At 34.8% G+C, this 72,089-nt stretch overlaps 5 protein-coding genes across 5 annotated transcripts; 2 read left to right on the top strand and 3 right to left on the bottom strand.

Moving 5' to 3' along the window:
* Nucleotides 1-27,471: 27,471 nt before the first annotated feature.
* On the top strand, nucleotides 27,472-28,485 carry LOC119637567. The gene is made up of 2 exons (XM_038033674.1): nucleotides 27,472-28,224; nucleotides 28,298-28,485. The coding sequence occupies exons 1-2, from the start codon at nucleotides 27,901-27,903 to the stop codon at nucleotides 28,352-28,354; spliced, it is 381 nt and encodes a 126-aa protein (XP_037889602.1). The 5' UTR covers nucleotides 27,472-27,900; the 3' UTR covers nucleotides 28,355-28,485.
* Nucleotides 28,486-29,687: 1,202 nt separating this feature from the next.
* Nucleotides 29,688-34,292, top strand: LOC119637566 (probable ATP-dependent RNA helicase kurz). The gene is made up of 5 exons (XM_038033673.1): nucleotides 29,688-29,807; nucleotides 29,883-30,071; nucleotides 30,183-33,190; nucleotides 33,299-33,501; nucleotides 34,062-34,292. The coding sequence occupies exons 1-5, from the start codon at nucleotides 29,733-29,735 to the stop codon at nucleotides 34,136-34,138; spliced, it is 3,552 nt and encodes a 1,183-aa protein (XP_037889601.1). The 5' UTR covers nucleotides 29,688-29,732; the 3' UTR covers nucleotides 34,139-34,292.
* A 7,483-nt stretch (nucleotides 34,293-41,775) lies between these two features.
* On the bottom strand, nucleotides 41,776-54,006 carry LOC119637536 (protein pecanex). Its single transcript, XM_038033603.1, has 10 exons — nucleotides 52,978-54,006; nucleotides 52,754-52,890; nucleotides 51,663-52,694; nucleotides 48,329-51,604; nucleotides 46,551-47,810; nucleotides 46,307-46,467; nucleotides 45,840-46,239; nucleotides 45,433-45,779; nucleotides 43,120-45,372; nucleotides 41,776-43,059 (listed from the first exon to the last, which is right to left on the bottom strand). Exons 1-10 carry the CDS (start codon nucleotides 53,304-53,306, stop codon nucleotides 42,136-42,138), a joined length of 10,119 nt encoding a protein of 3,372 aa, XP_037889531.1. The 5' UTR covers nucleotides 53,307-54,006; the 3' UTR covers nucleotides 41,776-42,135.
* Nucleotides 54,007-55,242: 1,236 nt separating this feature from the next.
* LOC119637661 (leucine-rich repeat extensin-like protein 3) lies at nucleotides 55,243-58,712 on the bottom strand. The gene is made up of 4 exons (XM_038033857.1): nucleotides 58,624-58,712; nucleotides 57,892-58,561; nucleotides 55,771-57,049; nucleotides 55,243-55,709 (listed from the first exon to the last, which is right to left on the bottom strand). Exons 3-4 carry the CDS (start codon nucleotides 56,966-56,968, stop codon nucleotides 55,243-55,245), a joined length of 1,665 nt encoding a protein of 554 aa, XP_037889785.1. The 5' UTR covers nucleotides 56,969-57,049; nucleotides 57,892-58,561; nucleotides 58,624-58,712.
* A 720-nt stretch (nucleotides 58,713-59,432) lies between these two features.
* Nucleotides 59,433-64,688, bottom strand: LOC119637718 (mitochondrial 2-oxodicarboxylate carrier). Its single transcript, XM_038033930.1, has 3 exons — nucleotides 64,461-64,688; nucleotides 60,229-60,411; nucleotides 59,433-60,146 (listed from the first exon to the last, which is right to left on the bottom strand). Exons 1-3 carry the CDS (start codon nucleotides 64,611-64,613, stop codon nucleotides 59,574-59,576), a joined length of 909 nt encoding a protein of 302 aa, XP_037889858.1. The 5' UTR covers nucleotides 64,614-64,688; the 3' UTR covers nucleotides 59,433-59,573.
* Nucleotides 64,689-72,089: the final 7,401 nt, after the last annotated feature.

Here is a 72,089-nt window from a genome sequence, read left to right as displayed (position 1 = left end):
TGGTAAAGAATATAAATTAGGTGAATCCACTATAAGAGCAATACAAAAACGTGCAAGTAGAATAAATGAATCTAAAAATTCTGCAACAAACGAAAGTGGTAAAAGAATATCATATTCTAGAAATATTTTAATAGAGAAAACGGAAAAGGCCCTCATATTTTGGATTAACGACTCAACTCGAAAACGAATCCCCATCGACGGAGATTTAATTAAGGAGAAAGCTAAACAATATTTCAATCATTGCGCTAGCACATCAAATCTGCAGAGAAGGTTTTGACTCTTTCAGCGAAAATGATCTTATTGAAATGATTGAGGACGAAACCGTAAATGATAGTGACATTATCAATAACTTAACAGATCATGAAGACGGACAAGAAGAACCGGAATCTATTACAGCGGATAAAATATATGCAGGGATCCAGCTTTGCAGCAAATTGGAAAAGCATTGTCTTAAAATAGATAACAATTCTCAAAGAAGTTTGAAATTCCAAAAAGAGCTTCGATTGTGTATATCTGGCTATCGCGACGTTTACAAACAGCTGACCAAACGACCGTCGTCGCAAAAACTTATCACCGACTACATGTTAACAAAAAATAAATCAACTAAATCAAATAAATCAAGTGACGAAAGCGATTACGAACCAGTTCATCGCAAAAATATGCGCGTTTTGAACTACGACGAGTAGTACATATTGAATTATATACATTTTGAAAATTTCTCCTTGTTTAAAATTAGAAATTAAAATTTTTTTAAATGTTTCAATGTGTAATTTAATTATTTATTTTGTTTGGAAAGCACTTTCTTGCTATTTCGTAAAGCTTTGACATATTTTCTAAGTGAGACTTTTTTTATGCGGTCCCTCTCTACCGCATAAAAAAAATTTTCTTTAATATGCTGTGAAAAATTATTTCTTATAGCTATTTATGAAGTTTTTTAATATTTTTTTTGTGCGGTTTTTTTTCTGCGGTCCCTATCTACCGCACAAAAACAGGTTTGACTGTATTCGTTATGCTCTCTGCTATGCAATTAACAATTTCGTTGGTAATGGGGAAAAAATATAAATGAGAGCGAAATATACACGCCACTGTGCAATTTAATGGTTTGCAAAAAACTTATAGAACTCATTACATTTCGGTCAAAAAAATAAGTAAAAAAAAAAAAAAAGGAATACTTTCTTACAAAAACGTTCGATGTTAAGTGCATACAGACAAAGATTTTCATGAAATTTCAACTTAAATATTATGAAAGTGCTTTAATATTATAATAATTTTACATTGATTTTACTTTACCTTATGATCCTACTTCATTTTAAACTTTTTTTACTTCATTTTCAAACACAGCGGCATTAATGCCGGTAATTATTTCAGTGATTTTTAATATAACGAAAATGAATTTTTAATTAATTAGTGTTTCATTTATAATCAGAATATATGATGTATATATGCGTGCACATGCATTATTGCGTATGCAGTTTAACCTGAAATTCATACGTATTTACTTAGCGTAAATATGTAGATATTACGTACATATTGAAAAGTTCAACTGTAATGTGATCTGCAGAACCTCAGACGCGAATTAAACATATTTACAGACACGTATATTATATACATCACATTTTAAGTGAGAGTGTCCAACGTTTTAGATTCCCTGGCCCGACCTCCGAAAATATTTTGCTTTACTATCACATATGATTGTTCATAAATGTACATATATTAATTGTTTGTGTATGAAATGGTTCAATGAAAAATTTCATACCGTCTTTCCCAATACATAGGTTGAGAGTCGTTCAGCTCTGACGTGATAAACCCTATAAAGTGATATTCTAACACGTATGTAGCAAAAACTTTAAACATTCATTTAGAACGCGGGCTTGAAACCCGGCTGCTTTTTGCGTTGTTCTTTTACTGAATGAAACGAACGTAGTCTTCTTTTTTGAGATGAGGTGTATGATTTGAGAACGAAATTGATAAAAATTATAGTAACTTTTTTACGTGTCCTTATCTCTATATTGAAAATATCTCTTGCTCTTCTTTGTTCATTCGAAAAACTTTAAGAGATTGCATTCGATTTCAATTGGCTTCCGTGTAGTCTAGCGATTAAAAGAAGATTCGAATGCCTGATACGCTAGAGCCTAAAAATGTTGTTCAGCAAATACATGTGTTGTTGCTCGCAGTGAAAAAGTTACTGTAATTGTATTCCATTTGGAGCACATATACAAAATAATTATTACTATTATTAATTTTTAAAGGGACAAAAGTTTTAAAGCACTAGCATCTAAGACTGTCGACTTTATTGAGATATGAATCCACGAGCAATGAGTTATAAGGTATGTTTTTGTTTTATCTTAATTTCTTTCTCGTCAAATATTTGTTTCGTTAATCAAAATATCCTTATTGAATAACATAATTTTGTAACTTCATATAGAACTAACTGGAAAAATATATTTAGTAAAGTAAAATAATAAATAAAATATATAAAATATCCAAAGCAATAATCGAACCTGTTAAAAAACTCACAACAATTTTTTGTTTACATTCAACGTAACATTACTTAGTTGCACAGCTAAAGTCACATTCTAATTTCATATTTAATGATTATATTTTTTCGTTTTTTTCATCTGCATTGGGTATCCAATTGCGTTTTAAAGCCGTGATTACGTAAAACATCATCTATTATATAATCTATGTATAATATTATAATATATAAAATATAATGGATTTCTTTTTCCCCAAACTAATATAATGTATATTGTGTGCAGAAGAAAATTTGTGTCGTCTTCCATAGCAGATGACTTGTATCCAAAATTTTGAAATGGTGAAGATGCTTTATCAAAATTACTTGATATTGAATACCCGCCGTCGTCTGATTGATAAAGTCGATGAAATTCTGCAAAAACATTAGAAACGACCGGCAGATTTCATCTTATGACGAAGGCGTTGAATATTGATGAAAAATTAGTTTTGAATCATTTGTATAAGGGTGAATATAAAGGCACAGTCAATATTTTAGTACGATATGACATAAAAATCAAATGGTTAGTGGCTCGCATTATCAGCTGCTGAAACGCAACAAATTTAAGCCTTTTTTGAGGAGATTGATAATGGTCGATAAGAGGTGACTAATATCTGACAAAAATGTATGAAACGATAGATAGAATCGGAGAGATAAAGCTACATAAACTGTTACAAAAACCTATTTAACGCCACGCAAAAGTAATTTGTTGTATTTGGTGGAATTGGAAGGGCATCGTGCACCAACGGTTAGTCTAATTTAATCAAACGCAAGAGTTTACTCCTAAAAAAACTCGCTGCCAAAAACTAACTTGATTAAAGCGCACAATAAAGTTAAACGAAGTTTTCTCTTAATGCTTTTCGCTTAATTCTATATAGAAGTTTTATATATATAGTATATACATATATATATATACATATATATATATATATAGAAGTTTTATTTAAAAAAGGCGGCTTTTTAATTTTCTCGAAGTGGGTTTACTTAGTTATCAATATCTATTTTGTGCCCTTCAAAGCAAGCCCCCTTAAGTCTAATACACTTGTACTCGTGGTTTTTTTCAATTTTCGAACTATTTCTGCTGTAAGCTTTTTTGTATGGCCTTAAGCCCTTGTAACGATACGGTCATTATCTTTTTAATTGTAACAAAACTCCCTCTTTTCTTGCATCTTTACAGGCTTAGAAACAACTATATATAATATACACATATATATACATGTTTTTTTTTGCAGATGTTGGGGGTTAGGAAATATATGTCACAAATGATGATGCTAAGCAATGAAAAGAATCGCTATCGGCATTTTTTCGCCGTTATCTTTTCACTTCTACAAATCTGTGCTTTATTGTTAAGAAAAACTTAGGTATATATAGAATGATTTTCACTATAAGTTGGATCGTTTGATAATTGAGATAAGCTGAGCAAATTTCTATAATCCATAAAACGCAGACTTGCAGAGTTTCCACTGTTAAATATTAGATAACAATAAACTTGGAGAAGTTATAAGACGAAAAACAAAAAAAAAAAAAATTAACAAACCTTTTACATAATCTCAAAGAAGGAAAAGGGAAATATTTTACATATAAACATGAAAAATAAGTTTTTGAGAATTTTTATCAAATAATTTTTAATTGAAACATAACTTTTGATCGAATGTATATTTTTAATTTTAGCTTATAAACTTCTAATCATTAAAAAACCGAACAAATCGAAACCAGCTATTAGTAATAAGTATTGTTCACTTGAATTATTTAAAACATACAAAAATCACTGTAATTAGTTCATGCCACAGCAATATTGGTTTCTTTTCTATCCTTGTATTGAGGGCATGATATTTTTCAATGCAAATTACGTTTGAATGTAGCTTATATCGATTCATAGTATTCAGAACATTAACATTCGCGAGAGATAGGACTACAGGGCCAGGAAGTGATGATTCAAACTGAAAACCGCATATGTGCTTTGTAATTAGTAAAGATTTTCTGTTCAATCAGTTTCGATGGAGAGATACATTTGAAGGAAAAACTTCATATTTTAAAAAATAATTTTAAAAGGTGCTCTCTCCACTCTATAGTAAATATCATAAAGTTTGAAAATTTTCTAAAAAAAAGTCTCAGGGAGTTCCTTTCCCTGCCTTTAGGTAATCAAGCCGATTATCTTCGCATTTCAAATCAATATGTATTCCGAATTGACAACTACGAAAGAGGGATTGGCATGAAATATTAAAAGGAAAATATTTTATATACGAATATAGCAACAATACTCCAATCTAGACTACGCACCTACCACCTCTAAGATCATTCACAGAAATATTTGTTGGAAGTTTTTCTTTTGGGAAGCCGGCCTTACAGGCGCTTACAAAGTATAAAGCAATGGAATTTGAAGTATTTGCTATACGAACGAGACACGAAGTTATATACTGGACCACATGGCAGATATTTTAAACGAATTTCAATAATTTCAACCCTCATAGCGGTCTTTACGATAAATCGCGTCCATATTAAACTGTAAAACTAAAAAAAGAGGTTTCATTTTCAAATAGCACTCTTAATCTAGAAAAAAAATCCAGCAAACATACATTTGTGCCGACCAAATTTCTCACACTTTAAACCACAAAAGAATGGAAACTAAGTCACTCGGTGCCCCCAGTGCTATTTTTAAAACTCCCGCTACAAAAACTGAAAACTTTATCGCTGCAAGTAGGTACGAAATGCCAGTAGTTTTATAATAGATTTATGAGTTGCTGGCTGAGAGATAAGAAGCGATTTTGACCGCCTTACCATTGGTTAATATTTCGGTCGAAACTTCTACTATTCTAATATATCTTTAAGTCAAAATCGGTTTGTTAAATTTTTGCAAAAAAAAAACAAGCCAACCACGATTAATATTGAATAAATGTAGTGTTCATTTTCCCTATTAAACTATAAAGCGTTAAAAAATTTTTTTAAGACTATTCTTCAGCCTTCCTTCTTCCTTCCTTTATAATGATACTGAAATAAGTCTTGTTATTTAAAGGCGCATTATTATGAAAGAATTCTTTTCTAATTCATTTGTGCTTTGCAATCAAAAGAAAACTAGGAAATATATAAATAGCGTGTAACACGATAATAATAGTATTATTTCATATATAATTCTCATTTTTGTTTTTTAGTAACAGAATTTATAGAAAATTAAATGAACAAATAAATGCAAATTCAATACCAAACGCAATCCTCGCGGGCCACGGCTTCGACATAAACTTGATAAAAATATATTGAATCCTTATTGATTATAAAGTAATTTCCTGTTCGCGTTAAATATACTCACGTGCACTCAAGCACCGCATTAGCTTAGTTTAAATGTATATAACGTACAGGAGATATGGTGGAAACCTGATATAAGTAATGAAGGGAACAAATTAAATTTTTTTTTTGATTATAGTCTATGTTTTTATATTGTGCATACTAGTAAAAATAGTTAGTATTAGATTATAAAGTAAACATTATACGTTGTTTTCCTATATGTACAGTGAAGTAGCTTTTAAAGCTAAAGACAGAAGTTTCAACGGCGACAAGGGCTAGCAACCTATTGTTGATAAGTTTTGAGCACAATATTGTCAGGTTCGAGAATATTTAAAAGGATATCTTCAATCTATCGTGATCACATTCGCAGATATACGAAAGAAAGTAAATTGTCGATGCAGCCAATAACCATTTTTTATAATAATTGTTTGAATGAAATGCGAGCACACAAACGGAATGAAAATTTCAAGCTACGCAATAGTATATGAAATGTGCTTTCGATTGTTACAAACGAATTTAAACAAATGACTACTGCTTCGTTAATAAGTATGAAAACATAAAGTTTTTAATTACATATTATGTATAGATGGGAACATTTCTTTCTTAATATGCGTAAAAGCGACCGGAATTTATTACATTTAGTGTACACCCCGTATTTACTAAATTTTGGTGGATCTTTTGCATAGAAGACAAATGCGAAATGTATTCGCATTTTCCTTCCAATTCAAGTATTCTATGCATAATATACTGCAACGACAGCAAGTTAATGATTATACCTAGGTTAGATCAAACCTTATGTAGGCGATGCGTTTCTTGTATGTATTATTATAACTAAATCGTAGGACGCTCATATATCAGATTTACTCGCCAGGTACAATAGAAGTGTGATAAAGTTTCTGCTAATTTTTCATTAAAATTCAAGGCTTATTACAAAAAACGGTATGAGATATTGTATTTAAAGTATAGTCTCTCCTTAGCCTCTCCTTCTTTTATCTTTTAAACAGGATACGAGCTCTGTATGAAAAGCACATTCCTTCAATTCATCTTTTAAAGCTATCGATGGGAGGAGAAAGAGGGAGCTCGTGTGGAGCACATAATAAGTTATCAGTAGGAATAATGCGACCACAGCAGACTGGATAGCACGCTTTCTAGGCGAGTTTTGCCGCAGCGAACCAAATACCATCATGGAAAAAATCATATCACGAATTTTGACATATTAAACTCATATTACGCATCAATAGGTTGAGTCGCTACTGATAGTGTTTCATTATATGCAATCGGTTTGATTGAAGCAACTCATAGCCCTCTGTCACTGGTTGCAAACGGCGTTCTTTGGAACTGAGCACGAACGCTCCAGAAAATTATGTTGAGTCGGCATTATTGGCATAAATTAATAATTGTGTGAAGTTTAAAGTTAATACTTTTAAATGGAAAAAACAGAGTTTTATTCGACTTTCCAGAGTACTACTCCAGCTCTTTCTGAGAAAACAACTCGAGTTCATTCGCGACGCAAAAACGTCAAAAAATTACTATCTAAGACCAATTACAGTAAATTTTTTTTATTCTTTGAATGCCTATCTGCCAATTCAAATCAAAATTAGAGTTGTCATACGTTTAATTATGTCACGTATAATCTATGCCCTAGAAGTTTATAGTTCCACGAATATTTCAAACTTGAGGAAATGCATTCGTATAGTTAAATATGTATTCTCGGTGAGGTGGTTTAACCATGTCTTAGGTTATATTCTACCGTTTCCAATATGTTCCTTCATTAATATTATTAAAACTAAACTTCTCCTTAACCTCTACAACATTATCCTACGGCGGGAGACGAAGAGGCTTTTTAATCTCTTTTCTTTTAGTAGGTCAGTTCGCAATAACCTTCTGTTGATTCCTGGACATTTTGTACTATTTTATTATTGCACCTATGGTATTATAATAAGCCTTGATGGCTTCGAGTTTACATAAGCGTCAATGAATAAATATATAAAAATACATTCTCGATCACCCTAACATTCTCAATCAGTCCAACCGCTTGTCAGTCACAACACATTAAAGTCAATACGCATAATTTACCTCATCTGAGATCTATATTTCTATGAACTAGAGAAACATTTGGAAAACTTAAGATATTAATCAAAATGCTAAGCAAGAAAAGTAAAAAAAAAATATTCTTCCACAGGTAAATCTTGAATATGCATTAAATATCTTCTACACAAACTTTTGAAATGCCAAAGATAATTTTAACAGAAAAACTAAACGTAACACATAGGCACACAAAACTGAATCAACTACTCTGTTAATGGTAGTCAAGACTATATATTTGTGAAAACTGCATCACTTACCTCAATGAAAACTGAATGTTGTTTTTTTCCTTTGATGTTAGATATAAAATAGAAAGTTGTCTCGACAAAAGTCGAGAGTCTTAGAGACGATTTGGAAACACCTTCGATAACTGCATTCGCCAAATATATACCTTATGTAAAATCGAATGCATCTTTCTATGTGTTACAACCATTTCGCGAACGTACTATATCTCCTGGATATATTGTTCTTTTGGTGTTAAAATAACGCCTAAAAATTTTGAAAATTAGGAATGCCTTTAAAGAAATCAAAAAAAAAAAAACAATTTAATATTCACTTAGCCAAGGCTAAAGCTTATTAGGTCGCAATGCAGTGCTAAGAAGAATTCTTTATAAACCACTTGTGATACAACGTATATTAAGTTTGTGCGGACGTATGTAACACCCAGAAGGGCTTAAGATCGGCCCACCTTTTATTATGCCCATCGATTCAGAATAATTGTCTAAATAAACATAAGCTTGTCTGTCCGTCTGAATATTATGTGTTCCGTCTTCAAGTCCCAGTTTTTAAATATTTTGATGAAGTTTGGTACGCTAGCTTGCTTTGACCCTGGGACGAGCGCTATTGAAAATAGTTCGGATCAGCCCACTTTATCGGTCCCTCCACTTCACTTCAATTTTAAAAATTTTTCGATATCTCTTGCAGTGTAACAGTACTTTGACATATTATTTTGACATGAAAAATTTGATTCAGCTGGGGTAATTTTGTGAATCTCCTTTTATATAATCGTTCCTACGAAAACCGAATTATTGTATGGTATAAAGGTCTAATTTTAAGTATTTCATAGTGAAAATTGGATCGTAATAATAAATTGACAAGGAAATCAGCCTTATTGAATTTCGACTACGTAAGTCTATTATTTTCATCCTATCGCATGTAAGGGTTCTCAAGAAATATAAATCTGTATATGCCAAAGAAGCCTAATTGTAATAGTAATTTGACATTAAAATTGGGTGGACCAAATTTGAACCACATGGCTCTATTTCTTGGGACCCACTTCTTATAAGATTTCTCGTGAATAGTAACCTCTTCAGAAAAAATTTAGTTTTTATTATTTTATGATGAAAATGGGTCCATAATAGCAAACTGGCAAAAAAATGAACGGTAGGAAATATATAATAAGGAAGTAAGTCAGGTTTCCTAAATTTGGATAAAGTGCGTATGATGTTTTGGACATCCTATCCTCACCTGTTTTTTTAATAATGTACTATATATTAACTTACAAATTTAAATATGAATCGTTTCCAGAATATTATCTTCCCCCTTTGTAACAATTCAAAATGACAATTTTGGGGAGTTTGAAATTTCACACAAACATTTCGTCTTGACTTAACAAACCGTTTTTCTTTTGGCACTTTTGCTTCCTTCATATACTACATATACGCTCCGTCTTACGAAGCATCTGGTTTAATTTTAGTTACTAATTTCTTTCATTGCCGATGCGTCTCTTGATGATTGGTAATGATAAAAGGAAAAACATGTAACGTGAAATGTTGCCATAAACTGAATTCTTAAATAAATAAAAAGATTTCTTCTCGCCATAGAAAACGATGCATTCCGAGGATGTTCACTTCATACAAAGCTTCACTGTATGCAACTTTTTTGTAAACAATGTAACAATTTATCCTTTAAAATGCAATTATTTTTTCATTAACTCTGCTATCATATGGCAGACGAGTTTGTTTACATTGCTGGACATATCTTTAAAGCCACTACGCCCGTAATCAAGTTCTTGTAGCTTATAAAGGAAAACTAGCCATAAATAAATTAAAAAGAACAAAAAAAAAAAAAATAATAATTAATATAAAGACGAGCAACAGAATCCTACGTTCATCTTGTTTCGTGTATTGCGTACTTTATTATGCTTGTAAGGAGAATATAAGATTTTAAAATTTTAACCGATATTTATTACCTCCCCATTGAAGTGTGTTAGTTGGAAATTTCAGATCGTTAAACGTCAACTGCTTACAAGCAGTTAACGAAAAGATATTGGGATCTTCGCTTTCCAAAGTAATTTGAAGTTTTACGCTGTTGTAACGTTTGCGTTCATCACACCTAATTTTAAATATAAGCAAATGACTTACAAATGCTAATAGCCCTGGTAAACTGACTAATGCATGGTCCAGGCTTAATCTAGCCAATTAATTTCCGCTTTATAAAGAAATAAAATAGTAAATCTAGTTTCCCTTACATCAAATGTGAACGTTTGTACCAAGTTTCCCGCGTATTACGTTATTCCTTAAGCTTTTCTGATATTTTCTTTTCAAGGATTTATTTATTTGGATCGACATACCTTGTTATGGATTAATTATTAAGATAATTTATTTAGACAAAAGAAATAAATTGTAGAACTAAAAAATACTAGCAACCAAGACTGTCGACCGTAGACTAAGTGATTAGTGTAATCGCCTTAATAAAGTCAAATATTTAATTGACACTAAGTTCTCCGGACACGAAAACATATTCACAATCCTAAAAGCACCTAGCAATTTCTTTTTTTAAAGAAAAAATTGTAATCGAGAGATAATAACCGAGAACGTTATGAAGACTATGTTTTAGTGTTAAAAAAAAAATTATTCTTGTAAAATAATAAAAGATGACCATGGCAAACATATTTATGTTTATAACTTACACCATTTGTAGCCTAGGACATATTATGTTTTTACGGACGTATATACCGCCAAAAAGGGTTTAAGATCGATCCACCTTTTATTACACTGATCGATTGCGAATCATTTTCTGAATCGATATAAGCTTATCTGCCTGTGTGTCCATCTGATGCCTGTCCATGTAATTTTGTATTCAACTTGCTGGTTGCAATTTTCAAGATATTTTGATGAAACTTCGGGTACTGAAGAGCCTTGACCCAAGGGCGAAACCTAATGAAAATGATTCAGATCGGTCCACTCTTCAGTCGCTCCGAATATAAGGTCGTATTTCGAAAAGTCATTACATGGAAAAAATTTGCAATTTTCCAAATTTCCTCACAAAAGCGGCTGAGTAATAGTACTTGCACATCTTAAGTTACTGGGAAACATTTGGTTTGATCGAGACCATTTTTTAAAGCCCCTCTCCTGTAACCGTTCCTACAAAAACTAAATCGTTATATGGTCAAAAGGCTTAATAGGCCTATTCTTTAGACCATAACATATGTAGAGGTTATCCTGAAAAGCAAGCTTTTATTTGGAGTGAAAGTGTAATTTTTACTTATTTAAGATGAAAGCTGAAAAAGAACAAAAATTTTTAGGAAGTAATCTAAATCCGCTAAACTTGGACTGTGATGTGTGATGTCTTGGGCGTCCGAAATGCGGATCTTCATGGAAAGTTCACCTTCGCATGAAAATAAGACATAACTTTTGGTGTATTAATATCAAAACGATTAAAGTGTTCATTTGCACATACATTACGTGTTGCGAAATGACAGAGAAACCGTCAAAAAAATTTAAAACTCTATAACCGAACTCATATTTAACATAATCATGACCGTCTGCCTTTAGCCTCATATGCATAGAAAGGTCGTTTCGATGAAGTCATCCTAATAAGATTTTGTTGGGTTTTGGGAGAAAATCAACGGGCAAAAGATATTAGGCTATAATTTATCAGCAGGCAGTCATTTTCTGAGACGATCTGCTTGTAGCGTTATGGGAAGATCGTGAAGTATCAAGGGATACTTTTCTGCCAAATTTTCTCTTTGCGTATTTGCTGCGATGGAAGGCAAAGACTTTACTATTGACTATTTCTGGGCGCGTTATTTCAATTGTGTGCTTTAATCACATTAGATGTTGGTAATGAAGAATAAAATCAATCGTCTGGCTAGATGAGGGCAGATCATTTTTCACGATTAACTTCCTTCCAATCTCACCACACATAAAGCAAAGCCATCGTTTTTGCAGATTCATCATGACGAATCACCACATTTTTCCTATATTATTGTCATATGTCGCACACTTTTCGTCGCCTGTTATCAATCTTTTTAAAAATAACTTGATTTCATTTCATTTCAGAACTATTTTTTTACATGCTCCCTCTTAATAAAAATGTATGTCATGTAGCAATAGTGGTGCGTAAAAATCTGAAGAATGGGATAATCGAAGCTCACACATTACTTTTGCTTTTCTGCATTTTGGATGCAAGTATTTTCTTTTTTTTCTTGTGACTATTCTTAAGATGAATCAGATGTAATATTTAAAAGCAATAAATTAAAATAACAAAATTTTTTTACAGCATTTTACTTCATCAATTCAAATCATTTTACATCGAACTTGTGAATGGACTTGCCCCTTGTTGTACATCTTTGCAACAAATTGTAAAACTTTCGTTTGTGTTAGCGAATTATGTTATTGCGAACGGATCAATTTCATCTATTTTCATATTTAATCTGTTGATATAATCATACGAGCAGGTTCCCCTAAATAGGATTGCTCTGGATATGACTAGGCAATATCCCATCGGGATGAATGCTTTCTTGCCTGACTGGAGAGTACCATCGTCGCTAAGATTATCCCGAAGTTCCGTGGGGCCATTAAACAATAAGATGGCAGGGTTCAAACCCATTTCCTTTTTTGATATCTCGGGAGTAGTAGAGCCCCTTTCAGTGGAGATTGTCCTTGGAGGCGTTGGTTATCGCTTGTCAAAATAATTCGTGTGCCACCATGTGCCGTCAGGTTAGGCCATTCGCGATAGATACTCACATTAAACATTTCAGGAATCTGTACGTATTTACATATGCAATCTATGAAGAAGAAAGTTAGTATTATATAAGAAATGAGCTCACTTTCAGGGTGTTTATATATCGCCCATAACATCTGCTTATGTTGCGCAAAGCGTACCTACTAAAGAATCAGCATTTTCGTAGTAATCTTTTGTTATTTTTCCACGTTCAACAGTAGTTAGACGATCTATATTGTAAACAAGCATTACACTAAACATTATAATGCGCTTACTGACCGTTTTGTTTTACATAAATTAGTAAAACAGGGTTGCCAAAACCACAGCACAAAATGAATAACCTTATATAACACGGTCGACAACTGTGCATTTGACCATTTCTTTCTGCCCGTTTTTCAATCTAGGCATTCTTTTATTATACTAAAATGATTATTGCATATGCTTAGGAGCCCTCATATTCCATTGCTTGACATTTTTATAAAAAAAAAATTTTTTTTTAGTTAAAGACAATTATATTTTAATGGCGAACTTCGGTTTATCACAGAAGGAAGATTAGCTACAACGCAACTAACTTGATCTACAAAAGCAGGCAGCAGTCAGTAGCCTTAAACATTGTTTTCAAATTGGTTATAAGTGAGTTATAAGCCTAAGCACAAACTCGTACTGGTACTCGTTCTTTATATCCTATTTAACTTCAATTCGATTAAAACAAAATACTCAAAAATCAAGTTAGAAATAAAATTTAACAAGTAATGTATGCGTTAGTTTTTTAATATTCAAAGTGATATTGATTTAAAAACATATATTGTACATTAGAAATATTTAAATTACATTTTCGAATATATATGAATGTCCAACTGCAATACAACCGAAATGATAACAACAATGAAACTTAATGGTAACCTCTTTGGTGTATTTGGAAAAATGATATAAATATAATTATATATAAATACATTTTTTATACCCACGATCGAAAAACGGGAGTGTATTCATTTATCAAAACGTCCGCGACATCCAAGACGAGGCGTCGGGGATACATATATATATATATATACATACACGTTGTGGAAATGTCTCCTATACGTGTCACCCCAGGACATTCAGAAAGAGGTATGAAGAGAGAAATAGGGACTGATTACACCAGGTGTCACGATCATGCCGAAGCCTTCATAAGCTTGCGTTACTTTGCGGCAATAAAGACCTAAAATATCTCGAATGACATTAGCTATTTTCTTTCATTTGCTGATCGCTACAAGCGGAGCTACGCCTGCTAATCTGTTTATAGTGGTATCGAAATGTGACTGAGCTCAAGTATTGCAAACAATTATTTTGATATTAAATTCGTTTTCAAAACAGTTGCAATGCTATTTATTTCAATATGAATATTAAAAATATTTTCCTACCAATCATATCCAAACTATCTGAATGGGCGAATACATGACTATAGATGTTTTATTGAACAGTGATAAGTAAATGGTGTGGTTTGTTGACTTTTTAAATATACACTATTTACACCATATAAACATAATTTTACTTACAGTTATATACATATATTTATATAGTTATATATATGTATTCACAGTTTAACTGTAAAGGATAAAAACAATTGCTTAACTTTAATTTTCTTTAATTAAATATTTACCTTTTTATTCCATTTTTAATTGGACAATAATGTACAGATAACCAAGTATATTGTTAAGCAAACACGCAGACAAATATCAATGAAAACATGAAAAATTCACAAATAAAATAAATGTGTATTGTAAGCCAACTAACAAACATAATTAAAGGTTTTTACACTTGATGAGTCGGAAAACCACAACAATGTGAACATAAACAAACTTTTGTGAAAGAAAACACAACAGATAAATATATATAATGTATCAATTTTCATTTTGTACGAATATTAATGAATTTTCCAGGTTTTTATATAAACGCCAAAGTGTATAAACAATGATATGAAACAATGTGATATCATCTAGAAAAATCAATAGTCCATCAAAAATTTACGATTGTTTTATGCTGACATTCGATGACTGCTATTAATGCACTCCAAGAACGGTTTGATTTTGGACGTATTTTTATTTTTTGTTGTTACGATTTGTGCAGAAAAATGCGTTGAACTAATTTATTAATGTACAATTATCTAATAAATGTCTGACTTTAAGCTGACTGTATTATAGTTAACATAATGTAATGATTTCTGTCTAATTGAATCAATTGAAGCCCCTCAAAACGATAATATGGCTCTCTAGGCAGATCGTTATACGCGCATGAAGCATTCACTCTTTTTAAACAATATACACAGTGATCTATATTGTTTATGATTTTACTGTCTTTGTTTGGATGTGGGATTGCAATTCGCGCAATTCTCGCATCCACAAAAAACATTGAAATTAGACACACTTTAACTGATAACCCCAGAGTAAACCACTTTGTGAGCCAAAATGAGTTAAACATTCCATCTACTTTATCAATTGTGCGGTTAATATGACTTCTGTCTATTGAATGTCTCCCTTCATTAGTTGGCCCTGCGATATGCTGCAACGTTCTATTGAAAGCAGTTCTATATTTTGCAGTTTTCCTCAAAAATGTGGTCAAAGTACAATGTACAAAGATGTGATCGGCTATGGCACAAAAATAGTCATTTTGATATCCCACATCATTTATGGTATAAGAGTATATTAAATTATATGGAAGGATTTGAAATAAACACATCTTTTATTATACCGATGAAAGCTTATCTGTCCGTCTTGTATTCTACCCATAGCTATAGCTATTTGAGCTTATTTGAGATATTTTAATGAAATTTGGTATTTGGTATTGAAATTAGTTTGGATCGAATCACTTTTTCGAGCGCTTCTCACATAACGCTTTATTTTGAGAAATAGTTACTCAAATAATTATACCTAATCTAATGGTTTCACTTTTTTTTTTGTCGACCACATAAAGTCCTTCAATTTCAATTTTTGAATCAATGCAACATTACAGAAATCGACGGAAATGTTACTCTCTCTACGTCTCTACGTCTCTACGCGATAATATTTTAGAATGTGTACGCGGACTTAAGTTTTTTTTTGAAAATGGCCGACTGTTAGTTGAGAAATTGGATTAAATGTGCATGGTGTTGAAAAATTGGGATATTTTACGAGCATCATAAACGCCTAAGTTTGGCAATATAATCCTTAACAGGTAAGAAAACGTATTTTGAGCTGCGGCGAAATCTTTTATACCCACGATGTTTTACTTAGAAAAAAAAAACGAAATTTCGGTAACCTATGTTGTTCAACGCGCGTGACCGATTTTCCTATTTTTGTACAGCTGCTTTACTGATACCAATACATTAGACGTGCAATTTTTTCTCGCCATATCCATTTTGCGATATGAATAATGAACCGAAAAAGTGTGTGCTGTAGACGTGAGCTTGTAATGATTTAGCCCATTTCAACACCAAAGAGCTTCCAACGTTTCTGCCACTTGAAATGCTAGCTTAATTCTTACAACCAATAAAAAGTTTAGAATAGATGTTAGACAACCCAATGCCTTTCTTGTCTAAATTGATTCAGAATTTGATACTGATCACGAATTTAAAAACTTTCAAAGCTTCCTTCTGAGTGTTTTAAACGTTTGACAAAATGAGTATACTTCCCCCGATGCCGGTGTTGGGTAAAAAAAAACATATTGTTCAAAATTGTTAAATTTTTTTGCGTGCACTGAAAACGGTGCAAATATCATCTACTCATAGACAGCTTGTTAAGCAACATATTGATCGAACTAAAAAGCAAATAAGAAACGAAAATCTTCTTGTACTAAATGATGAATGGATAAGTAGCGACAAGCTGATATTTCTTTTTAAGCTTAAAAAAGTGGAAATAACATTTCCATATACAACATATTTTTTTGCAAGTGCTTTAACACTCGAATTAACAAGCATTCAGATTTATGTTTGTGTTAGTAAAGAAGAGGCGCGTCACATTTTTGATTACTTTATTTTTTGAGAGTTTAAAATATTATCCACAATACTGGATTGAATGAAATTTTACAAGTATACTGAGGAATAGAACTACGCTTTTTGATTTTTTTTTCATCTAAGCACTCGTTTCCGCAGCGACGGGACGCTTACCATATTAAAGAAGAAAAAAAGTGTAAAGTTGATCTTCTATGGGACAATCACAATATATGGGTAAGCAACGCCCGAATTATATCTTTGCTAGTCGTTTTCATTTTTATTTATTCATTTATTTATTTATTCTACTTATACTAGAAACTCAACTAAACAAATAACAGTCGAGTTCAATTGGCTCTTAATGCAAAACTTATATTAATTAATAATAAAATTTAGTATAAGTATAATAAAACAAATAAGAAGAAAAAAAAAAAAAGAAAAAAAGCATGTACACTATCAGCATAGGGCCACACTTGCAACCGGTACAGGACCAAATTGCAAATGAATCCCTAAGCCATCGCAAACCATGGCAACCGATAATAAATTGACAATAATTCATTTTCGAAACGTAACGACTTTTTAAGAATAAAAGCTAGTTTAAATACGACATAGGTAAATCGCGCCTATTAAGCAATGTTGCTTTAATGGACTTTAAAGAGTCCGATAACGAGAATAAGTGGTAGACGTCATTTAGGTTCTTGCAAACGACTCTGAGCGGATTGAACAGCTCATAATTAAATTTACACTGATTAAGCTTAACCAAGATAAAGTGCCTAGAGAAGCGGTTAGGGATATTAAAGCTTATTTCACCAAGTAATGAAAGCGAGTCAATAGCACCATTTATTACTTTAATTAGAAAGGAAACGCCAAGAACAAACCTATGTTTCTCAAGAGACGGTAGGGACAGCAGAATCAACCTATTTTCATACGGAGGAAGAGAGGCAATCGGATCCCAACCCAAATTTCTAAGGGCAAACAGCAAGAATTGCTTTTGAACAGATTCAATTGAATCTACGTAGCACCTATATGAAGGAGACCACACAACTGAGGCATACTCGAGTATGGGTCTAACCAAACACATGTACAGCCTTTTCGTAATGTAGGGATCATCAAGCTCTTTACACCATCTTTTTATAAAACCAAGCGCGGACCTAGCTTTGCTAATCGAGAACTCAATATGCAAGTTAAAACGTAAGCTATGGTCAAATAGAACGCATAAATCTGTGAATGAATCGACGTCCTCCAACTTATGCGAATCTATGAAATACTGAGTAATGAATGACTTTCTTCTTGAGAATGAAAGCTTCTTACATTTACTCAGATTTAGTTTCAGAAGATTCAGAGAGCACCATGCAACAAAATTATCCAAGTCACCTTGAAGCTGACATGATTGCGATTCAACAGAGAAGGAAGAAAACAGTTTCACATCATCAGCATACATTAAGATCTGGCTGGAATTAACCACCGATGGGAGATCGTTAATGTATAAACTAAATAAAATAGGACCTAAGTGACTTCCTTGAGGTACGCCAGACGTAACGGGGAAGTCATCCGAGGTGATGAAGTTAAACAAAACCCTGAAGGATCTATTGTGCAGATAAGAGCTTGTCCATTTCACTAAGTAGGGTAGGAAACCAGAGGCTTGGAGTTTAAAAATAAGTAGTCTATGGTTAACCATATCAAATGCTTTGCTTAAATCAGTGTAAATAACATCTGTGCGAGAGCCACTAGAAAAAGCTTTGAAAACATGACAGGTAAACTCTAACAAGTTGGTGACTGTAGAACGCCCTTTCCGAAAGCCGTGCTGGTGCGGAGAAATATACGAATTAATGGCAAAGGCCAAATGCTGAGTCACAATACGCTCGAACAACTTGGGCAAGACAGTTAACTTGGCTATGCCTCTGTAGTTCTCAACAAATTGTCTACTTCCACTCTTGTGGATAGGAATAAGGAAACTACTCTTCCAACATGAAGGGAAAACACCTAAATACAAGGACATGTTAAAAATCTTTGAGATCACACCACATAAATCGACAGCGCAAGATTTAAGTACACATGATGGAATTCCATCAGGTCCAGGCGAACAACTGTATTTTAGAGAACTCAACCCTTTAAAAACATCATCTTCCGAAATAACCAAGTTAGGTATTGAAACCGAGTTAGTTATAGGATATGGGTAGTTTGCTGATAAATCGAAATTAGCAATCGAAAAGTTTCGTCGGAAATACTCAGAAAATAGATTTGAGATTTCAAAATCATCCGAGGTATCAGAGCCATTAAAAGAAACATGAGAGGGATGTGTGGAAATTTTTCTTTTAGAGTTAACAAATTTAAAGAAGAATTTAGGATTAGCAAACAGACAGGGTTTAATGGACTGAAGGTATCTGCAGTAATAATGATGGTTGAGGGAGTTAAATCTATGCCGCGCCACCGAGTAAGCGACATAGTCGAGCGCAGAGCCGCTTTTCGATTATTTTTTGAATAGCGAGTTTTTTCTATTCTTGTGATATTTAATTGTCTTATTAAACCACGGGGGACATCTGCTTCGAGGTCGACAATGCTTGATCGGAACAGATGCAGCAATAGCTAGATTTAATGTATTGTAGAACGATGGCAATAAGCTTTCAATACTACCGGTTGAGAAATCAAGCGTCAAATGTGAAAGACGATGTTTTAGTAATACAAGATTGATTTTATGAAAATCATAATAATTATTTAAAAAAGTTTGATTTGGCACATTAAGGCATTTCAACAAACCATCATTCATATGATGAATTGATGATTAGTTCGTGTTATCTTAGATAAAATTCGTCCCAATGTAGCCAGCATTGCTACAGCGGTTCTTGTTGGAATCTTGGAATTATCTTTACGTTAAACTAATAAAAATATTCAGAATAGAAATGTATCGCGAAGTGAATTATCCCATGCAGTATGGTTTTGTTCACTTCTGTAACAAAATTGAAGCTCTTCACTGAATTTCCATAACTGTAAAAAGAATGTTTTATTATCTATTGATAATTGAGTAACTGAGATAAATAATTCTGGTTAAATACGTTCAGGCTCTCTATAACGTGCAGATTGCTAGTTCAAGTTTTCCATTTAGTATTATTGAGTTATTCAGTGTATACAGATACTAATCATGGAATGTTCGGAATTGCATTTTCGGCATTCATTACTTTTGGTCTTTAATTTGAAGAAATCTGCTGCCAAAGCCTACCAAACACGTTCAAAAGCTTTTGGTGATGCCACACCATCATATCCCAAACATCGGTTTTCGATTTCAATGGTTTAAAAGTGGTGGTTTTGATTTCAATGACAAAGGGCGGTCTGGAAGAACAAAAAATTTCGAATACAACGAACTGCAAGCCTTAGTGAACGAAATCGACCAAAGTGAATCTGCTACGACAGTTCGAAGTGCAAAACTCATGGGTTACACCAGGAGCGCCATTAACATCGATACTGAAGCGGAATATTCATGGCCGTAAAGTTTTAGTATGCATACGGCGTCACCAAGGTGTAGTGTATTACAAGCTGCTAAAACCCAATAAAATTGTTACTGCAGATGTCTACTGACGTCATTTGAACAAATTCAATAATGGATTGTTGTAACAAGAACCAGCAATAGTGATTAACAGACGCATCATTTGGACACACGTTTCAAGTGTTATCAAGGATACACTTTTGTTCTGCCACGCCCAGCGTCACCAGACATAATAACCACTTGTTGGCATCGAAGCACCAGGCTAGCACGTGATTTCGAAATGCTGAAGAAGGGCGAAAATTGTCGATCGCTGTCAAACCAAAATCGTTTTTTAGACACGGTATCGCCATTTAGCCAAAATGTTTTAAAGAACGGCAAAGAATATTATTAATTAATTATTAATATATGTTGCAAAAATTTTTCTCAATAAATGCGCTTTTGAAGCGAGCAAGTAAGAAAATTAAATTCAGTAGTGAGCGTATCTTTTATACGAATCACCTTTTACCCCGCCCCCCCAAAAAAAAACAAAAAAAGTAAAAGAGCAAAGTTCTCATGTTCTATAATATGGAGTGGACGCAGCTGGATTTCTTCTATTTTCAAAGTAAGAGTTTTTGTCGTACAAGCACGTGGGTGTTGTAGGCGTGTCCTTCGAAAAGTTTGGGTCAATTCCAAATTCTTTCTCAGATGGACAGACGAACAAGCGGACATATTAAAGTGCATTCAAGATTTAAAACTGGCCAAGAATTTGTAGGCTTTATGGAGTTTTGAAGCGAGTTTCTGCGCGTTGTAAAGGTATTGACAAAATAATTAAATTTTTTAATACATACATTTCATGCTTACGACAGAAATTACGCAGACGGACAAACGGACAGACGGTCGGAGGGGCAAACGGATTGACGGACATGTTTAAATCCATTTAGAATTTGATGCTAATCAAGAATATATATACATTGTGGGATCCCTGATGCTTCCTTCTGGATGTTGCAAAAATGAGTGTACCCCTTATCCTTCGGTAATGGGTATAAAAAATTATCAAAGTACGTGCAAGCACATAGTACAATATATTACCGCATGCTCGTGAAGTTTGCGAAAACTTGCTCTAAAATTGCAAAACAGTCCAGAACGAAATATTATAAAATATATTACTTGAATGACATAAGTGTACGTATAGATGATATTGATTTCAATTTTGACAAAAATCACTTTTCCATGTCAACCAAAAGCATAATCTAACTAACTCTTAATTACCTCGGTAATTAACAGAAAGAAGCATTGCGATCGGTATTCAAGGTTCATTTCAAGATGACTTCGAATTACATATTTCACTTAAGCTGTAAGTAGTCTTTATCCAATTTATGCATGCACCTTACCAATAATCAGATCAGTATTAATTGCTTTATAGGTTATTAATATGCACAGTTAGTTAATCGATTTTTTACTACTCATCACAATATATATTTATTCAATGCTTTGCTTGTAAGTTCTACCGAATTTTGGTTTTTCCCATCATCAATTCATTTATTACTAGATTGCAGTTGAAATTCTCTATTAACTGCTTCAAAGTGTAATGATACGTATTAAAGAATTTAACGATTAAAATAGTAATTTGGCATTGCTTTTATAGTGAACGTTAGGATTCTTTGTAAACAAGCTTAATCGGGTTAACTCAGTCATACCAACTCATGAAATGGAGTTTAAAACAAAGAAATACTATTATAAATTCCATTTCCTTTACTCTTTTTCCTTTTTTATAGTAAATAATTTAGTAAAGCGTTTGGTTACGTATTCGAATTTTTTTTATCTACTTCAGCAGTTTGCAACATCAAATATGTAACAGATATTTGCAACATTTACGCATCAGAGACTCCATAACGTATGTGAAATCTTGATAAGCATGAAAAACGGTATCCTTTCAGATATCTCCGCCAGTCTGTTGATTTTACGGCACAAATAGACGTCCGATACTTTGTTTGAAGGCTCTTGTGTACAAAATATATAAAATCTTCGAATCGAATCGGATAAAAAGTCTGCTACGTGAGCTTTGAATTATTTGCAGACTGTACACATACATTTTTCTTCAGCGAAATTATAGTCTTTGAAAGGGAACTAAAAAATATGAGGTTCTAGAAGTTATTTTTCTGCCTATGATAATATATATAATATATGAGAAGTGAAAAATTTATACCTGAGTTAAGACCAATAACTACATATGCTGTTAGCTTGGCAGCATATTCGTCCCGTGACCAGACTCCTGTTTATGATATAACTAATTTTCAAATGATTGCCTCTTGCAGGCAGATGAAACCCTCAATAGATTTTTTAAGTATGCACACCCACTAACGATTTATGTGCAGACTGCTTCAATCTTTACGTTTGTGAGCGTTTCAATATCGAAAGCCAAAGAAGGAAAAGACAGAGAAAAATTTATTTCTGCGTAACCCTATACATTGTAGTGTGTTGGATATTATTACAATCATCAATAATTGACATAATTGTTATATCATATTACAAGTGAAAAAAGAATTTGTTGCAAACCGAACGTAATTTCTCGATTGCTTTGTTTCGTTTTGTTTTTCGCTTTTTTTTCGATTTGTTACACAATACAAACAAGTTAGTCAGATTTTATTATTTGTCATTGAGCAACATGACGTATACGTAATGTAAGTGAACAACAAAAAGTATTCATGTCACTTCATGCAAACATATATACATTAACATGTTAACTTTGGAAACAGATAATTTACTTATGCAGCCTGCAGCTTCTCAGCGTGCTGAAGTCAAATATAAAATCTGTCGCTCTCTCTTCAGCAATAATTGAAAAGTCTAATTCATTTGTCATTCTTTCTGCGTCTGTGTAAGTCATTGCCATTGGGAGCATTGGTAATAATTGATTCGTCACCTAAATATAAAATGCAATGCATTCACTCATACATATACACGACGTATATGATGTTACATATCAACATAAAATGTTTTTTGTTATTTGACAATTAACTATGATTTGCTTTATTTTTCATGAAGCTTTCAAAAACACTACATGCAATATGAAAAAGGCTAGGAGTACGAAGGGGTATAAGTGCACACACATTTATATGTATGTTTGTGCATACGAAAAGTATTTACTCCTTCTTTATGTTAATTTCCTTTTCAGTTTTTTCTTTTTCTTTATCTTTTTTTTTTTTTTTTTTATAGGAAATTCTTATAAGTTCATATCTGCATGTATCCAGTAAGTCTTATGCATTTGTTTTTGTCGTTTTGTAAAACGTAAAAATTTTGTAAAGAGAGGAGAAAGAGACAGCGGACGGATCCCACTCAAATCCATAGAAAAGATTTATTACACCATTAATTCCACTTTCATCGTTTGCATATGAAAATCGACTCCACCAAATCGTTGTTTTATAATTTTAATCATTTGTTTGTTGGCCAAATTTCATAAGGCATTTATTGTTGTCAAAGCATAGAATAAAAACTAAGTGTAGATATATAAATAGATAGATTTATAAACATGTATGTATATATGAATATACATAAAATATCCTCCATATGTACGTCCATATCTCTATGTATGTATGTATGTATATGTTTGTGTATAGTTAGTTAGTTTGTGTATATTTATATAAACATATGTGATAATTCTGTATCATAGCAGCCGCAAACTGTTTGATGTGTGAAAAATATTTCTATTGCGATCCAGTTTTCAGGCCTATTAAGGAAGGACGAAGATAGACTAGGTAAACCCATCAACGAAGAACGCGGATGTACAGAATCTACATTTGCAAGAGCCTATACAGCCCATTGATCAGAAAAGAGCCCGCATGAAGTCTGTATATAATACGTTCTCAACCAACGTAGTACTTTGAATAATTTTAATTTTGAATAGTTTAGTTTATATAAGAAATTACCTTGTTGTTTTGGATGAATTAAGTTTTTCTGCAATCTCACTAATACTTATGTGTCGATCATCCCTAATCATAACCTTTAGTTGGTCGTAATAAATGGTACTTGGCTTACCAGAATGCGGTAAAGCTTTCATTGAAAATTTGCAAAATGAAATTTTGCAAACCAATTTTCGCAAGTGCTTTCTACTACAAGCACTAGTTCCGCACACAGCACATATAATATATCTCTATGTGCTTCTGCAGCTCTTTTATATTTTTTGAAATAAAAAAAAGTAACATATAGTTTATATGCTCACTTTGATTTTCCACGTCTTACTTACGTCCCACTGCTATAACGCAATCAATCACTTTGAAAGTTTTTTACAAAATGAACACAAGTCTGTTCTACATAGCTATGCATACTTTTAACCCTAACTATCTTTGCTGCTAGATAAAAAAAATTATTTTATTTTTAAGTTTATTTATTATTCCGGACTACCTAATACTAATTGCCTTCAACTAATAATAATTTGTTTTTTTTTCTCGTAAACGTTAAAAGTTTTAAAACGTTATTAAAACGTTTTTTAAGATCGGCAATTTTATCTAAGATGGAATATGATGTGTTGGAAATATTGAAATGGGAAAAAATTTATATCGCAACATATTAGGAATATTACTCCACAATATTCTTTCGACATTGATAAATTGTCATTAACGAAAAAGTTCAGCATTTTGAAAAGCTTTTTATGAAGTTCTTTCCTATAGGACGAAACTGTGATTATTTAGATCTACTTAAGCATGTCTGCCATCACGATATCAGCTCATGTATTTTTGTCTTCAAAATGCAGATCGCAATTTTTAAAATATGTGGAACATATGGAACACTTACATGACATGTGGAACATTAACATGTCTTATCCCCAACATAAACCCTATTGAAAATGGATTGGATCCGAGTATTTTTACGACCACTCCAGATATAACGCCTTATTCAGAAAAAGTCGTCAAATGAAAAAAATTTGCAGTTTCAAACTTTCTCGATAAAACTCGCTAAGTAACAGGAGAAACAATAAATGATAAGATATGTACTATAGCACATATTCAATCACTCAAAAACTAAGATTTTTATATGCTTCCGCTTTGCAAACGTTTAAGAAAACGTGACGTTATATGAAGAAACTATTAACAGACTTTTTGATCATACAAATAATGGAAATGAAAGAGCAAATAATCAAATGGCTACTAATTAACAGCGCTACTACTGTTATTGATAGAGCAAACACAAAAAAGTTCGCGATAATCCATTAGCTTGAATTTAACTAAAAAAACTGGTATCATCTTGTCATTTAGTTGCTTCTGGTAATAGTATTTCCGTAAATTAAATTGACGTGAAAAGTTTGACTGCGATGGACTGATATTTTGAATCCCTCCTATGTAACCTTTTCTACGAAAATTGAGGCTTGATGTAGTCCACTGTAGCAAATTTGCATTATATGGCTTAATTTCTTCACTCTGTATAGGGATTCTTATGAAAAGCAAACATTTGTATGGTAACAAAGTCTTATGTTTAGTATTTGTGGCAAAAATATGTGAATAGTAATAAGGTTCTACGGTAAGAAGATTACTGTTACCGAATTTGGATCTCGTCAGCTCACATTTTTGGGCTTTCTTCTATATAAAAAGTCCAATAAAAAGTATGCTTTTACATACATTGTATTTTATCACGAAACCAAATAAAAAATTGTATTAAGCGAATTTGCACAGAGCACTTAATGATCTTACCTTGCCCAACTAGAAGGTTTTTAAATGTTTTTATTGATTTGGCAACTTGCGAAGCAAGACAGTACTAAAGAAAACCAAAGTTCATCGAAAGGAGATCATAGAAAAATGTTTGTAGTTGAAAAGATTGGATTATTTCAGTAAATAGTCTTTCAACGATTCTCTAATTCGATTATTAAACCTGCGTAGAGCTTTTCCTTCAAAATACAGCGGTTGCTACAATCTTCTTATAAGGAAAAAATACGCTTTCCATATAACAAGGACTTCTAGTAACCCTTCAATTTTAATTGATTCGTTTTTATTGTCAAAGGACTTGATCAAAAACACTTTAATGATTTGATTATTATCGATTATTACCATTTTACCGAATCACAGGTAATACGAATTATCCAGGGAAGACAAGTGTAACAACGGTGTAAGAGGCAACACGGGTTCATAGAAAAATTTGATGAGAATCTCTGCTCCTTATTGACCCCAAACTGGGCACTAAGCCGGGAAAGCAAAGGCGCCCGCAGACAAAGCCGTCCCATGTCAGCAAAACCCCCACACGCTGACCTCCACAACTAGCCGCGATAAGCTAAGAATTCGAAGATGGCAACAAAAATATTAAATGTTAAATCACTCGAAAAATAGCTTGATATCAAAGCAAAAATAATTCCTAACGGGCGCAATTGAATGGAAATAATTCAACATATATGTGAATTATATAAAATCAGATATGCTTGACTTAACAGAACATGGAGTCATCTCAATCTCATGGATAATAAAAGGCGATCTAGTGTTTTGTCAAACAAATGTATTGCAATAAAAACTTGTTACCGATATGCTAGGAAGGCTACAGTTAACAGGAAGAAAAGGCACGTTCCCAAGCAATGTTGCTGCTTTTTGTGCTATTAAATCTCGTTTTTGAGATGAATTCAATGGTCGATCAACGGTTCTCGCTATCAATCTACCGTACGATCCAAAGGACAAAAGCGTTACGATCAGATTTTGGCTAGGTACTACTAGATTACTTTTGTTAACGGGGATTCGGTTAATATTGTTTGACAGCGAAAGAGCGTTTGATCGATATCGAATGCTAAATGTCATGTTTTATCCCGGCAATGAATAGTCAAATGGAAAAATAATAAATTCAAACAATGATTTTGCTTTTACTTGGTATCGAATGCATAATCGACTCCAAAATCTTTTCGGCAATGTTGGTTTGTGAGTTTATATGAGTCGATGCTATCGAGTCGAATAAAGTTTTTAAATCGGACAAAACACAGGGGTAATCATACAAGCAGACGGCAATGAATTAGGCGATTATCGCCCAGAGAATCTAACCATGTACGCAAAATTTCTGGGCAATTATCCGCTAATGCGCTGTCTCAATTGCGCCAAATCCGGCGACAATAAAATTGCTATTGCTGAGAACACATTTGCGTTAGTATTAGGTATAAAGCAAACAAAGTTACCTCAAATTTAGAGTTGCATTTGTAAAAAATCAGCCGCAAAAGAAAAACGCAAACAGATGTTAGAGAATGAGCTATTAATTCAAAAATTAAAAAAAAACTTTATTAACTGTATCCGAAATTACATTTGTGAAATGTAACTGACAAGAATTAAAAATTTAGTAAGAGTAAGTACAATTTTTTTTACCGTTGAGCTAAATTAAGCAAAGGTAACCAATGTGTACATGTCCAGCAAAATGTATCGTAACTTCCTTTTATGCTCGATCATGAAAGAGAAGAACAATGACAATGACGCAACGTATAAGAAAGGATCACCATGAGACGGACAAGGAAGGCTCTGCGTGATATTTCTGACCTCCTGCTCCTCAAAACGAGTAAGTAAATTGTTTCTAATGTTTACAAACAACGTATAAATATATTTTATATCGTTGTATGCAGATTTATGCAAAACTTCCGCGTTTGCAAGTCGAATTTTCATTACCTATTGGGGAAAATTGGTATGAGTGGCGGTATGAGGAGTACATACTTACCGTGTTGGTATGTATGTTGCGCTGCGCGTTGTGGTGTTGCGCTTAGTCATGACTTTAGAGTTGTTGGCTTCAGAAGCTTACCAATGGGTGGCCTGCGGCTATCATACCATAAGTGTTGCACAAAGCATGTTGTCAACCGTTGTCTCAAAGGTGTTACAAGATTTGGAAACAAAACTTCTGTATCCACTTCTTCTACTTTTATATTTTCTTTTTTTCCGGTGGTGGATACCGCCTGGAACATTGGCTGACGACGCCTTATCGAAGTTCGGCGAATCCCCAAAGGAAAATACAACGAAATTCATCCCAAAGTTCCCTTTGGGGGAAAGTGCACTGGTATGTATAAATGTTAATATTACAGTATTTAGTATTTCGAAAATTTTACTACAGTTCTCGAACGTTTATCTAGGTCGCTGGCATATTTTACAGGAAAAGCGGAAGAAGCGGTATAGCTCAAAAGAACTGAGAAGAATCGCAAACGTTTGTTTGCGTGAGATCATTTGAACTCTCCAGCATTATAGCAACCTATGAAGATGATAGTATTGATGTTTCTGTGAAGGTACCGCAATTAAGCCAGTTGGGTGCACAAGTTAAAGAATTGCTGCAAAGAAATTTATAAAATAACAATTTATGAAACAACAATCTTAAAAATATAAATAATTTGTAAGCTCGCACAAAAATTTACACAAAATTAAATACTTATTGAAAGTAAAACTTCGTATTTCCTGGATCTTTTCTTTATTTGTTCATATATAAACGTAAAACAACAAATATTTGGCATACAGGAACGGAAGAGAAAATTTAATATAATGATGGAGAAGACATTATTTATATAAATTAACCTGTAAGAAAATATTATCTGAAAATCTATAAAAAAGAATGTATAACAATTAACTTTTTCTGCAAAAGAAAATGTAAGAATTTAAACACTGAATTTAACTTTACTTTTTTCAGTTTTTGAATTCTAACCATTTTCTCTTCACTTCATTTTGTACACTAGCTCTCGTTTAGCATGTGCGGTTTGTTGTACAAAGCAAAAAACGACGATGGTATCTGGTTAACGCCTTGGCGATAAGCAATTGTCTCCTAAAAAAAACCAGGCGATGATAGCCTGCTTACATGCTTACTTTGTCAATTTTTGATGCGGACATAGGATCAAAAACATATAATACGCGAAGAGAATAAGGAATTTTATTTTGCAACTAATTACTAATTATATTATTTATTGTAGCTTTCCAGTATACGTAAGCTAAACATACGTTCAAAATATAATATATTATATTGTAAGAACACCATTTATGTGTATAAATGATTGAAATGAATGGTTCTTTTGCTGAAATTTCTTCAAGTTTATAATGTTTTCTTTTTTTTTTTTTTTTTTTTGGTATATTGAATAAAGATGGACTAAGCCAATAGATTTGTGGCTTATATGTCCAAAAGTTTATAATCAATAAAAGTTGCATTTTACGACGCCATATGAAGCAAACATATGTTAGCTGTTTTTATTTTGTTTGTAATCCGTTGGTAAAGAAACAAACATATGTAAGAGGAATAATCTTTATATTTATAAATAACGGAGAACTTTTATTTTGTTAAACTTCGGAAGAATTTATTAATATTCTTAAACTTTCTGATATTATGAAATAATTGGTAAAATGAAATTAACTAATAATAAGTAAATGAATGAATTTGTAAAGCTTTATAAGTCAAAATTATGCTAATTATTAACATCTCTGTTCCTTCTTTGCTTTAAAATAAAGCACAACAAGCACAGCTGTTTACATTATAAACAAAAAAAGCGTGTTTTTTCGTTCGTATGAAAGTTAATTAATCAAAAAAAAAAGATGGGTAAAAAAGTCTTCAACGCTAAAGCTCGACAAAACCGTAAAGCAATTATCGACAATTCTGTATTAAACGATGTAGGTTTTTTCATGAGATAAATCCTAACTCAACCATCGGATTATAATCCTTTATTCTCTTATTCCCGACTATAGATTAAAATTGATTTAGAAGTCCTAAATGCGAATTCTACAAGTTACGATGAAGCAAATGCTTTGGTCTTGCCTTCGAAAAAGCGTGTAACGCAGTCTAAAGAGGAACGTAAGCAAGGCATTAAGATATTGTCCAAGAAACAACGGAAACGTCTACAGACCATCGTAGATAAGAAAAAGAAAAAGGGAGAGGTAATAAATGAACTGCGAAGGGAAGAATCGAACTAAGTTAACCCTCCGCAAGTTCTAATTAGTGCGTTCATTGACGCATTTGTTTTGAGATGAATTTTTTTGCCTTTGCAGCGTTGTGAACTTTTGGAAGCTTTGGCTAATGTTCAAGTACCTGCCACAGAGTTGAACCAATACACATCCATTAGTCAAGTGCAAACGATTGGAGTTAAAAAGTTATCAATACTAGATAAGTTATTGACTAAAAAATCACAAGGGCAACAGCAAGCACAATTACCTAACAAGCTAAAATCGTTAAAGGGCGCCACTAAAAGAAAGCTTTTGATCGAAACGCATTCAAAATTAGAGACAAAACGTAAGAACCCGAATTATGTAGGATTAGAAGATGACGATGACACAGAAAGTGTGTGCGTCGAAGCCGAAGAAAAGAAAGATCAAATCGGCGAAGATGCGAAATGCGCCACTGAAGACATACCACGAAATAATGAAAAGAAAGGCACTGAAACTAAACTTTATGAGGACACTAACAAAAGAGCAGAATCAAAAATGAACCGGGAGGAAGTAGAGAAAACAAAGGTAGTGGCATCAAGGCCTGCAGTTTTCGTACCTGTTCATAGAGATTCAAAAATCCAAGCTGCCCGTTTGAAATTGCCTATACTGGCCGAAGAGCAGCAGATTATGGAGTTAATCAATGAAAATAACATCATCATAGTGGTAGGAGAAACGGGTTCAGGCAAGACAACGCAAATCCCCCAATTTCTTTACGAGGCTGGTTATACAAAACACGGCCAAATGATTGGCGTCACAGAACCACGCAGAGTGGCAGCCATAGCCATGTCTACACGCGTAGCTAAAGAAATGAATCTAAGCGAGAAGAAGGTTTCCTACCTAATACGTTTCGAAGGAAATGTTACGCCGGAAACAGAAATCAAATTCATGACTGATGGAGTCTTGTTAAAAGAAATAGAATCCGATTTCTTATTAAAAAAGTATTCAGTCATCATATTAGATGAAGCTCATGAACGTAGTGCGTACACGGATATATTAATAGGGTTATTATCCCGTATAGTACCCCTGCGCTTGAAACGCGGTAGCACTCCTCTGAAATTGATTATAATGTCAGCTACATTGAGAGTAGAGGATTTCATTAGTAATACGAAATTATTTAGAAACCCTCCTGCTCTGCTTAAAGTAGAGACCCGACAATACCCAGTGACCGTGCACTTTCAAAAACACACTCCAACTAATTACATTGAGGAAGCCTTTAGGAAGACAGTGAAGGTGCATACAAAGCTTCCCGAGGGCGGTGTTTTGATATTTGTTACTGGACAACAAGAAGTCAGACAACTGGTAAGAAAGCTAAAGAGAACGTTCCCGTATAAGAGAAACGAAGAAGATGTAAGAAAAGAACTGAAAGATGAAAAGTTGGAGGAGAATGTTCCAGAGGAAGAATTTGATATGAAGCATGCTATACGCAGTGTACGGAAGTCTAAAAAAAAATTTCTCAATCATTTAGCACTGCCAAAAATCAATTTGGACGATTTTAAACTACCAGGTGATGATACTGAAGCGGACCTTCTAGAAAATCCACAGTCCGATCAAAGTGATGAACTAGAACTTGATAATGAAGAAGATAATGGACTGCCATTTTTGGACGGCAAATCCTCAATTACTAAAGAGCCCCTTTTTGTTTTGCCATTATATTCCTTATTGTCTGCAGAGAAACAAAACAGAATATTTCAACCACCACCTGAGGGTTGCAGGCTTTGCGTAGTAGCAACCAATATAGCTGAAACATCATTAACTATACCGAACATAAAATATGTGATTGACACAGGTCGTCAAAAGACGCGTTGGTATGATAAGATAACAGGTGTGAGTGCTTTCGTTGTGACTTTTACCTCAAAAGCTTCAGCAGACCAAAGAGCTGGCCGAGCCGGTCGTGTCAATGCCGGTCATTGTTATCGTCTATATTCGAGTGCTGTTTATAAAGACGAATTCACAGATTTTTCCATACCCGACATACAACAAAAGCCAGTTGATGATTTAATGCTTCAAATGCGTTGTATGGGTATTGATCGGGTAATAAATTTCCCATTTCCTTCTCCGCCAGACGAGGTACAATTAAAGGCCGCTGAAAGAAGACTAATTATCTTGGGAGCGTTAGAGTCTTTACCAAAACAAAATAGTACTTTGGCAAAAAACCTTCCACCGAAAATAACTCGTTTAGGCCGGGTCATTTCTCATTTTCCTGTGGCACCTCGCTTTGGCAAAATGTTAGCCTTATCGCATCAAAAAAATTTATTACCATATACCGTATGTTTAGTGGCGGCGCTTTCTGTGCAAGAAGTCCTTTTAGAAATTAACCCTGAAAATTTTGCGGATTTTCCGATAACTAGCAACAAATGGAAAAAGAAACGTTTGTCATGGGCTCCTACGGGAAATTATCAACTTCTTGGAGACCTCATGGTCTTACTAAGAGGTGTTGGAGCTGCTGAATACGCCGGATGTAAGGGCGAACTTTCACGCTTTTGTTCAGACAACGGTTTGCGTTTGAAAGCCATTACCGAAATACGTAAACTACGCATACAACTTACAAACGAAATTAATTTGAACATAGCTGATATTGATTTGTGCGTAGACCCAGCTATGCCACCGCCAACTGACAGTCAAGCGCGCTTCCTTCGGCAGATTCTTTTAGCTGGTATGGGCGATAGGGTGGCGCGAAAAATTCCACTAAACGATATTAGCGATAAAGATGAAAGACACCGTCTCAAATATGCTTACAATTGTTTGGATATGGAGGAGCCAGTATTTATGCACTCTTCATCCGTATTAAAATCAAAGTTGCCGGATTGGATTATCTACCAAGAAGCTTATGAGACTCTAAATGCCGATAGCACTAAAATATTCATTCGTGGCATAACAGCCATCGAACCTGAATGGTTACTGATATATGTTCCTTTACTTTGCAATGTCAAGGCGATAAGAGAAGATCCACTGCCGCGCTATAAAGCTGAGGAAGGCAAAATCTATTGTTTCGTTGATGCCACTTACGGTAAAAGTGCTTGGGAGTTGCCATTAACTGAAATGGAAATGCCCATAAGTGAAAGAGCCTTTGGGTGAGTAAACTATACGTTCAACTTTCTTTAATTCACTACTAAGAATTTTATTATTCCGGTTGTAATCAACACTAACCTGCAAAGCATAAATAATCTATATCCTTCCAGCTATTTCGCCATGTTTTTCTTAGATGGCCAAGTATGTTCCCGCCTAAGTGCCTATAAAGCTAAATTAAAATTTACTCCGTCAGCTATCATAAAAAGTTGGTCAAATCTCAATCAGTCGATTGTTCGGTTTAAGCTTGCTTTTAGTAACAAACAAATCAATACACGACAAAAACTGAAAGAAGAATGGCAAGAAAATCCCAATTGTAAGTAAATATTAGTTAATTCTTACTCCACCTTAGGTATATATTCCTAGCTTTTCCCGTTCACTTATCCGTTCATCTCGTATAGAAGGAATCATTGTGATGGAAATTAAGATAGTAAGCTGAAATTCTCAATTCATAACCATAGATTAAAATGAAAATAGCCGTGATACGTTCTATTAAAAACTACAACTTATAGTTAATAAGAAGAAATATTGACCTGAAACCCCTTTACATATATTTCTCTTTCACCAAAATGTGCAGCACACATTGGTTTGAAATAGTGCATCTTAAAGATTCGTTCCGATACGAACAATATTTATTATTATTATTATTGCGGCTATAATTAGTTTAGCGAGAAAAACAAATTCCAAGAGTAAAATCTTAAACATAAGCACCTGTCGGCTTTATTGAAAGCTCTACTGTATTTGAGATTTGAACTCGCAACCATTTAGTTATTACGAATATTACATATTTTTTGCTTACTTTCCTACATTGTCTCAAAAATGTTAATGAATTTTACAATTTTCATTTTTTATTATTTATTTTATATCTTTTCACAGTCTTGTTAGAAGAATACCACAATGTGCTCTACGACGTATCTTTATACGAATTGATTTCTATATGGCCTCCCGCATGAAACTGCAAGTCTTAAGTGAAAAGAATACCACTTTATAAATAAATTGGACTAATTTATTTTTATTTTCATGCGTTATGTATTTTACTTGTTCAAAAGTAAAATAAAAACACAACTCATCGATCATCATAAAGTCACACCCACGTTTATAAATTGGCAAGCGCATGTAGATTCTCACTTCAAGTTAGCTGAACAGACGAAATTGTGGAGTTTTATATACCTGAATATAAGAAGCCATTATTATTCATAAGAATCCAATAATTTTCATTCATCGTTTACATATACTTTAATCTTCAAATATATGTAAAATACTTTTCTGTTTGATTTTTTTTAAAGATTTTTACGTCTTACTATGATTTATATAGCGATGTTTCATTTAAGGACATTTTTTAATGGGTAGAGCTTTTCCGATGTTATAAAAAATGAATAGTCGAGGAATATTAGCCAGATTGGTTGACGAATGCATCTGCAGTGCAACGTAAACAGTGAACAGCTATGTTTCTCAAAAGGAATAAAAAATTGCGTTTTTGCTCATTACTCATGAACTACAACAGATAAATTTGCAAAAATTTGAACATGCGTCCTATACAAAATTAGGAAAAATTTGCCACGTCTACCCAATATTATAGTACATTAAAGTTTAATTTCTTTTTTTCAATATCTTTATAACGCACAGAAACAAACTCCAGAAACCTAGTAAAGTATATAAATTTTCAGCTAATTTTTAAATTTGGAATGCGCCTAAGCATATCCATCTGTTCGTCTGCCGAAGTATACAGTGTCTGTGGTACACATTTTCCTGCTCGGCAAAATGTATGTAAGTATAAATTAAATAAAAGAAGTCCTAAATGGCTGTCTTGAGGGTCGTCAGACGTCGTGGGAAATTCATCCGAGACGATGAAGATAAGCATAACCCTGAATGATCTATTATGAAGATAAGAACTTATCTACTTCAGTAAGTAGAAAGGAAAGCCAGAGGCATAGAGTTTGAAGACCAATAAGTTATGGTTAACTAAATCGAACGCTTTACTAAAATCAGCACATACAACATCCGTACGTGAGCCATGAAAACATGGCGAGTAAACTCTAACAGATTGGTGACCGTAGATCCTTCTTTCCGAAGCCATGCTGGAATGGAGGAATAAAAGGTTTAATAGCAAAAGCTAAATGCTGAGTAATAATGTGTTCAAACAGTTAACATAAAACACTCAACTTGGCGATGTTCTCAACGTGATGTCTATTTCCACATTTGTGAATTGGAATAAGCGATTTACTCTTCCAAAACAAAATTAAAACACCTGATTTCAAGAACAGATTAAAAATCATTGAAATAACACAACATAATTCGACAGAGCATGTTTTAAGTATACATGGTGGAAAGACCATTAGGTGCAGGCGCAGAACTATATTTTAGAGACCTTAAACCATCTAAAACATCATTTTCTGAAATGACCGAGTTAGGAATCAAAACTGAGTTAGATACCGGATACGGATATTCGACAGTTGAATCAAAATTAGCAGTTGAAAAATTTCGTGAGAAGTAGTCAACAAAGAGATTCGTGATTTCAATATTATCAGAGTACTCAGAGGACTGTAAGCGATATGTGAATATTTCTTCTTCTGCAATTGACAAACTTAAAAAAATATTTAGGGTTAACAAGCAATGATGCAGAATAGCATAAGTAGAACCACTTTTCATAAATTTTTGTTTTTTTTGTAATATTTAATTGTCTTATTAAAACATGGCGGGCACTTGCTTTGAGGGCAAGGTTGCTTGATCGGAACGGATTCAGAAATAGCTAGTTCATTATAGAACGAAAACAGTAAGGTTTCAATATTTCAAACAGAGAAATTAAGCACAATGTGTGAAAGATGCGATTTAAGCAGTAAAATATAAATTTTGTTAAAATCATAATATGTTTTGGAACAAGTGGGATTTGGCACATTAGAGTAGTTCAAGGGACCATCATACCTGTATTAAAAGAAAATACAAATTGCTGTATGATACGGATCCACAGGTAAACTAAAAGGTGAACAACGACTTACAACTATCTGCGAAAAGATGGCAAAGCAAAGATCCAACAGTCTGCCATTACAGTTAGGAGTTGTATTGCAGTAAATTATGAGCAAATAATTCATTGAAAAACACAATAGCTCTATCAGATGTTAAAGTGGGGAGCAAACAGCCAGAATTATCACTATAGCACCAAGTGATTTGTGGCAAATTGACCTTCTCCAACGCTGTGACTATATCAGTAGATTTTGACTTCTGTAGCAGCAAGATACGAATAACTGTTTATTGGCCATTTCCGCCAGAATGGCAATAAATTAAACGTCAGGATAAATAGGAAATTCAATTGAATAGGAAAGGACGGCAACAAACATGGCCAGTGCGGTCCAATCATTCCTTTCTCAAAACCTGGAAAGAATTGTAAAAAAGTTCTTACGAATCTAAATCAGGTTTTGACCTAGTTTCAGTGAACGCTAAGCAGGAAACCTTCACGGTCACTGAATTCTGGAAAGTAGATCGAATTTTTAAGTAAAGATCCCTAACATTTTCGTAAATGAAAGCTACTGGACCTGAAGAAACATTTAGTTTTTCGAGGGTGTAAGAGCTACCGAATTAGTTACACGGAATTGATCCTGAGAAATGAATTGCTCAATTAAGTCTCCAACTGGCTGCAGCGGTTTGTGTAGCAAAATTTCCATATATTCATTCGGAATTAATATTTTGAAAGACGGTATCGCTCTAGGTTGAGATGAAGCCAATTTGAAAATGCTTACACGCTTCTAATTGACGGGTGGGACCTTTGCAGCCAGATAACTTTTTATCCACAGAAGTCTCAAACACCAATCTTGACACGAATATTGCATTTCTGGAGAGTACAATCGAAAAACAGACGTCATCCCTATCAGGAACGAAAGCATATGCAAGTAGAGAATATAGATGGGGTATAGATGGGCACTTGCATGTGTAGCTTGTGCGACTTGCCCAGCATGGTGACCAGCGGACACACCCAAACAGCCAGGGGGAGAGACGGATTCGTTATTCTTACTAAGGAGATACACTTGCCACTTTAGAGTAGCTAGAAAGAAGAGGGTTTGCCAAGTTATTTGGAACTTTTTTATTAGCGGCCAACTCAATGATAGCGGAAACGCCAACGTTCTTTGTGGGCAGGGAAGGAGCACTCACATGGGTCGACGAATCCGATTTAGGCGGAGACGGTACCACACGCTGCGCGGCGAGTCGGTGTTGTGCAAGCTGGGGGAGAGCATGAGTGCTCTACATAACGGAACCGATTGAACATTGACTTGATTTTTTCAAATTTCCCACACAAAGTAACGAGATCTTTGCTTAGTTCAGAGAACCCAATCCATGTCTACGTGGATAGCTTATAAAAGTTAATATCCCGTTTCCTAGAGTCGAAATATGCCCAACGTAAACTTTTCGAAGGATCAAGGACTGCATCAGCAACACGGCTATTGATACCTGCACACTTCGCATGACATCAGTGTTCACGATGGCAACGGGCAACGAATCGTTCAGATTCACGGCTCGTTTTTGTTCGACATGATGTAGAAAACACTCCGTGTCAAAAAGTCACAGACAAGAAATTAAAGAGAGGAGAGATTGCGAAAAAAGACAAAAAAAGGTTCCTTCGCATACAAAAGTTATCTCTCAAATTTAACGTAAACTTCACACTACTAAAGACGCAGTAAGTAAAGAGCAAGCCAAGTGAAAAAACTGAACACACGCAAAAAAAAACAAACAAGAAAGAGACTTACTAATCGCAAAAATCAAATCGAATATTACGACAAAAAGGTCAATATAATTCAATTAATTTAAACACTTTTATACTTTATGATCAATTATTCTTTAAACGCGTATAGAACTATGAACCAATAAGACAAGGAAAAAAATTGTAAAATTTCTTCGCACAACGTAAAACCGTACGACTACAACGTACGCGCAGAGTTGCCAAACTTTATCAAAGAATGATATGATGGGAGAGGCAAAGATTCTGAAAGGAATTTCAAAATTTTATCTTATTTGAAACTTCAAAAATATACAAAATTCCAACTTTAAAAAAAATTGCATTGCAATTGCGTTTTTAGAACATTTAAGATTCAAAAGGCATTTTTCAATATTTAATCGTCTCTACGGTTTATATTTTAATAAATGAAAGTCGTCTATATTTTTGCATATATATATATATATATATATATATGCAAAAATATACCAATTTTGTTTAACTGACTTTTATCAATTTATAGACTTGAATTTTATATATATATATATATCTTACATCTTTTGTTTAGTTATTTTGTTCTTTTTTTTTTTTGTGAATACCAAAAAAGGAAAATAGATTATAATAGGAGGATAATAACTTTTATACAATCTTTTATGCCTTACAGTTGTTCTTTATATAAATTTCTTTTTTGTACACATTTATATACAAAGTTTAGTGAGAACCTAATCAAAATTCTATATTTTTTATAAATTGTGGGGGATTTTTGCTTTTTAAATTAAAATAAAATTTTTTCTTAAAGCTTATAAGGTTAAATAATTTAAATTAAGAAATTAAAAAATAAATAGTTTTCATTTCTTTACTCAAAAAAACCAGCACTAATAAGCCATTATGTTAGCTCTAGAAATCGGTTTGGAATTTGTTTATTCCGCAAATTCAATAAGAAAGACAAAAAAAGCTCTCTTCTCTTTAATTCACTTAACAAGCATGTGACATTTGCATAACAAATAAACTTCTTGGGAATCGGATAAATAAGAGGGTGTAGTGGCAACAGATATAAATTAAAAATGATTATCGTTTTAGATTGTGTCTCGAAGTTCTACCAAATCGTAATTATACATGAAAATTACAAAATATTTTACGTACTGTAAACAAGCCAGTTAGCCAATCGCGACTAGTGTTTTCCACTAGCTAGGTGGGTGGCTCTGGAAAATTAAGCCTGTTATTAATTGTGAGAGTTTCAAATATTTGGTCTGTTTTATTGTTTTTGTTTTCCAACAGCGCTTAGGTCATCGAAAGGACTGTGCGAACATAACTAAATCGACTCATAACTTAAGGCTGATTTTAAATATATTAACTTGATAGGGTCTCCACAGAACAAACATAATCTATTGAGTCAATCTTATGTGCAGGGTATGAAAATAACTAAAATAGCCATTTTTCTTCATATATTCACCACCCGAATAAGCATGACACTACTTTGGGAAGATTGATCATATTGCTTGAACGATGATGACAACCTTTGCTTCGAACCATAAATGAATTGTGTTAAACATGAGTTCTAAGCTTTAAGCAGATTTCTATAGATTTTAATTTTTTTAATTATTGTACGCGTGTAGTTGATGATCAACTATTTAAATTTGTGAGACCATATTAACATTAACTACGCGTTATTAACGGACAGACATAATTAACCCGACAACTAACCAATACATATGTTCTATATATAAATGCATCATAAGTAAGCATAGATGTCCTGATTATTATAGAAAGAATTTAAAAACTCTTATACTTTTGCAATTTCGATGTTGGGATTGAAAATAAAATATTTTTTAATATTAATGTTTAGAATTTAATTTCGCTTTATAATATAAAGAAAAACTTGCACCCGTTGCTTGTTACAAATTTATATCATTTATGTTTCCATAGGTGCGTGATTATTTTATATCTTATTTACAATTAATATTTATTAATAAACTGATATGCTTTGCTTAACAATTAAAATGTACTTTTAAACTATTTGAGAAAAATATTTTAAGAAAATATTAAACAAATAATAGTAATAATAATAACAACAGACCATCCAAACTCTTTTGCATTTTTAACTCCTACGATTGCATCATCAATTTGAATTTGTTTCGAGTTAAATTAGAAAGATTTTGTATTAGAAATCGATCCTATCTATATCATGTCAAATATAAAATATGTATGAAAAAAAATTCGAAGATACGCAATCTACACACGTTATGTTAAGACATTTATGAATTAATTAATATTCGGGAGAAATTTTAAATCGACACAACTATTGGAAGTTATTAAAGAAAACCCTTTAATTTGATCTGTTCGATTTCTCGGATGTCATTAAAGGCAATCTCAGGTCGTTTTAAAATTTGTGGAAATGATGTATTTGATGTGTTGACGCGAGTTTCAACAGCAGAAGGAAAGAATGACGTATAGATTAATCAGATCAAAATTCTTTTATTTTATAAAAGCTGGAAGCAAATATCTACGGGTCTGTTGACAGACACGGAAATGTTTGACTTCGCCTTAATATTTCTAAGAATATATTTTCGAGTGGTTTCACGAAGTTAGTTTCCATCCAAGTCTTCTAAATATTTATTAGGTTTTTAAAAAAATATTAAGTTTAATATTAGAGGCATTATGTGAAGATAAGTTCAACAAATGAAATAAATATTGATAGCAGGAGTTTCCAAGCCTCAATATTTTCGACAACACCAGACTTGAGTGTACTATCGAATGAACTTTAGTCTATCAATGACACGAAATCGTTCATAAAATTTCGTGTCGTGCCATCGAACTAAAAATATGTGTACTTGGAAGTCGGCGCAACGTACAATGTCTAAGTGATCAAACAAGTTGTACGACAGAAAAATATATATAAATTAAAAATATTTTTGTTTAATGTAGTTGGCCGACCAGGATGTGATCGTGAGAAGATTACGCCTATCTTCAAATTGCGTCATATTTTAATTTCTCTGGGCGCCGCTGATGAGCGGATCGACAGAAATGCGCAATTTAACTTTGAATCTACCACTATTCGAAAATATATACAGGTATACAAAAGATAATGCGAATTTTTCAATGCTATAACAGAAATAATCAATCTGGCATATTGGGGGATACGGGTGATTCGGGAAAAACGATAACACTTGGAAGAATATGGTAGAGTAAAGACGTGTGTATTTAATTCGATTTTCGTCAAAACTGGTGACGGTCAATTGCACTGGAATAACTATATGAAATGTTGCTTTTTTGTAACTCTTTCTTTTATATATAAATTAGTTAATATTTGGCTATTTATTTAAAGATAATATATATGTATATACATGTTGTTTATAACATAAATTTAACTATTTTATGCTTTGTTTTCAATGATTTCTTTCTTTATTACTTGAGTTATCTTCAATTTCTTTTATCTTTTATTAATTTTCAAATATAACTGCTTTTTTTCTTCAATAAGTTATTTGAATGTATATGCATAGGTACATATATTCTTAATATACACATATGCATACATATATATATATTTGTGAATTGTTTATGTTTTGTATGTGTATGAGTGCGTAATATTTCTTTTTTTTATAATATAAAAATCAGTCTAGTTATGTAAGGCAACATGAGAGCTTGTGTATATATTTTTATATTTGCTTTACTTAAAACTACGGTACATATGGGTTTTATTTAATAATTATTAATAATGAATTTTATAAATAACAACAATTTCTTTTTAAATTTTTAACTGAAAGTATTTTGTCTTCATTATTTGTTTACATTTTTTAAATTTATATACACAACATGATATTGTATTGTATATAACAGCTATATATATATATATATATATATATATATATATATATATATATATATTTTAAACACATATATATATAAATATGTTTGTGTGTTTAAAACATATATATATATTATACAATAATTATTAAATTCCGTTTTAATCTATAGATGTTTTGCACGATTTTTCCAGAGTTTCTCTTGTTAAAATGTCTTATTTTATAATGCTTTTACAGTTCAAGATTTTCTCTCATGATTGATAAAGTGACATCAGCGTATACGAGTAAAAACGTAAGAATTTGAAAGAAAGTTGCTTGCATTCGGTACTTCAAACTAAGGATATGAACACCCCTACATTATTCTTGATTAATTTCAAAAATTTATTCATCTTAGATATTTTAGGACACTTATGAGATTATAGGGCTGCAGGAACCCTTGTAAATGCTAAACTTCACTAGTTTCATTAGCGTCTTTAGCAACAATAACAGTAAAATTGTCATCATTATTCTCAGTAATCAGATCGCTTTTCAAATTAATAACTTCAATCGTCGACCCATCACCGATATCGGTTAATGCATTCACTACTTCGTTGACAATTTCCTCAACAATATCATCACTTGCAGGGCTTATGGAATCGATATTATTTTGATTTTCGCTTTCTTCCAATTTTTTAAGTATACACTCGTCTTTTTCTTTGCTTTCTACGTGTAGTTGTTCTTGTTCTTTGAGATCTACTCTGTCGCAATCTTCCGTTACATCTTCTTTATTACCTTGTTCCTCGTTTTCATCTTTATCCTTCTTTTCGGTAATTTGTTTCCACATATTTAAAAAGTTTTCATGTCTTTGCATTTCCAAACGCAATAAATCACTTTCATCTTCTGAACTACTGCTACTTACCGCCTGAATTTTAGCTTTGGCTCCTGCACAAGAAGAACTAGTACTTGTGATAACCCGAACTTGTTCGCTTGCACCAGTAGCCGCTAGTTGTGATGTTGGCGACTCCAGACTACTACCCAATATAGGCGTTAATTGTTGCTGTAATTGTCGTATTTCTAAGAGCTCCCTTTGTAATGAGCTGCGCCGTGTTCGTTCAATATCCTTCTGGTTATTATCTGCGATTTGTTTGAAGGGTCTCAAACCATTCTCAGCCACGGGCACATAGTATTCACCGATTTCAATCAGGTACAAATCGCGATTAATTATTGATCGGCAAACAACGTCAGGGTTGTTTGGTGTCCATATGTGAACCACAACCCCTACCATACCGGTGTGTGGTAGCCAACCCTTCCAATTTGCACGACCACCGCGCATACGCATAGCTTCGTAAGGCCAAACAAAATTGCGTCGCTCGTCAAGGCCGTCATAAATCTGAAATAAACAAAGACCATTAAAAATTTAGATACTTTTTCAGAGAAAACACAAATTTACCTCATGCTCGTCAACTATTATAACCTTCTCGAACAAACCAATTCTGGGCTTACATGGCAGTTCAGTAGCGCTACGCAGGGAGCTATTAGATTCGGCGTTTACCGCAGTTGAACTATTACCTATTTGTGGCAACATTCCAGCCGCTGCTGCTGTCAAACAAATAGGGCCTTTGGTTTTACGTGGGTAATCTCCGGGAGTGGTTATAATATTACCAATACCTAGATTCCCTGAAGAACAATAGATTTTTGTGTAGCGTGGGCTGTTACCACATGCGGTGGAGCCACCTCCACCAACGCCTCCTAAACCCATGCTATCTGTGGATGTATCCTTGTCTAGCGTCTGTGATGAGTCACCCGAATCTTTGTTTGCTTCGGGAAGAACGGAACTTGTACTGGCAATAGGTAGAGTCGCTCTTCGCTCTCGATCGCTACGACTACTGGAACTTGAAAGCTGTCCCTTATTCGCAAAACTGCGTGTCTCACGTAGCAATTCTTGATCACGACTGAGGAATCCAGCCAGCAACGTGGTAGAATTAGGTTTAATTGCCACACTGCGCATGGAAGCGAGACCGTCACTACCAAATTGACTGCTAAGTGTGGCACCAGGTACGCCGGCAGCAGTAGCAGGACGTCCAAACATACCAACCGTTAAGGTGTTGTAAATTGGCGGAGATATGTATACTGGTCGGAGATCACCACTTTCCCCCAGATTACTACAAGCGGTGGAAGGTAAGCCGAGATGAGCAGTCTCCATAGCTGAACCTGATGAACAGCCCTGACGACACTTTTCCCTTATGTGATGCCACCATTGAAATATATTGCCTTTGATGGCCTCAGGGGTAATAGGACCCCCAATAATTTCCTTCAACTGCTCATTGGTATCGGCGTAGGAAGTAGTTAATGGTGAAACATAAATAGGATAACCAATAGGTTGATCACAGCTCGAATTGATAATGTTACGTAAAGCTTGTTTCGCATTTTGTATACTGCCTCGTTCCGGATTACGGTTACGTAGATAAATAAGTTCCTGCTGCTGTCCCGCCCACAAGCCACGAACGCATTCACGATTCAATTTGATAACACGAAAGGTAAGAAATCGTTTAGTCAGACGTATGATACGATATTCATCAGAACCATCTTCCATGACATGACGCAGGGCTAACAAATTAGGAGCTCCTCTCAGCACAGCGCTGCGCCAAACGGGATCTGCTTCATGAGAAATAACCAAATCTTTAGCACAAGAATCAATCGCTTCATACAGAGCTAAAGGCTCACGAAATTCATCAGGGTTCGAAATATGATCTTGTTGTAGTTTCAAAGCCATTTTAACGGCTGGTGCTATAACATTATGTAAAAGATCCATATCAGCAAAAACCCATTCATCACGAGGTGAAGTAATGCGAAAATCTCCTTTGAATAACGCATGCAAACCGTGAAGAAAAAACTCTACACCCGTTAAGGAACTATGAGAGGCAGTAGCTAAAGAACGGCGAGCTAAGAGTCCTAATGCTAAACACAACGATACTATAGGATGATCTTTGGCAATGGAAGGTACCTTTAACTTAATTGGAGGTGGTTTTTCGCTACCAGCACGGGAAGATTCCGTAGAACCACTCCGTACATCATGACGCGGGGATGAAGCGGCTTCGTCACGTTGGCGTGAATGTTTCCCGCCAACGGGCGCTGACTTACTGGAACGTGTCAGCAGCGTGCTATTTAAACCGGGAACACTTTCCGATGCTTGACGGGAAATATTTGCCAACGAGTGGGAAGTGGCCATATTTTCAGTGGAATTGGCTACTACTCCTTCCCTGCTACTAGTCATAGTAGCGCTTTTCTGCGGTTTTATACGTAATTGTTGCTGGGATAAAGATTTTTGTTGTATAACAGAGAGATTTGGCGTACTAGCTGCCGTAACAGAGGCAGTGTTTCCAGTTGTAGTAGCAGCAGCTGTAGGAACCGTTGTGCGCTGCTGTGTAGTAACTGTTGACTGGGTAGGTGCTTGAGGTGTCTGATTTTGCGCTTCTTTACGTTTATCATAACAAAAATTTATCCAACTTAGGTAAACATAAGAAAAGCTCGCACGTGTTATGCCAACAGCCCGAAAATCAAAATCTTCATCTAGATTGAAATTGAAGATTGGATCCAAGTCAACAAATTGACGACTTAATGTGTGCTGCAAAGCATCTTGTATGGAGGTGGAAGTTAACCATTCGTCCAGTTTTTGGCTTTTTATGACGTAGTAAATAATGCTCTGCCAGTAGAAGGAACACGAATGTAAAAATTTTTGTCTTTCTTTTCCTTTCAGACTTACCTTAATGTAATAAGTAATTAAAACTTTGCGATATTCAAATACTTGCAACGTTGCGCTGGCCAAATTGTCTGATATTGAATAACCTTCGACCACATACTGCGAGGCCACCACTTGCCAAGCCAGCCAACGTGTGGAAAACATAGCGTTGGCACTTAACATACGCGGCAAATGTCCTGGATCACAGCAACAACAGCCATCGTTATCCTCCACATCTTCTGTAATGGCTTCCACTTCACGTTGTTGGCAATAAGTGCCACGGAATTCCAAGCCTCGCATTTGAAATGTGCACAGACCATTTCCCAACTCAATAATGTGTACCAAGCAGTTCAGATAATCCGACGCCAAAACTAATGGGGGCATATTTGATACAATAGAGTTTTGCACAGCTTATAAGGACATGCGCTTACCAAAACAATCTCCTTGATTAACATTACCCCAACGACCCATTAATAAATCTCCACATAAGGAGTGCTGCAGTGAGCGAGTTAAATGTTCATAGAATATACTGTTCAAATTGTTATCATCGGCTCCCAAATCGCGCTCCAATTGAGAGCTTAAACGCGTGTTTGAATGGTCTATACGTCGCGTATTGTAGTCACGTTCCCAGAATTTGATAGGGCGCACATAGGATGTTAAAAATATGGCGCTGCCCAAGAACGGATTCAAAGGTGTCGATAAAATGGCTGATACTCCAGCCTGTAGAAACAACATAGCTGAATGAGGCACGCTAAACGGCTGAGCAAAAGCATGAAAAGCTGATCCCCATGTTATTTGCCATGGGGCGATATAAGTCACAATGAACTGCAACTGAAAACACCAACAAAAAATTAGCAAATACATCGAATAAAGGTTTTCGTTTATTAAAAAGACTTACCTTTAATAGAAAATCGCAACATTTACGGAAAGCCAAGGAAACGAAAAAGTAATCGATGAGAAACGTTTCGGAAGCGCAAGGAAAATCAATCCGAAAGAACAAAACCGTAAACATTACAATCAGGTACTGATTTGAAGGATCTGAATAGGCATTACGAATAACTGTAGAAGACAAAAAATGAGTTAGTGTTATCGTAGATACATATTTGTCTTCTTTTCTTTTAATAGATATAAAAATAACTCACACTTCATGCCACAAACAGCTACTATTAGTGCACCCCAACCGATGCCATATTTGTTGGCTATTGCAACTGAATCGGCCGTTAGAGCTGAGATCACCAGTAATGGGAACAGAATATTTCTTTCTAGCATACACATGTAAATGTAAAACTTTTCAAACCACATGATTTTTGGAGCATGTGATACCTCATATCGGCCATACTCTTTTTGCTTTAATAAAGGACGCGCAAAACACAGCCAGGGCATGTGCTTACGCATCTGTGGTATAATATAGTGTAATAAGAAACCAAATGATCCTATAAAACTATATAAAACCACATTTAAATCTGGCTGCAGAACGGTAAAAACAGTACTGCAGTGCAAACTGAACACCACAACGGTTAGAAATGTGCTGACTACAAAATCATTTTTCAACCGAGTGTTAACGGTTTGCTGCAACTTTTTTGGCAACGGATCAGGACTATCAGTTTCCCCGCTCTGCACTATTTCCTCAGAACAATTTATGGTGAAGTCGTCGGGTTGAGCCACCTGTTCATTATCCGCCTCATTAAGACCCACCGTACAAGTCGATATTTCTCCGGGATTTGTAGTCGAAGTAGTAGATGTCTTATCCACTTCTGCGACAGCAGCGTTTTGGTCATCATTCATTTTTAGCCTTAAATCAATACCATCATTGTTGGAAGTGCAAGAACTACTTGAAGCTGTGATAGTTTTCTTTGATTTTCCTAATGTTTGTTGGCTGCTGGTCAACGAAGAAGCTTTAGATTTACTGCGTTTTTGAGACTGAGACAACTCTTCTAAGTCCTCCTCGTCGCCCTCTCCCCTCAGTCCTTCTTCAACATTAGTTTCTACTTGTTGTTGTCTTTCTTGACCGGTCGCTGCTTCTCCTATTCTTTCCAGCGACGACATTTCTATAACTTCGGTAGTTCCCGGCTCTAAGGATGAATCTTTTCTGTGTCCTTGTTTAGCGGTTTCTTGCTGCTTAGTACTAGCAGTTAATTTGTGGCTGCTAGTACTACTAGTAGTGTTGGATAGTTCATCGTCGTCATCATGATAAGTGCTCATTATGCAATTCTTTATAATGGCCCAAGTATTGCTAAAATCACTAGCGGAACGTGATAGGTGATAACCCATTGGTATGAGAAGCGCGCAGAATATGGAAAATAGTATGTGCTGCGTACCCTTCACCTCAGCCAAAGCTGCATGTACTGGGCCGTAAAGGATTGATATCCCCCACAAAGACCGAAAAACACACATAAAAGATCCTGAAATGAGAAATAGTTCAAATAGAAACCTTTTTAATTATTAGACAATAAACGCCTAAAGCAGAAATAATTATGTAAACATTCCTTAGGCCACAGGCGAGGGAACAAAAGACCAGTTTACGAAATAAGTGATCGCTCTAAAGGACTCCATTAAAAAACAAGACTGTGAAGTTAAACAACACTTTTCTTCTGAACGACAAACGTTTGCACGTAGTAGAATTTTTGCTTCTTAAGCAGTCTTTTCTTACTCTCAAGCTTTGTTTTTAGCTTGGGCTCTTAAAAAAAGTAAACAAGTAGGCAAGTTGGGTGAACATTTTTCGCCCACAATATTCCGCTGAAAGGCTACTAGTTGCTTTGCAAAAGTTTTTGTGGAAACTGACTCCGGAAAATCGATTAATGTATTGCTTAATATTACAATAGAGTTATGTCGAGAATAAACTATGTCCTAACAATGTGGCCTTACTTTCTCAACGCAAGAAAAGTTTGAAAATTCTAATTTAAGTTTAAGGCTAACTCACCTATTAAACTACCCGCAGCGTTGCCACCAAATATGTGCATATCTATCTGCTCCATCAGATAAATAAGAAATGTATTGATTTGTGGAAAAAGTCCTAAAGAAAAAATAACCGGAAACGTTAAAAGAAGCAAGTAAAGGCCTTCTAAGAAAAACGCGTTCACTTGCGCGGGAGAAAATGCTACGCCAAAGAGTAATACACACTCAGATTGCATGCCTTGTATTTGTTGATTTTCATATTGCTCCTGGAACTTTTTCAGCAACAACAACAAACCCCCGCACAAACAAAAATAAATAGCTCGAGAGTATGCCACTGTTTTGTTGAAGCCATGTATCGGTGAGGCAGCATCTGGTTGTACACTTTTCAACAATGAGTATTGTGAACCAGCTATAACAGCACAGAAGAAAAATGCAAAGATATCCTTATAATAGTTGTGCTGCAAAATATTTGAGCCCAAATAAGCTACCGAAGCACTTAAAAGTACAGCCAAAATTATGTGAAACCAATGAAGATCGCGGTCAAAAAGAGCTAATAACTCTAAACGATCCATGCAGATTTTGAATTCATGCGTATATCCGCAACATTTGAAGCAATATCTGTAAAAGGATTTTGGAGGTACCGGAGGTTTTTCCGAACTTAACATACAGGCAGGTCGCCAATAATCACAGTAGTTTTCTATATGATGACCGTCAATGTTGAGTATTGCTGCCGCAGCTGCTGCTGAGTTGCTGCCCCCAGCTGTACTGCTGGCTAAAGCAGCCGAGCCTGTGCGAGGACTGGAGCCAATAGCTCTTAGTTCATCGGAAATTATGTCGTGGAAGAAGCCCTGTAATGAAATAGTTGTAGCACTGCTAACATTGCGGTTGTTAAGCACGGATGCTGTAGACGGCGAAGCCACTACTACACCCAGGGGAGCTGATGTTGAAGGTCGAGCATTAACTGATGTAGAAGACGGATTAGCTACCAACAGATCCAAGGCATTAGTTTGAGTGGTAGTGTTGGCGGTTTCGGCCGAGTCTCTGCGTTTCGCATTGCGCCGCAATAGTAATTGTTCCCTATAGTACAAACGTTCGCTCAAAGCCAAACGTTCAGCTGAGGACGCTGTATTGAGAGCCTTAAAAGCATCCTGGTAGAATTGCATATGTGCAGTCGACATATTGGCCGCCGAGGATGCTGTTGAGGCTGTCGGCGGCGGTACTATGGGATTACTATCGGTGCCCACAGGGCGACCACGTTCATCTACAGCTCCTCCGTGCATCAGCCAAAGCATTTTATGTATGTCTGCGGTAAAAGATTCGGCACTTACACTATGCGAACTGTTCGAAGAGGAGGAATTACGGGAAATCCCTTTAATTAGATTTCCACTAGAGGAGATAGCCACAGCAGTCCAGTTGCCAGCGTGACGTTTATTTATTTGCGTAGTAGGAGCGCCGGCGTTGGCCTCAACCAAACGTTCATCTACTTCCCGATATTGCACTACTTTGGGTATAGCTCCTTGGCTTTTTCCCACCTTTCCAATATTTAAATGATTTTCCAAAGAATCCTTAGCTTTTTCCACGTTAACCATATCATTCGTGATTTCCCCGACACCCGCAGAGCTATCTGCCTTGTGATTTATTACTTCTTCTTGAATATCCAGTCCAGCTAATAACATATCTTTAGAGCTGGCACTTATTTGCTCACAGTCGCTTGAAGGACAGCCAGAGTCAGCTTCAGTTGTTCGTGTAGAATGCATAGTAGATGTTGGCTTTTCTTCTTCTTCATTATAGGAATGTTTCTGTTTGCTTTGCACACTCAAAACCTCTTGAACCAACACTTTATCCTCCTTTTTGGCAATTTCCCATTTTTTTCCGCTTAGTAAAGGCGACCTCGATCCATTATTATCCGTTTCTGAATCGGTGGAATGTAAACGTTCTCTCAAAGCTTTGGCACCTAGATTATTATCATCGTCATCATCATCATCATCATCATCATCATCCCCATCTCTGTTCTCTCCAGCTGGTAGGTTTCCAGCTTCTTGATGAGCTCTTAAATCAGCATCCAATTGGTTTTGTGTATGTTGTAAATCCTGTAAAATATTCTCAACATCAACATCGAAATCTTTAAACTCATCATCTTGATCCCCTATATCATCTTCTTCGCCTTCACCTACTATTTCTTCTTCTAAATCCTCTTCGTAGTCATCTTCCTCCTCTTCCTCAGCATCCTCTTCACCATCTTCTTCCATTTCATCATCCGCTTTATCATTTAGAAAATCTCCTACATCTGATTCGGCGCTATGATGATGGTGATGGTGGCGATGATGATGATTTAAATAGTCTTGCAAGCAAACCGTTCCTCCTCCTACCGCTCCAAGCGAGTCTTGTTCATCTTCTAGCATATCTAAGCAATCTTCACGTTCTGGTATTCGCGGCCTATTTTTAGTATTCGGGTTGTCTGTTTGCAATTCTAAAATTTTAATAGCCTCAGATTCTTCTCTATATGAAGATTTTGCTGCTTTGTGCTCGTGCGATTTTTGCTTTTCATCTTTTTGTTCTTTAATGGAGTAAACTGGTTCTATCAAGGCATTAGTGGAACCGAAATCTAAGCTGCTGGTAGTGGAACTATCGCCAAAGCTGCCACCGAATTTAGGACATAAATTCAAATGAGGATTGCGTACCAAACATTTACTAGGTGGTGGGAGTAAGCAGCTTTGGGGATTTTTAATTTGTTGTTGTCCACTAATGGCTTCTACGCTATTAGGATGCGGGCAGAGGTTTGATACTGAAGGACGCGAACATGAAATTTCTAAAGCAGCACTTTTTATTCGTCTTACTGAAGTAGCACCTGCGCCACTATTATTCCCAAAAGTCGGGTGGCAAACAGCATTCGAGGAACTACCTCCCATTGGACACTTAAACAAAGCTGTGGCGTTTGAATGACGGCGACGTTTCGAGCCATTTCCACTGTTCCCTCTTAGGCCCCCACCGCCGCTAGCTGAGCGAGATTTTTCGGAATGACTTGCCGTCTGGCCAGATAAATTTGTTGCCACAGGGAGTTGTAACGCTGACATAGTACTGCTGGAGTCTTTACGTATATTTGCGCCACAGTTGCGCTGATGGGGTTGCAGCAAACGAAATTGTTGCTGATGTGGATGAAAATGAGAATTTAGCGGATGTTGTTGATGCAATAAGAATGCACCACGACTTGTACCAGGTATGGTACGATCATCTAATTGCTCAATACCCAAATCGGATTTGGTATAACTGTCGTCTTCTATAAACACATCGGATGACGACCCTAGAAGAATACTGAAATTAAGTTTCGATACATATATATAAAAAAGAGCGTGACATACCTAATATCCACGACTGTAAAGCCCTCATTCTACCATCGACTAAATGAGTGTTGTGAGTTACAACACTACTCGCACTGCTGCCCAGACCCAATTCCAATTCATCTACATCCAAAGCATTGCTACTAGACAAATGTTGACCACCACCACTGCCACCTCGACGATGTGTATGGTGATGATGCCGATGATGGTGATGAGAGTTTGATGATGAAGACGAAGTAGGCGGTAGCTGCTCATGATGTATAGGTAAATAAATACCACCACCACGTTGCTCAGATTTTAAACGCTCATCATGTGTCTCTGAGCTACGATGCCTTTGCAAACGTGAACTTTTCAAAGCAGATGTGCTAAGAGCTGTTGCGTTTGACGTAGACGTTAATCCCGAACTCGTTATATTTGAACGTTGTGCTTGCAGCTGCGGTGGTTGCGGTAAGGAAGTATTAAACGAATGGGAGTTTAAAGGAGTGCTTGTTGTAAAATTGGCAGAATTGGTTTTCGAAATTTGTGCATGTAAAAAGCTGTCACATCTTTCAGCAGAATGTGTAGCTAAGTTATTTGCATTCTGTGCAGATTTGTTGGTATCCGTAGAGGATTGGCGCATTAATTTGGCTACTAAGGCAGATTCGGCAGTAGCATCTAAACTGCTTTGCCGCTCTAATCGCCTTCGTAAATGACCGCGTATCACTTCCGAAGACTTACGTACTAAACGAGGTTGTCGAGCATTTATATGAGCTGTTGCAGCTGAACTGTGCTGTAGTGACTGGCTAGAGCTGATAACAGTTGAACTGACGGCAGCAGCTTTGGGACTTTGTTCCTTTGGATACACGGTTATGTATTTTGTAATCAAGTTGGGATCGTTATTGGAGGCGTTCGAATTATTATTCGTATGAGAGGAACGTATTGATTTCGAGTTACTGGCAGTACCCGCTAGAGATTGTTGATCCTGCTGGCTATTGGCCGATATCATGCTGGGAGCATAAAACATTAACTCTATAGATTCGGAACTATTCTTACGATGTACATCAACTTTCAAATCTAAAAACCATGCGATTAATGTATAAACATTAAAAAAGTGTGATAAATTGAAAGCTTACCTATAATGCTATTAACATTCTCTATGGATACCATACTGTTTTCACCACTAATTTCATTAATGGCATGATCCACCGAGTTGCGTAAATCATCGCCACGCATTACTTTCATTTCTATGCCTGTTTCTTGATCACGGCCCCTGAGTGTAAATATAGATATAATAATAAATACATTTTATCTCTTTCTTTCTTGCTATTTTTTTCTCTTCTATATAGGAAATACTTACCCGCCCTCAATTTCTTTGGTAACCTTGAAAAAATGTTGCTTTATATTGGCCTCAGAGATTGTCTGGGCGCGATCATATAAACGATGCAAAGCCATATTAGCTAATTTTAAAGCTAATATGGTTAAACTGATCACCATACAATATGTACACCAAGTAATCCATGTGCCCGGAAAATACAAATAAGCCACAAATGGCGAGCATAATAAAAACAACCATAAATATAAGTGAACGACATTACAAAAAACACTTTGGTGAGGATCATAAAACCAACCACCAGTCAGCGAGGCCCAAACGCCTTGACGCAGTATTTCCAAGGTCTGTGAACCCATGGCCTACGTCCAGGCATTGCCAAATCACCCAATAAATCTTTGCCACCAAACCGAAAATTTCACTTTTTCTCAACAAGACAAAATATATTTACGCAGAAGTTCAGTTAGACATAAACACAGGCACACTGTAGCCAATTAACCCACTAAATGCCCGTAATTGACACCTCAGCTTAAATGCAAAAGGAAGTCAACTTTTGTTTGCACAACTTGTTCATTCGCGTATTGACAACGCTTTCATTTTCTTGCTTGTACGTAAAATTGGATACTTTTCTTTATTTTGTATTTTGTTTTAGTTTTTTTTTTGTTAATGCATAGATTTTCTGATAATAATTTTCTTTTGCCCGATTTTCTACACAATTGCTTTTTTAGTCGCTCTATCAAATTTCACTTTTTCTCCTCCTCCTCACGCATTCATTAATCATCCAGATTCACTTGTCTTCCGCTCCTTACACTTCTTTAGCGTATTCTCGTTATCTTTGATTAATATTTCTACTTAATTAAAGCAACATTTTGTAATTGTTTTATTAATTTATTTCTATTAATTTAAAACAATTATTTAATATACCTATGCACTCTTGCTCCATAATTTTTCAACATGAACAATTTTTTTTCTGATTAAGGTCGTTCTCTTAAGAAGCAGAGTTACCGATAATCCTAGTTTGTCACTGCAAAGAGCGATTTTTATAATCATCATTGTTTTTTTTTATTATCTTTATTTATTTACTTTTTTTTTACTTTTCTGTTGTTTCATCACTGCGCAAAGTCTTATTAACGACAAAGATAGCAATCGATAGATAGATATATATACTTTGAATTGTTGAGATTAACTGGACTAAGCCAGTAAGGATGGCTTATATGTCAACAAACAAAAATTCTACAAAATTTCTGAGGGAAAAAAAATGTTCTCCTTTTGCAATTTAAAAACATGAACAGTCACTCATGGCGACAACTTTCACACGTTAAAGTCTTCAAATATATATATATATATATATATATATATATATATATATATATAAATTTATATTTATGTGAATTCTGTCTTGTTCTTTAACTCCGGAATTTCCCAAAGATATCTTTCGGCACTATGCATAAAAGTATAGAACGTAAAGAAAAATAATAATAATAAATTTCATATGTGATACACGATTTTGCTTCAATCCTTGCAACTCGGACAACGTACGTACATAAAAACTAATTGGTCTAATTTGACAGCAGTTATAGAATTCTGACTTCATATAATAGCCATCTAAATGCGTACACATAAAATGAGCATTTAAACATTTGGTTCCTTCAACGATGTGCATGCTGTATAGATAAGACCTTGTGGGTATTTCATCAAAAAAATTGGGACTTAATTTTATACCAAGAAATAGTGAAATCCAGTGACCCGGTTGCCCTGAAATGAATGTTGAGCTAATTTTTTACTACTTTTCATTAATTGTTTTTTTCTGCTCATAAGCGGTGGATATTTTTTGTATTCTGCTTTTTGACACTCACTGATTTGTGGCTAGAAGAACGCAATAGATTGAATTATTTTAAGCATAATCTACAAAGAGATATTTTTATGTTATTTTGTTGGATTTGTACAACTGTCACATCTTCGTTTTCTCTTTTCGCTCAATTTCGTAAACAAATCCTTTAGAAGAAAATTTTATATTCTCGTCAAAATAGGAGTCATATAACATGTCTGGCTTTAATGCATTTTTTTTAAGCATGCTTTCATTACTCAAGGAAAAAGCCGTTACAATTAAAATTTTATTGAATTCTTACTACCGAGTAATCTGCTGCTGACATATGGTTTATTTAAAAATTTATTTAATAAATTTATTAAAATTAAAAATGCAAAAGAATTATGATTAAGCTTTATACACATACATAAAGTGCTTGAAGTTTTACATGAGGCGATTGTTTTCTATAAAATCAAGAAGAAAGCACATTAGTAAATAGGTAAATTATAATCCGGTGATGACGAGGACGGATAGTAAGCTGGACTGAAACCTTCAAAAAAGGGGTTGTTACTGGATAGTGCTGACCCATAACTATGTTGGTATTGAAGATTGGTTGGAAACCGTGTTTCGTAAGACGCAGGCTGTGTTGAAGGCGCGCCATTGGATGGAAATGGGGTATCAAAAATCGGAGCTGAGTCGGGTGACTGGGGTGGGTCGTTAGCAAAGTCCACTAGACGCGAAGGCTGTAGGAATTGGCGGCCGTCATTGTTAGCATCGTTTGAGTTATCATCAATGTAGTCTTCTGAAGCATTTTCAGGAGAAAAAACATCTCTAGAGTCTGCAAAGTCGCCGGTATCATCAACGGCATCGGGAGCGCCAGGGCTGTTCCCATTCGGATCGTCGGGCGTTGATTGTGGTTGTTCTGACGGAGGTTCCGCATCATTGGTAGAGGTATCTGCAAAGTGATTTAGAAAATCCAGCGTTTCGGCATATATTAACTAGATGTACTATTTTACCATCAGGTGCAGCAAATTGATACAACAGCTGATTACGTAATTGTTGCGGTGGCCGTCCTCTCGGCCTTGGTGCTGGAGATGTTTGAAGGGGCGGAGGCGGCGGTGGCGGTTGCTCCGGTTCTGATGATGGCGATTTTTCCGACGCTGGTGGCCCTTCGGTTGCAGGCGGTGGCGGTTGTGTTGGTCTTAATATAGGATTTTCTTCAAGTCCTGGCTGAGCGGTTGGTGGTGGAGGTGGTGTCATAGGTGGAGCAGGTGGCTGTGATGATGAAGTTGGTGGGTCTGTAGCGGGATTGGGATCTCCGTAATCATAATCACCATAGTTATAATCATACGAAAAAAAATTTGGCTTTCCAAACCGCCCTTTTGGTCGGTAAACTATGGGTCGTCTAGATGGAGGAGGGGGAGGTGCTGGCGCTGGCGGTTCTTCTGGTGCTGGAGGTGGTGCTTCTCTCGACGCTTGCGGTTCACCTGTTGCGGGGGGCGACAGTTGTGTTGGTCTTAATCTAGAATATTTTCCTGGCCTGGGGCGCGGTCTCGGCTGAGGGGCTGCTGTTGGAGGTGGTGTCATAGGGAGTGCAGATGGCGGTGATGATGAAGGTGGTGGATCTGTAGGGGGATTGGGATCTCCGTAATCATAATCATCGTAGTTATAATCATATGAAAAAAAATTTGGCTTTCCAAACCGCCCTTTTGGTCGATAAACTATGGGTCGTCTAGATGGAGGAGAGGGAGTTGCAGGTGGACTTTGGGTTGTGGTAGTAGTAGTTATAGTAGTTGTTCTGGTAGGCTGTGGTCTAGGTGCACGTTGAACTGTTTCACCCCCATTGTTGCTGTATACGAAGTTGGGGAATTTATTAAATCCGTATTGTCCATAACCAAAATTAAAAGGAAACCCAAAGCCTGATTTCTGGAAAAACACATTGGGATTATACCTAGATTGCGGTGGTAGGGGTAGTGCCCGTTGCGGCTGTGGCCGCAACGTTGTAGCGGGTCGTCTTCTAGGTACCGGAGTAGCTTTTATGTTGGTCTTTAAGTCGCTTGCTGCAGCACTTTTCAATAGCAAATTACGTACGAACGTGCTCAGGTCAATGGCTCTTGGGCTGCGACTTACTTCAGCCACTTGAGCCTGCGACGTTGCAATCGTTTTTAACCCGAGCAACAATATTGCCACAAAAGCAAGAGAATGTAACCACATATTTTGTACGTTTGTACACAAATATGTGCACGTTTGGTTCCTTTAAATAAACAACCGTTTTGTTTGCACTGCAACTGAGAACTGTTAAAAATCACAAGCATTATGATTTTCATATTAACTGCTAAATTTTTGGTGCTGTTGCGACTAATCGAAAAAAACGTTAGGCAACAAGTTTAGCTAGTTCTGGTTAAAATGTACATGAACCAATTACACATACGCTGCCCAGTGCAGTGAACACTGATGCTAACACAATGATAAGCTTTCGATTTCTATTTATTCCATATACATATAAATATAAGTAAGACTACTAAGGCTCCTATTATTAGTATTTTCTCAACATAACTACATGTAACACAAACAACAACAATTAAATCTACCTTTCATTCATAACACATTTACACAAATAAATCGATGAATTTGTTTTTTATATCTGGTTATTATACTTGTATGCTACAAGCCAATGGATCACTAGAGTTCAAATTAAGGAAATATTATTTTATAATCACAATGCATCCTAACAAGTATTTACTTTATATAACCAACAGACATGTGGTTATCTAGACGTTCGACTAGTCAAGTATTTTGAAAAAAATATACAAACATGCTATTGACATTGCTATGCGGTATAAAAGATGAAAATTTGAATAAATTCAAGTCTACGAGAATACATGGCTCCCCTTACACAAATATCCGCGTAAGCCTGTGAGTCTATCGGACGGCATTCCTCGTCAAGATTAAGCAGAACATTAATGCATTGGTTATATTGAGACACTAAGTGAACATTCATTGTGGTGACCCAAAACGTCAAGCAAGTAGTCGTGCATTGGTAGCATTACATTCATTTGGCTTTATTAGAGCTAGTTTAGTGCAAGTTCCCAAAAATTCATATTTTGTGGTAAGTAAGAACGATATTTTTTACTTACTGAGCTGGGCCTGAAACTGTCTCGCCTGCAACCAAATGGTTTTGTCTGATTGAAGTTGATAACAATGTGCACTTGAAGGAAGTGCTTTACGGTTTTCAACAACAGTAATAAAAATGTCCTTTTGGGTTTATCAGTCGCGTTTTTACATACTTGATGCCTTTCGCCATCTCAGACCAATTTGCTTTTGTTATAAATTCAAATGTGATTCTGGAAATCAACTATACAGAATTGGTGTTAATTTTTCTTCTTTCAGAGTCAAAATCTGACGACTATTTTTGTATCTTTGACCTTTAATGTTTACACTTTTTAGTGAAACTTGAGATTACTAATGTCATTCCGATATATGAAAAGGTATACCACGTAAAACATTTTCGATCGGCCAACGCTCTCAATTGTGTTCACAGCGCGTACAGAACACGGTTTTATTAAGAGCGAAGAGAACATTATTGCTTGCGATATTGTTAATAACAACCCAGATTTGTCGATCGAGCGGGCTTCTTAAGATGCAAATATCTCTGCGGCGTGTTTTAAGCAAAGATGCTTGCTTTTATGCATATTAGATACCGCTTACTTAAAAATTTAAATCAGCGGAGCGATGCATTTTCAGAAACTTTACTACTTGTGGAAATAACGATTTTCATTGTAAAATCGTTCTTAGACATACGCAAACCTAGGGGTCAACGGTTTCATTAGTAAGCAAAAATGTCTTATCTGCCCAAGTCAACAACTCACGAAGTTTACTAAGTTTTCCAAAAAATTTACTCTCATACAAACACCTTCGACTGTTCGGCACTCAGGCCATCCACAGGCCTCACCAAGATATATTTTTAGCTTTTTAAACGCTTTCAGATTTTTTACATCATAAACGTAGACTGCGACCACATACAAGTTAGAACACTTGGATGTCCTTGATGCAGGACTTTAACAAGAGACGGTTATATTCCGTACTGCCGAAAAAAAACATTGATTTGTGAATTTTGATAATAGACACTTCTAAGAGCATATGCAGTAAACCTTAGACTTACTTTTTGATTTTTGCAGTTCAATAGCAGATAATTGATTACAGGTGCGCACCAATTTATAAATAATGTAAGCAAAATCTGCGAACTGCAAAATTGATGCATTCCCAATCTCCGTTCGCGGGTACGAAATTAATTTTACAAAATTAATAACCAACATTCGCCAAACTGAACCACAACAACTTTTGTTTCAAGCAGATATGAAGTTAATCATAAAACACGCGCACACGACATGAATAGTATATATATATATATAATCCACGTACTAGTAAATATAGCTAAAACCTTGGGCATTATACTTAAAAAATATGTATGTTTGCAATACTTCACAGAAATTTCAGCTTAAAATAACTGGAACACAAATACGACATAAGAGTAAACCAGTAAGTAATAAAAAAAAAAAATTAAAAAGGAAAAACTATTCAACTCTCTAATTGATGCTGTATGAGAGCAAAATGACCCGTAAATAGGTTATTTGTGGATAACAATCATCAGATTTTGCTTTCCATTATAAATATTGTAAAAAAATTTACATTTATTTTCATATATAATAATGACAGTCGAAATTTTTTTGAATATAAAGTATATAAAATGGCTTTTACTAGGTAAAGACGTATAATCACTTGTTTCCTCTCTCTTCTTTCCTGTAATAAACAATCATTATTATAAACATTTTTTTTTCATCAAATCCAAAACGTATTCATAAACCAATAGGAGTATGGCACCGCCAGGGCCTAAACGCATAATTTTAGGAACTAAACCTTTATATAAAGCGCGAAAACCTTCTTCATGGTAAACCAATAATATACTGCCAAGTGCCGATTTGTATTTGACAACGCCCGGCTGGGGTTGAGGACCTTGTATACGAGATTTGGCGACATCAAATGGTATGTTAACGAAACATGCTAAAGTACCCGAAGTGAAACCGATAGCAAATTTTCGAAAAAATTCTTTGAAGTGATCATCAGATGCTGACGTCAATTTCATGACACTGTGATAGAACCCGAAATAGACCATATTAAAAAGACCATTACGACCCATTGTAGCAGTAATGCCCTTGTTAAGACCACGCAAACCAAAGCCATCTTTTTGTACGATTTGCCGGGTTACCGTCCAAGTGCTTTGTGCTTCTTTCATTTTAGTTTTATCAGCTTGTTGTGTCACTTTAACTACTTCAAAGGGATTCACTGCAATAGATTCAATCAGACCAGCTGTTAGACCGGCTAAAGAAAAAGTCTAATTAAATTATACAAAAGAAGTTTAATTTTAATATTTATATGTAAGTTTATATATATCTTTTCAATATTGCGAACCGTACCAGTGGCGTTGGAGCTGCAGCTCCAAACATAAACATTGGCTTAGTTTGTTCAAAGCATACAAATTTTATAGCTCTTTTCGGCGTTTCGGCTATAATAGGAGGCAATATACCCTTCCAAAATGCAAAAAAACCTTCTTGTCGAGACATTTTTGCAAAACAGTCAAACACCCCTTTATAATGATGCTAATATTACATATATAATGAAAGAAAAATATAAATGATTAGTTTAGTTTTTAAATAATAAATAAAAACGAATGGGGTGTAAATACACCCCAAAGGGTGTAAAATAAGGCGTGATTAGTTCTATATTATACTTAATAAGACTGCGGTTTGTTCATGTCAAATTGCTGCCTTGAAATTTTACGCCGTATCGCAAACAACATAATTTTTTTCAGCTTGGAACAGGTAGAGTGGACTATTAAAAAAAAAAACAGAATAGCAATTTATTTCATTGCTTAGTCGTGACGTGTGATGAACAATGAACGCGATATAATATACAAAGTATAAAGGGGCAGAATGGAGGCCACATGAATCATTAACGCCGACCGTGAAAGCATATACGCATACTATTCCATTTGGACGGCGTTTGTTGAATATAGCGCACTATATGATCTAATTCAACGCAAAGCCACTTATAACGGCCGACGTAATTGAGTATTATTAAAGAAAATTATAAAAGGAAAACGACAACAATTTGTGAAAACGCGTTACAAAGTGGTTTGTCAGTTCAACTCGATTCCCTTGCGCAGTGTTTGTCTATAAAATATTAACAAAAATCGCTCCTTTAACCAAAAGTAAATGCTTTTATTTCATTAACTGCGGAGAAATATAATCTTTTTGCTTCTCTTGCTTAATTTGTTAAAAATATATATCACATCAAGAAGCTTTGCTTGCTTGATTTTATTACATCGATGTGTGTAAGATATAATTCTTTGTAAGCTTTTTTTATGAAAAAACCCCTTATTTTAAGAAGAAAAATTCTTCAAAATTCTAAAAAGAAAAACGAACTTTTGAGGCTGTTTATAATAAAATGCATTTTTTGGATATTGGGTGTCACAATAATCGAAATCTTGCTCGGCAAGATAATAAGACATCGAATGAAATCAGTGTTTATCAAAAGGAATAATTTTTAAAAAATACAGCAAGTATGATATTATAGTCCATTTCACTACTGCTACCGTTTTCAAAGAAAGGTTCGTCATACCGAGCCGCGCTATAATGCGCTAATTTTTTGCTTCATTGTATTAGTTTTTGTTGATAGCGCTCAGCAGTGACAGTTTCGTTTCCTTGGAACAACCTGTAATATGCTACACCCAGCGAAAGATAAAAGGAAATATATTACATGCATGAGCATAACCGTCGTTAAGTCATGTATGGTGCCGTTTTTTATACCCTACACCACTTGTCGGTCAAAGGTATATTTAAGCAGAAGAAGTTGAGATAGACCCACCTTTTATTATGCCAATCAATTCAGAAAGTGATTTTCGGTTTGCCTGTTCATCTGCCCATTTTGTTTTCTTGTGTTCAATCTACAGGCCGCCATAGTAGAGATATTTTTTTTTCAAATTTGGTACACTGACGTGTTTCGATCAAAGGACGAGCGCCATAGAAAATGATTCGAGCCGGACTACCTTTTCGACTAGTTCCTTGTTTTTAAAGCCTTGTTTTGAGTTTTGCTATATGAATAACTTTAGGATAATGTAGGGTATTTACTGGTAAATCGCGACCTACTATCGTGTTTTTACTTCTTTTTAAATAAATTTGTTTATTATTACTACTATTATCATTTAGACTAAAGAATTGAAGTACGAGTTTAGAATGAATTACGAGATTAGACGTAGGATGGACGTTAGGAACAAAGACTCTCGACGCTATGTTTTTATGGAATAAAGTAGATGATTAGTCCAGCCACTTTAATAAAGGTGAACATTTTATTGATATTCAGTTCTCCAGGTAATTTCAAGGTGTCTATAGAGTTAGATACTCCAAATATGAACTTTTAATTTATCTAAAAATGAAAATTTGACTCAAATTCCTGAAGAGTTTTGGGAGATGCGACGTTGTAATCCGTAGCGGTACGACTAAGAAGGTGAATTGCGGTTTTATCAAAGCCTGCACGCTTTTACGGAAAGGCCAATATGTCAATTTTTACCTCCGGAAGAATGTTTTTATATAGACGGACCGACGAACATGCCTAGACCCCGTTTCCCTCAGCGACATATGCGTCGGCAAATTCATGTAGAATGACCACAGATTCAATGAAGAAAAACGAACGAGTTATAACAATATAAAAGGCGTAACGATTAATAAGGGAAACATCGATTTTAGCTTTCGATCCAGAAAACGCTCAACACTCAAGTGAATATCACGTTAAAGGTAAACCGAAATCGGAAAACCACGTCAAAATAATAACGGTCATGCTGTTCACAAGAGGCCCCTTCTACATGATTAAGCGGTCGGTAGGAAGTATTAGTTATGCCTTCAGCGTCATTTATGCGAATCTGTTTAGCATATATCTTCGAATTTATGACAAATCATTTCTTTGTTTTTTCATCACGATGGTAAACCTTCGCATACCACCATAATTGTTCACCAGTTTTTCAGGAAAAAGTCAAAGTAATGTCTCTTCATAAGCACCAAGGAGTCAGCTGATACGGCTCCCGAGTGATGTAGTCTTTTCCATGAAATATACAATGAAATGAACCGCTTTATTGTAGTCATTTAGGGTCATCAAGTACCATTCCTTAAAGTGCTTATCGGCTACGCTGTAGGCTAGAATTTTTAAACAATTTGACCGACTGACATGAATTATCAGATTTTATTACAAGTAGTTGATTTACATCAATTTTCCAAGCGTGAGTTTGAAATACAAGAGAATTCCTTCTTCTTATTTTTTAAACGCAGTGTTGCAATATTCTTATCTGTAATGTACACCTTTCCAACAACCATTCTGACAAATCTAAGTGAAACGGTTTTCGCAATTTTTTTCTGTTCGCCACATAAAATACTTGTGTTTTGCAAGAAGTATACTATATATGTGTATATACATACATATGTATGTGTAAAGTACCGAATGACTCCAGTTATTGACATATACTCGTACATACATATATATGCATATTTAGTAGATTATATATAAAGGAAAAGAAAATGTAAAGCGAAATACTTGATAACATTGATTGTCTGCTTAAACGTGATACAAACGCAATAACAGCCATCAACCAGTGTATACGAATAAATTAAACAAAAATATTTAGACCGACTACGAGTTCAGCAAATGACAAGAGCAGCACTTCGATACCATACAAGAGGGCGCTAAAACGCCCACATATTACCGTCACTGGAAATATCTGTGCTTTAACCATAGATAATCTCTCTGATTTGGCGCTTTCAAATAACGCACGAGTGTTCTTTAAATGAAAAAGAAACTTAAGAAATAAACGCGATCGTAAGGAAAAAGCAAAAAAAAAGAGAGAAATCATGCTTGCGGTTAAGAACGAATTTAGCACACCCATCCCTATCTTACACTGAAACGAGAAATATTCAATAAATTACGATGTTCACATTATACCATAGTTTTAATCGTATGAGAAAAATTAACAACACACACATACAAATAGGCAAGGCAAAGTGAAGATCGAATTTTACTAAAGCGAGAGAGAGAGGGAGAAAATGTTATCAGCATATGATGTTTAAAGTGATTTACTCTATTTGAATATAGAGTAAAGAGGAACCTATCGCAGACACCGGAAATCGTATAGAAAAAAGGCCCACTTAGACCGCCCTAATGATTGTACTAACGACACATTTAATATCAAAATTCTTCATTGTAAATAAACAAACAGCAAAAATTGTTTCTCTTTTTCTTTATTGTGAACCAATTTATAGGAGTGTTCATTCCAGTTTTGGAGCTTGGTCTGGCAAACATGACAAATTTTGACGTCATATTTGTTTCCTTTAATCAACGTTTAATAAATTTAATACACCATCCCTTGAGATGGGCAATAAAAAAAAGAAACAAAACAAACAAACAAACAAACAAACAAACAAAACCGTATTTCGTGATATACGTATGCGTATAAGCATTTCGACCTTGAGGTAGAGTGTACGAAAACATATGCGAAAAGTATACATTTATACGTAATACTGATGCGATCATTAAACGTAGAACATGAAAAAAAAAATTTCAACATATTTTTTGATTTCCAGTTCATTTTCTTTAAAATACTTACCCCTCCTCCACCCAATTGCATGCGTGTTTTAACCACATCTAGCGGCTGCATAATACAAACTTCCACAAAACCAGCTGAACCACCAGCCACCACTTGCAAAGCGGCTCTTTTTAACATCGGTAATTCTTTCTGTTGTGCAGACTGTATAGACATCTTGTTTTTGTTTTATAGTTATTTTTTATTATAAAAAAATTACTTCAAATTTTTTTAATGTTTTATAAATTTTCGTTTCACTTAAGGTGATTTTAATTATTTCTTTTTTTAATTTATTTATTTGTTATATCGGTAAAAAAAAAACCTCGTGCACTTCGTATGCTTGGAGCTCAACCGTGACACTGAGTATCAAAAATGTTTTCTCCACTTAGAAAAATATAATTCTTATTAGGCATCGACATTATTTTCACCGATACACTCACTTCATCATTATTTTTTGAGAAATTAAAAAACTAATACTCTTTTTTCATGGTAAACTCAAGTAGAAACGTATACAGTTATATTTACATATATATTCATATATACATATGATGTACATGTGGATACTATTTACTTTCTCAGTAATAATGCAGCACAAATTTTCTTTTCCAATTCTATTGTAAAGAGAATATTGTATTAACCGCTCAACAATCTTTATTGTTTTGTTAAGTGTGTATTTTTGAAGAATTTCAATGTTTTCGTCCTATTCTTTCGAAAAAATCAACTGTTGTTTTTACGTGTAACAAAGAGAATTTGTGAAAAAGAAAGGGTGAGAGGAAGATTGTGAACACAATTTACGTTTATATTGAGTATACAGTGAAATCTTCATTGCAAATATCAATAGAAAATCGTGTTGCCTCAAATTGCGAGCAACCTAATCACGTTAGGTCTGTTAGGAGCCGCCTGAGTGACCGAAGAAGAGAAATCTCGATCAGCAACTCAATGCTCGTGGATTCGAATCTCAAGTGCTGTAGAGATTTTAATAAAAGCCGATAGCCTTAGATACTAGCGCTTTTAAGAGTTTAGTCTTACAACTAATTTCGCTGGCGAAATTGATAACAATTATAATAATAATAGATCTGTCAGCAAATTAATTCGTATCTCTGGAATGTCTGCTAGTTGCCGACGAAGCTGCCGCCAGTGCCATAGGCACATACGAAGACTATACCGTTATTAATAAATCCCATTATTATAAATACCATTTGCGCCACCCGACATCTTACTTATCATTGAGCTTATGGGTAACAAATAAATCTACAATTATATAAGAGATTACATTCAAGGACTATATTTTACGGCTGTATGGATTTTTGAAACTATCACTATAATATCTTATATCTCATAAAATTCGTTTAAATAGGTTTAAAAGAAGCTTTTTAACGTGGAAACAATTTCAGTCAAATCATTTGCTTAACAGAGAGCGCAGGTGGATTAAGATTGGGAGTTTAGACTTGATGATGAAGAAGAACTTCCTGAACATACGAAAGTTATGTGGGCTGTATTGGAAAAAGCTGCCCGTTATTGATGGTTTAGCCATATATTTAAAGCGCAATCTTTATTGTTTTTTAATTTAGTATACGTTTCATCCAAACAGTTCCGTTTAACTGTCAATCCTGATTTAATTTTCCGTGCTGTCAATTCCTTCCTTTTTTAGCACTTTGTAAAGGATTAATAGTGATAATCGTAATTTGCGTAAACGTTTGTGTATGCATTTTATATGTTTTATAATATATGTTTTTTATATACATGGTCATGTCTGAATTTGATTTAAATTAAACATTATTGTCGTTAATAAGCATCGTTTCTATCTATCTTTTATTGCTATCTTAAATGACTTTTTCTTTGAGACCTTATTTTTCCTAAAATTGAAAAATTCATATTCATATTCATTCATATTATACTCTTCTGTCTCTCGACTGTATATACTGTTCTATGTATTTCTTTACATTTAACAAAAGCCAAATAGCAATAAGAGGTGTGTGCGTTCATTTGAAATGAGAAGATTTGTTTTGGGCTAGCAAAGCAAGAGAGCCAGTGAAATTCTTCAATTCAGGTTCTACTGTATTTACGACTTTATTACCACATAATCAGCGACTGCATTTTCATTGAAATTAAGAGATCATAAAACAACTGTGTTAGTGAGAAGGACATATGCAGAAAGTAACAAAAATCCATATTTTCAGTATAAATTTTTGCTTACGGCATATTTTTTCATTATTTATTACTCAAAAAAGTTACGAAACCAAAAAAAAAAAAACATTTAAATGTTAAAAAGCAGTTGGAATGTTCATTATTCTAAATACACCGTTAAATTTGACATTCTGCTTAGGCAATTTCATTGGCGATACTTATGGTGATCACATCATATTATTTTGCTGAATTTTACCTCATTGCGTAAATTTTATCACTTAAGAGAAATTTAAATGCATTAACAATTGCCTGATTAATTTGCTAAAAAAAACTCCTTTCTGAATCATTATTGTTTTTTCATTTACATAATCTAATTAATTATATAAAAGCCATTTTTGGTATGATATAAAAACACTCATTCATTTGTTTAAATTTTCGTTGCACCTTTATTCGACCAATGACAATTTTTTTACTGAACAAATGAAGGACCTGATGTGTATTTCATGTCCCATCTTACAGTGTTGGCCTTGAAATTTCAAAGAGAAACAAATGTCAGAAGAGATCGTAAGATAAAAAAAATTTCATACATTGGGAGGTGTTCCATGTTTTTGTAATTTATTTTGGATTTATATCGTCTCATATCTGCTAACATAAACAATTTCGAAATTTTAGGTTCATTATAAATTCCAATAAATTTTCTTTAGGCTTATAAAGACATATTTGTTCTATAGCGAAGAAAAGGTTATATTGAACTATTATACTTTACATCCTTAATTAAGGAATTTATCCCTCGAGATCGTCCCCGTAATACCAAGGCAATAGTCATGTCGCCTTCAAAAAACTAATTGTTTCTTCAGGCCCACTATCTCTCATTTATCAAAATGTTAGGAGTCTAAATTCAAAAATTCGTTCCACTTTTCTAAATTCAGAGAGCACGGAGTTTTTCTGTTTGGCCTTTACTGAAACTTGGCTAAAACCCGATCTTCATTCGTCGAAACTTTTTCATAATTCTTTCCAAGTCTTTAGAAATGATCGAGTGAATCGCATTGGTGGTGGTGTATTAATTGCCATATCTGCGTCAGCCTCGTCCAATTTAACTGAATTTCCCACTTCTCCTGACGTTGAATTTATCGCTATTCGTGCGAATATGAATGATAAACATCTATTTATAACTTGCTCCTATATTCCCCCAAATTCCGATATCTCCATTTACAGGAAACACGCTTCCCTCATTTGTGAAGTGGCCAAGCGGTTTAGACACACTGATTTGGTCGTTGCATTGGGTGACTTCAATTTGCCTCAAGTCACTTGGTGTAACACTGATAATTCTGGCTGTTTGGTTCCTACTTCAACGTCTGATAGGGCTGTTGTGTTCTTTAGTGAATTGTTTGATCATGATTTGGGTCAATATAATCGTACCCCTAATTGTAATGGTAGACTGCTTGATCTCTGCTTTGCCAATTTTCCCGAGATTAACGTAAATCGTTGTCCACCTTTTAGTTTACCTGAGGATCCTTATCATCCATCAATATGCATTTCTTTTCATCATATGAATCATGGTTTGTTGAAATGCTTTAATGTGCCAAATCAAACTTTTTTAAATAATTATTATGATTTTCATAAAATCAATATTGTATTGCTAAAACATCGTCTTTCACATCTGACACTTGATTTCTCAACCGGTAGTATTGAAAGCTTATTGTCATCGTTCTACAATACATTAAATCTAGCTATTGCTGCATCTGTTCCGATCAAGCAGTGTCGACCTCGAAGCAGGTGTCCCCCGTGGTTTAATAAGACAATTAAATACCACAAGAATAGAAAAAACTCGCTATTCAAAAAATATTCGAAAAGTGTCTCTGCGCTCGACTATGTCGCTTACTCGGTGGCGAGGCATAGATGTAACTACGTCAACCATCATTATTACTGCAGATACCTTCAGTCCATTAAATCCTGTCTGTTTGCTAATCCTAAATCTTCTTTATATTTGTTAACTCTAAAAGAAAAATTTCCACATATCCCTCTCATGTTTCTTTTAATGGCTCTGATACCTCGGATGATTTTGAAATCTCAAATCTATTTTCTGAGTATTTCCGACGAAACTTTTCGATTGCTAAAATCGATTTATCAGCAAACTACCCATATCCTATAACTAACTCGGTTTCAATACCTAACTTGGTTATTTCGGAAGATGATGTTTTCAAAGGGTTGAGTTCTCTAAAATACAGTTAACTTAAATCTTGCGCTGTCGAGTTGTGTGGTGTGATCTCAAAGATTTTTAACAGTAGTTTCCTTATTCCTATCCACAAGAGTGGAAGTAGACAATTTGTTGAGAACTACAGAGGCATAGCCAAGTTAACTGTCTTGCCCAAGTTGTTCGAGCGTATTGTGACTCAGCATTTGGCCTTTGCCATTAATTCGTATATTTCTCCGCACCAGCACGGCTTTCGGAAAGGGCGTTCTACAGTCACCAACTTGTTAGAGTTTACCTGTCATGTTTTCAAAGCTTTTTCTAGTGGCTCTCGCACAGATGTTATTTACACTGATTTAAGCAAAGCATTTGATATGGTTAACCATAGACTACTTATTTTTAAACTCCAAGCCTCTGGTTTCCTACCCTACTTAGTGAAATGGACAAGCTCTTATCTGCACAATAGATCCTTCAGGGTTTTGTTTAACTTCATCACCTCGGATGACTTCCCCGTTACGTCTGGCGTACCTCAAGGAAGTCACTTAGGTCCTATTTTATTTAGTTTATACATTAACGATCTCCCATCGGTGGTTGTTGAATCGCAATCACATCAGCTTCAAGGTGATTTGGATAATTTTGTTGCATGGTGCTCTTTGAATCTTCTGAAACTAAATCTGAGTAAATGTAAGAAGCTTTCATTCTCAAGAAGAAAGTCATTCATTACTCAGTATTTCATAGATTCGCATAAGTTGGAGGACGTCGATTCATTCACAGATTTATGCGTTCTATTTGACCATAGCTTACGTTTTAACTTGCATATTGAGCTCTCGATTAGCAAAGCTAGGTCCGCGCTTGGTTTTATAAAAAGGTGGTCCAAAGAGCTTGATGATCCCTACATTACGAAAAGGCTGTACATGTGTTTGGTTAGACCCATACTCGAGTATGCCTCAGTTGTGTGGTCTCCTTCATATAGGTGCTACGTAGATTCAATTGAATCAGTTCAATAGCAATTCTTGCTGTTTGCCCTTAGAAATTTGGGTTGGGATCCGATTGCCTCTCTTCCTCCGTATGAAAATAGGTTGATTCTGCTGTCCCTACCGTCTCTGGCGAAATGTAGATTTGTTCTTGGCGTTTCCTTTCTAATTAAAGTAATAAATGGTGCTATTGACTCGCTTTCATTACTTGGTGAAATAAGCTTTAATATCCCTAAGCGCTTCTCTAGGCACTTTATCTTGGTTAAGCTTAATCAGTGTAAATTTAATTATGAGCTGTTCAATCCGCTCAGAGTCGTTTGCAAGAACCTAAATGACGTCTACCACTTATTCTCGTTATCGGACTCTTTAAAGTCCATTAAAGCAACATTGCTTAATACGCGCGATTTACCTATGTCGTATTTAAACTAGCTTTTATCCTTAAAAAGTCGTTACGTTTCGAAAGTGAATTATTGTCAATTTATTATCGATTGCCAGGCTTATGCATGTTTGCGATGGCTTAGGGGTTCATTTGCAATTTGGTCCTGTACCGGTTGTAAGTGTGCTCCTATGCTGATAGTGTACATGCTTTTTTTTCTTTTTTCTTTTTCTTTTTTTTTTCTTCTTATTTGTTTTATTATGCTTATACTCAATTTTGTTGTTAATTAATATAAGTTTTGCATTAAGAGGCAATTGAACTCGACTGTTATTTGTTTAATTGAGTTTCTAGTATAAGTGGAATAAATAAAAAATAAATAAATAAATAAATCTACACCGCTTGCGGCACAGGGTATATTAAGCTTATAGAGACGCACGTAAAAATGAGAAGGGCTTGCTAGACCGACATTTTATTACACTGATTGATTCAGAATCATTTTCTGAATCGATCTCAGTTTGTATGTCCCTCTGTCCATCTTGTTTTTTTGTACTCAAGCTACAGGTCGTAACTTTGGAGATATTTTAGTGAAATTTGGTACACTGATGTGTTTTACCCAAGAAAAAACGTTATTGAAAATGTTTCCTATTGGACTACTCTTTCCATTTCTATGCGCCTTATTTTGATAAGTCGTTATATATACATATAATAAATTTTGTAATTTTTAGAATTTTGTGAGAAAAATCGCTTAGTAATGGTATTTCGGCATTCTAAATTGGTGCGAAAAGTATGGATCCGGTGGAGCAATTTATTGAACCTTTATAAGTGTTGCTATGGAAAAAACACCTAATTTTCCATATTTCGTGGTGAAAATTAACTTACAATAGTACATTAACTTAGAAATCAATGATACTGACTTTGTACCACGTAGACCTACTTTTTATGCACTAATCCGTAAAAGTCTGTAAATATAAAGTGAAATAAGAGTCTGTAGCGAATCTTGTGTTGGGAAACTAGTTTGGCAAAAAAATTATAGAAATCGCGAATGACTGTAACGTATATAAACGTTACGTTAAAAGTTTTGCTGTATAAAAATTCAGAACTCTTCGTCCTACAGCGTGTCGGTCTATAATATACTAACCGTACAAGCATGAAAAACTCAAGTTGCTTAAATAATATTTCACTTGTGCTACAGGTTGTATTAAGTTAGTGAGGACCTATGTGACACGCAGAAAGGCTTGTGATTCAGCTCATCTGTCCCTCTGATGTCTGTTCAAACAACAGGTCGCAATTCTTGAGATATTTTGGTGAAATTCGGTGCACTATGTGTTTTGACACAAAGACGAACGAAGATGGTTCAAATCGGTCCACTTTTTCGACCACAAAGTTTAAATTTTAATATTTTGTGATGTAAATTGATCCATAATAGTACTTTGGCATAAAAATAAATTATGCTGGATTTTAAAAACGTACCACAATTTTTGAACCTCTTAGAGACAACCATTCTTACGGAAACTGACTATTTGCAAAAAGGTCTAATTTTTCAAACACAGTTCCCTAATAGTAAGTGCATATAGAAACAGGATATAATTTTTGTGTTCCATGGAAGAAATAATATGTATTTAATAGCCGTTCTAGTCCGACTCCAATTTTTTTATTCGTTGTTATCTTCAACATGAAGTACGATAGCTATTTTGCTTTCGTATTAAAATACGACATTTTACGTTTGATATCAAGCAAACACTCATACACTATTGAGTACCATTAACTCAAGTCTCGTTAACGGATGCATCAATCTAAGTAGCCAATTCGACACCGAATTTGCTCGATAATGAGAATCGTAAAGCGACTTCTGATTATTTGGCACTATTATCAAAAGTATAAAAGAGCATAATGTTGTTACCTTATAGTAAATTTCTGATACATATCACTTTCGCGACAAACTGTTGAGCTATTTATTTTACGCTCGTCTTAGGATATACTTGTAC

Source organism: Glossina fuscipes, unplaced genomic scaffold, assembly GCF_014805625.2.
Source record: "Glossina fuscipes isolate IAEA_lab_2018 unplaced genomic scaffold, Yale_Gfus_2 60, whole genome shotgun sequence".
Lineage (NCBI taxonomy): Eukaryota > Metazoa > Arthropoda > Insecta > Diptera > Glossinidae > Glossina > Glossina fuscipes.
Note: the sequence above shows the minus strand (reverse complement) of the source record. Positions and strands in the feature narration are given on the sequence as shown.

Bases quoted from the DNA above. Each gene is read 5' to 3' on its own strand.
- LOC119637567 (XM_038033674.1), top strand. From the start codon at position 27,901: ATGTATGTTGCGCTGCGCGTTGTGGTGTTGCGCTTAGTCATGACTTTA. The intron at 28,225-28,297 runs GTATGTATAAAT...ACGTTTATCTAG, and splicing joins CTTTGGGGGAAAGTGCACTG to GTCGCTGGCATATTTTACAG.
- LOC119637566 (XM_038033673.1), top strand. From the start codon at position 29,733: ATGGGTAAAAAAGTCTTCAACGCTAAAGCTCGACAAAACCGTAAAGCA. The intron at 29,808-29,882 runs GTAGGTTTTTTC...TCCCGACTATAG, and splicing joins ACAATTCTGTATTAAACGAT to ATTAAAATTGATTTAGAAGT. The intron at 33,191-33,298 runs GTGAGTAAACTA...ATATCCTTCCAG, and splicing joins ATAAGTGAAAGAGCCTTTGG to CTATTTCGCCATGTTTTTCT.
- LOC119637536 (XM_038033603.1), bottom strand. From the start codon at position 53,306: ATGGGTTCACAGACCTTGGAAATACTGCGTCAAGGCGTTTGGGCCTCG. The intron at 52,695-52,753 runs GTAAGCTTTCAA...CATGGTTTTTAG, and splicing joins GAATGTTAATAGCATTATAG to ATTTGAAAGTTGATGTACAT. The intron at 51,605-51,662 runs GTATGTCACGCT...GTATTCTTCTAG, and splicing joins TTTACAGTCGTGGATATTAG to GGTCGTCATCCGATGTGTTT.
- LOC119637661 (XM_038033857.1), bottom strand. From the start codon at position 56,968: ATGTGGTTACATTCTCTTGCTTTTGTGGCAATATTGTTGCTCGGGTTA. The intron at 55,710-55,770 runs GTAAAATAGTAC...ATCACTTTGCAG, and splicing joins TCAATTTGCTGCACCTGATG to ATACCTCTACCAATGATGCG.
- LOC119637718 (XM_038033930.1), bottom strand. From the start codon at position 64,613: ATGTCTATACAGTCTGCACAACAGAAAGAATTACCGATGTTAAAAAGA. The intron at 60,412-64,460 runs GTAAGTATTTTA...ATGTAATATTAG, and splicing joins TGCAATTGGGTGGAGGAGGG to CATCATTATAAAGGGGTGTT. The intron at 60,147-60,228 runs GTACGGTTCGCA...TAATTTAATTAG, and splicing joins CTGCAGCTCCAACGCCACTG to ACTTTTTCTTTAGCCGGTCT.